The following is a 72,089-nucleotide window of genomic DNA, read 5'->3' on the forward strand; positions in this document are numbered from 1 at the left end:
AACAAAGTTAAAGGAAAAGAAAAGTAGGCAAAGTAGATTTGCCTGAAAGTCCCAGCCTTGCTGATTCCAGCCCAATACTAGGTAAGCTGCCAGAAACCTACAGCTTCCAATTGCCAACATAAAATGCCCCAGCACACAAAGCCAGTGACCAAGATCTAGGCTCCCAACACAAGAAGCTTGGGTCAGGACCCTGTGCTCCCCAGCAGGAGAGCTTAATCTCTTTAAAGGCCGGGGAATAAAGAAACACCATGAGTAAAAAGAAATGTACGATAGATTCATATTATGAGAAGAGTGAAGATCAAGACGGAAATTCTGAAGAGGACAGCATTGTCATCAAACCCACATCTGCAACATCAAAAGGGAATATGAACTGGTCTGAAGCCCAAAAAGCCTTCTTAGAAGGCTCAAGAAGGATTTTAAAAGTCAAATGAGAGAGGTAGAGGAGTCCTTAAAAAGTACGATTGACCAATTGGAAAAAAAGTACACTGAAGAAAACAAATCCCTTAAAAATAAAATTGACCAATTGGAGAAGAAAGTACAAAATCTAACAGAAGAAAACAATGTTAAAAATTAGAATTGAACAAATGGAAACTAATGACTCTATAGAGAGAAAGAATCACTCAAACAGAAACAAAAAGTGAAAAAAATAGATTAAAATGTAAAATACCTCATGGGTAAAATAACTGACCTGGAAAATCGATCCAGGAGAGCAATTTAAAAATTATAGGCCTACCTGAAAATCATGATGAAAAAAAGAGCCTGGACAATATCCTTCAGGAAATCATAAAGGAAAACTGCCCTGAAGTCCTAGAACCAGAAGGCAAAATAATTATAGAAAGAATCCACCCCTTCCCACCTGAAAGAGATCCCAAATTGAAAATGTCAAGGAATATAACAGCTAAATTCCAAAATTACCAGATTAAAAAGAAATTACTGCAAGCAGCCAGAAAGAAACAATTTAAATATCATGGAACCACAGTCAGGATTACACAGGACCTTGTAGCCTCTACATTAAAAGACTGTAGGACGTGGAACATGATATTCCGTGAGGCAAAGGAGCTTGGAATGCAACCAAGGATTAACTACTCATGAAAATAAGCATGATTTTTCAGGGAAGGAGATGGATATTCAATGAAATAGGGGACTTCCAAACCTTCCTGATAAAAAGACCAGAGCTCAACAAAAAATTTGATCTTCAAGTACAAGATTCAAGAGAAACATAAAAATGGGACAGAAAGATACAATATATTGTTAATAAGGGCAAAATGTTTACATCTCTACAAGGGAAGAAGACACTTGCAACTCTTGAGAACTGTATTGTTATCATACCATGTTAAAGGAGTATACATAAAGAGGGTGGATATGTTGACTTTGATGTAATGATAAAAAAAAATTTAATCAAGTGTGTTAAATGGATCCAAGTAAGTGGATTAGTCTGAGCTAAGAAAATGTACTGAAGAAGGAGGAAGCAGACAAGGGTAAATTACATTACAGGAAAAGACACAAAAACCTATTAGAGCAGAGGTAAAGAAGGGAGGGGGATGAGCATTGTTTGAACCTTACTCTCATCAGATTTAGCTCAAGAAGGGAATAACATAATCAGTTAGGTATAGAAATCTAACTTGCACTATAGGCAGTAGGAGGGAAAAGGGGAAAGAAAAGGGAGTGGGGATAGAAGGGAGGGAAGAAGCAGTAAGGGTAAAGGGGAAGAAAAGGGAAAGGACTAATAGAAGGGAGGAGGTACTGAAGGAGGCACTGGTCAAAAACAAAACACTAGTGGGGGGGAAGGAGAAAGGAGAAAGAAAAGCATAAACAGGGGGGAAAAAGGATGGAGAAAAAGACACAGACGGTAATCATAACTGTAAATGTGAATGGGATGAACTCTCCCATAAAACGGAAGCATATAGCAGATTGTATTAAAAACCATAATCCTACAATATGTTGTTTACAAGAAACACATTTGAAAAAGAGTGACACATACAGGGTAAAGGTAAAAGGCTGGAGCAAAATATATTATGCTTCACCTGAAGTAAAAAAAGCAGGGATAGCAATCCTGATCTCAGACAAAGCAAAAGTAAAAATAGATCTTATCAAAAGAGATAGGGAAGGAAACTACATCCTGCTAAAAGGCACCATAGACAATGAAGTAATATCATTACTAAACATATATGCACCGAATGGTATAGCATCCAAATTCTTAGAGGAGAAGTTCAGGGAGTTACAAGAAGAAATAGACAGCAAAACTATACTAGTGGGGGACTTCAACCTCCCCCTCTCTGAACTAGATAAATCTAACCACAAAATAAACAAGAAAGAAGTTAAGGAGGGGAATAGAACTTTAGAAAAGTTAGGTGTGATAGACCTCTGGAGAAAACTGAATGGGGACAGAAAGGAATATACTTTTTTCTCGGCAGTACATGGCACATACACAAAAATTGACCATGTTCTAGGGAATAAAAACCTTACAATACAATGCAGAAAGTCAGAAATATTAAATGCATCCTTTTCAGATCATGAGGCAATAAAAATTATATGTAATAAAGGGGCATGGAAAGATAGACTAAAAAATAATTGGAAACTAAATAATCTAATCCTAAAAAGTGATTGGGTCAAACAACAAATCATAGAAACAATCAATAATTTCATTCAAGAGAATGACAATAATGAGACAACATACCAAAACTTATGGGATGCAACAAAAGCAGTTCTTAGGGGAAGTTTTATATCTCTAAATGCTTACATAAATAAAATAGAAAAAGAGGAGATCAATAAATTGGGCATACAACTAAAAAAACTAGAAAAAGAACAAATTAAAAGTCCTCAATTAAACACCAAATTAGAAATATTGAAAACCAAAGGAAAAATTAAGAAAATTGAAATTAAGAAAACTATTGAACTAATAAATAAAACTAAGAGCTGGTTTTATGAAAAAAACAGTAAAATAGATAAACCTTTGGTTAATCTAATTAAAAAAAAGAAAGAAGAAAACCAGATTACTAGTATCAAGAATGAAAAAGGTGAAGCTACCACCAAGAAAGAGGAAATTAAAACAATTAGGAATTATTTTGCCCAACTATATGCCAACAAATTTGACAATCTTAGTGAAATGGATACATATTTACAAAAATATAAATTGCCTAGATTAACAGAAGAGGAAGTAAAATACTTAAATAACCCCATCTCAGAAAAAGAAATTGAAAAAACCATTGATGAACTCCCTAGGAAAAAATCTCCAGGGCCAGATGGATTTACATGTAAATTCTATCAAACATTTAAAAAACAATTAATTCCAATACTACATAGACTATTTGGTAAAATAGGTGAAGAAAGAATCTTACCAAATTCTTTTTGTGATACAAATATGGTGCTGATACCTAAACCAGGAAGAGTCAAGACAGAGAAAGAAAATTATAGACCAATTTCTCTAATGAATATAGATAAAAAATTTTAAACAAAATATTAGCAAATAGATTACAGCAACTTATCACAATAATAATACACCATAACCAGGTAGGATTTATACCAGGAATGCAGAGCTGGTTCAATATAAGGAAAACTATCAGCATAATTGATCATATCAACACCAAAACTAACAGAAACCACATGATCATCTCAATAGATGCAGAAAAAGCTTTTGACAAAATACAACACCAATTCTTATTAAAAACACTAGAGAGCATAGGTATAAATGGAGTCTTCCTTAAAATAATAAATAGCATCTATCTAAAACCTTCAGCAAGCATAATATATAATGGGGACAAGCTAGAAGCATTTCCAACAAGATCAGGGGTGAAACAAGGATGTCCATTATTACCACTGTTATTCAACATTGCACTGGAAATGTTAGCTTTAGCAATAATAGAAGAAAAAGACATTGAAGGTATTAGAATAGGCAAAGAAGAAACAAAGCTATCACTCTTTGCAGATGACATGATGTTATACTTAGAGAATCCCAGCAAATCAAGTAAAAAACTACTTGAAATAATAAACAGCTTTAGCAAAGTTGCAGGTTATAAAATAAACCCACATAAATCATTGGCATTTCTATATATTACCAACAAAGCCCAATAGCAAAAGATAGAAAGAGAAATTCCATTTAAAGTTACTGTAGACATTATAAAATGTTTAGGAGTTTACCTCCCGAAACAAACCCAGGAACTCTATGAACACAATTACAAAACACTTTTCACTAAAGTCAAATCTAAATAATTGAAAAAACATCAGCTGCTCATGGAGCTAATCCATGGAACTAATCAGCTGCTCAACGAGCTAATATAATAAAAATGACAATTCTACCTAAGCTAATTTACTTATTCAGTGCCATACCAATCAAACCACCAGAAATTATTTTATAGAGTTAGAAAAAATAATAACAAGATTCATTTGGAAGAACAAAAGGTCCAGAATATCAAGAGAACCAATGAAAGGCAGTGCAGGGGAAAGTGGCCTAGTCATTCTAGATCTTAAATTGTATTATAAAGCAGCAATCATCAAAACTGCTTGGTACTGGCTAAGAAATAGAGTGGTAGATCAGTGGAATAGGTCAAATATGCAAGACACAGTAGTCAATGACTATAGTAACCTATTATTTTATAAACCCAAAGACCCCAGCTTCTGGGATAAGAACCCACTCTTTGAAAAAAACTGCTGGGAAAACTGGAAAAGAGTATGGCAGAAACTAGGCATAGACCAAAATCTCACACCATATACCAAAATAAAGTAAAAATGGGTACATGATTTAGATATAAAGGCTGATACTATAAGCAAACTGGGAGAACAATTTACCTGAGAATAGTTTACCTGTCAGATCTATGGAGAACAGAAGAATTCATGATGAAACAGGAGATAGAGAACATTACAAAAAGCAAAATAGATAATTTTGATTACATTAAATTGAAAAATTTTTGCACAGACAAAGCCAATGCAACTAAGATTAGAAGGAAGGTAGAAAATTGGGAAAGAATTTTTACAACTAGTCTCTCTGATAAGGGCCTCATTTCTAAAATATATATAGAGAATTAAGTCAAATTTATAAGAATGCAAGCCATTCCCCAATTGATAAATGGTCAAAGGATATGAACAGACAGTTCTCAGATGAAGACATTAAAGTCATCTATAGTCATATGAAAAAATGCTCTAAATCACTATTGATTAGAGAAATGCAAATCGAAACAACTCTGAGGTATATCACACCTATCAGAATGGCCAACATGACAAAACAGGAAAATGATAAATGTTGGAGAAGATGTGGGAAAATTGGAACACTAATGCATTGTTGGTGGAGTTGTGAAATGATCCAACCATTTTGGAGAGCAATTTGGAACTATGCCCAAAGGGTTATAAAAATGTGCATACCTTTGACCCAGCAATAGTACTTCTAAGGCTATATCCCAAAGAGATCACACAAACGGAAAAAGAACCTACATGTACAAAAATATTCATAGCAGCTCTTTTTGTGGTGGCAAAGAATTGGAAATTGAGAGGATACCCATCAATTGGGGAATGGCTGAGCAAGTTGTGGTATATGAATGTGATGGAATAGTATTGTGCTATAAGAAATGATGAACAGACTGACTTCAGAAAAACATAGAAAGACTTGTATAGTCTGATGATGAGTGAAGTGAGCAGAACCAAGAGAATGTTGTACACAATAACATCCACGTTGTGTGATGACTAATATTGACAAACTTAATCCTTCCTGGCAATACAAGGATCTAAGACATCTCCAGAGGCCTTGTAATGAAAATGCTATCCACATCCAAAGAAAGAACTATGGAAGTTGAATTGCTATTTTTTTCCTCTTCTGTTGAGTTTTTTTTCCTCTTTCTTATGGTTCCTCCTTTTGGTTTTAATTTTTACTTACAACATCACTAATGTGAAAATACGTTTAATATGAATGTAAATGTATAGCCCATATCAGATTGTGTGCCATCTTGAGGAGGGTGGTGGGAAGGGGGAGAAAAATTTTAAACTCAAAAGTGATTATTGATAAATCAAAATAAATTAATAAAAAATAAAAAAAAACTACTGACTAATAGGTATACTTTTCCACTTGTATCACCTCCTTTATGAAAATCACTTACATATACACATTGAGGTCATCTTTGTTGAGACGATTAGTAGGAAGTAGGTTAGCTTTGGCAAACAGTTGATAGATTTACTACCATTCACTAAAAATGTGGAGATTATAAGATCCTGCCATGTTTATTATTTTTAATTACAGAAAACCCTCTAATTTTGTAGAGTAAAACATCATGTTAATGGTTCTCTTCTAACAATGTGTCCTACTCCCCCCATTCATCAAAATTGTACAAAATTCTTTGAAAAATATGAGATAATCTTTTTCCAATTACCTTCTGATCACAAATATTAAATAAGACACAAAACAGAATATTCAACCTTGTGCTAGAGGAGATCCAAAACAGTGTCCAAATTGAAGATGGACTCTCAGTAGAAGGCAACATTCCTCCTGATGTAGTAGACATTATACAGTTGCTTTAATTCCTGAAATGTGATAGTCTCCTGGAGGATATCCATAACCACTACCCTGACATTCATAGAGAAAAACAACAAACAACAAATGCATTAAGAATTGAATATCTATGGGTCAGATTATGACATGTAGTTAGTTGTATAAACCATAATAGATGAATAGACAGATGGAGGCAGGGAGGGAAGGAAAGAGGAGAGATGATTTAGGCCAGACTGATTCTTTGGCTAAGAATTGAACAGAAGCTAGAGAGAAATGCCTTCAAGAAATTGTGAAGTTCCTTTAATAATACAACCTTCTCTGAGAAACAAAAGCCCATCTTTTCAATACTAATAGTCTGTCAGTGCTACATAGCTGTAAATTATGAGAAACTACAATCTCTGTGGAATTTAAAATGTGTGTCACACAAAGGGCAATGTAGAAGCACATGGTGGGCTCAATCAGGTTCTAATATATAACAAGTCATTTTGAAGACTGATTGGAGTAAGAGATATCAAGAGAATGTGAGGAAAAATGATGAAGGATTTGTCATGTCACAAAAGTAAGTGTAACAGATAGACATTTGGATGCTCTTCTGGTATCCTTGTAATGTCTGAACCAAGTAAGAAAGGAAGCAACCCCAGCATGTTAGATGAATGCTTTCTGGTGAATTTAAGGGAGGACATAATACAAGGACAGGAGATACTTAGGATAAACAGGAATAGATGGGTTGTGTGCTTCACATTCAAGTGAATGAGATTACAGATCTATTTGAGTACTTGAGAGTAATCTTGGACAAGTCATTGACCCATGTAGACCTCAGTTTCCTCATATGTAAAATGAGGTAGTTGAACTAGATGATCATTAGGGTCATTTCCAGGACTAAATCTATGGTTTTGCTATTCTAAACTGAAAAAAACAATTCATAGATTCAACAAAGTAGCAGGATGTAAAGTAATTCCATAAAATACCTAACATTTTGGTAAAGCACTAACAAAAACCACAATGAAACAATAGACAGAAAAACTGTTTGCAAACTAACTGCAAAATGAACAAGTTAAAAAAAAAACAAGAAACAACAGAACTTATAGAAATGCCACTTAAATTACTCTGGAGGGATAAAGGAAGACAAATAATTGGAGAGATTTATTGCTCATGGTTAGCCTACACTAACAATAAAAATGAATATATTCCATAAATAATTTACAGATCTAGTGTTATGCCAATTAAGTTGCCCAGGGATTAGTTTATAAAATTTGACAAAACAATAACACAGTTCATTTGGCAGATACCTAAATTTCAAGAAGAGTAATAAAAAGTATCAGGTATGAAGTTGTGATGCCATCATAGGCATAAAATGATATTATAAAGCTGCAATTACCAAAACTATTTGGTGCTGGTTAAAATAACAAAACAAAACAGAGCAAAAAAGTAGATCACTGCAAATGTCTACATAAGCAAGACCCAGAGGCAATCAAAGATAGCATCATGATGTGAGATTCAATTCAATTTAATAAGCATTTTAAAATGCTTTTTATGTCAGATAAGTAATGATAAGATATATGCAAAATAATTACAAAGTGATTTTTTTTAGAGTGGTGGGTTATCACTAAGTAGAAACAGTAAAGATCTTTTGATGGAGGTCACAACTAAGCTGAGCCTTGAAAGTAAACAAGGGTACTAGAGGCAGAGACTAGGAGGAATAGTACTGTAGCCATGAAGGCGAGAGATGGACTTACTACATACAGGGAAGAGCAAGCAGGGCAGTTTATCTGAAACATGGAGTACTTAAGGGAGGGAAATAATTAATGATAAACCCAAGATACAAACTACTGGGGAAAGAGCTCTTCATTTTAATAGTACTTCTGGGAATACTGGAAAGCATTTCTGCAGAAATAAGGTTTATATCTGCATATATGACATATGCCATAGTAAGTTCAAAAAGGATACCTAGCTTAGATATTAAAGGTCACATTATTTTTAAAAATAGGGGAAATAGTTTTTACATATAAGGCCAGGGAAAAATTCTTAATCATATAAAAGATACAGTAGATAGGATCATAAAAGATAAAATAGGCAATTAAATTATATAAAATTAATTTTGTACAACAAAGAAAATGAATAAACAATTCCCCATAAAATACAAACTATTAATGATCATATAGATTGCTTGAGACAACTAATAATAAGAGAAAAGCAAATAAAACAAACCTGATGTTTCTCCTCACACCCAGAAAAGTTGGCAAAAATGACAAAAGATGAGAGATAGAGCCAAGATGGCAGAATGATAGAAAGCAAATATCATGTTCTTTCATCTACAAACTTCTCCAAATTGATCTTAAAAATGCACCAGGACAAATCCAGTTGGGGAAATTCAAAAAATGCTGCAGTGAGTCATTTGTCCAGCTGAGCTTGAAAACAGATAGAGAGGTCTGTAGACACTGGGGTCAGGGTCAGATCTGGTGCATAAAGCACCAAAGTGCCTAGGGAGAGGTTCTGTACCAGAACAAGAAGAGGTTCCAGACCCATATCTGGCACCACCAGTCCCATACCAGATCACTGTAATGGAAACAGGTAGGAATGGGCAGCTTTGTCATTCACTATATAGTTTTAAGTCATAGATCCAGGGCAGACTGCATGGCATGGGGTAGTGGAGCAGAGTAGAGGGTGGGTGGAGTTCCCAGGTAGGGAGGCCCTAGTGGTGTAGCAAGAAAAGACGTTCAGAATTCAGGAGCAAGAATGGCGTGGCTGAGACTGCAAGGTCAGAGTCAGGTATCGCTTTACAAATCAAGCCCAGCCTGCAGAAGAATAACCAAGATTGTGAGCTCCTTGAGAGAAAGGACTGTGTTTTGCCTTTTGTTTTGGATCCCCTCAGTGCTTAGTACAGTGTCTAGCACATAATAGGGACTTAAAAATGTTTACTGACTTATTAACCAAGGCAGGAATTCCCAACCAAAGGGAAGCCTTTGTACTTTGTACCAACAGTTTTCCAGTTAAGACAAAAGGCAGAGCCCAGCAGCAGTCTACTCTTGCACAAACACAAAACCAAGTCAGGAATTTGTGGAGCTTAGAACAAGGGGGCATCAATCAGACTTTTCCAACTGACTTTTAAAGCACTGAAACTTTTAAGTCCCTACTCTATTCCTGAGATCCTGGAATAACACAACATAAAACTCTAAGAAAGCAGCAACAGGATCATACCATTTGCTTCAGAAAGGGTGACAGATCTAAGCCCTAATATCAAATCTGAAGTCAGGAAGTAGGCTGGATAAATGACAAACATGAAAAGAACCTCATCATAATGAACTATTACTGTGGTAGAAACACTCAATAAACAAATGCAGAAGAAAATGATTCCAAAACATCTACAAGTATTGCCTAAAGTAAAAACAAAGCTGGGGTATAAACTCAACTAGAATTCCTGGAAAAGATGAAATAAGACTTTAGAAATGTTTTTATAAATGGAATTTAAATGCTTGAGAAAAAAGAAAACAAATGAGAACTATGGAAGAAATATTTGGAAAGAGAATTAAAAGCTTGGCACAAGAGGCACAAAACCTTGCTCAAACAACAAACTCCCTGGAAATTCAGATGGACCAAATAGAAGCCAATGACTCCACAAGACAACAAGAAATATTAAAACAAAGTCAAAAGGCTGAAAAAATAAAATGCAAGGTATTTTGTAATAAAAATAACTGACCTGGAAAATAGATTGAGGGGAAAAAATGAGAATCATTGAACTATTTGAATGTCATAATCAGAAAAAAAAAGAGCCCAGAAGTCCTATTTAAAGAAATCTTTAAATAAAACAACTGCCCAGATCTCTTAGAACCAGAGGTCAATGTAGAAATTCAAAATGCTAGTCATCTCATGATAAAAAAAAAATGAAAACCCCAAGAAGCATGATAACCAAAATCCAGAGCTTCCAGGTACAAAGATAATAATATTACTACTAATAATAATTGCAAGTGTCTATAAAGAAAGAATTTGAATACCCAGAAGCTACAGTCAGGATTATACATGTTGTAGTAGCCACCACTATAAAAGAGCAGTCATCTTGGAATATGATGCTCCAGAAGGCAAAAGATATGGGCTTATAAACAAGAACTTACCCTGAAAAACTGAGTTTAAAGCTACAGGGGACAAAATAAACCATTAATAGAGGATTTCTAAGCATTCCTAATAAAAAGACCAGAGAACTGTGTAGAAACTTTGAAATTCAATCATGGGAGTGAAGAGATACATAAAAAGATGAACATTAATGACAAAGATAAAAAACTTAACAAGGATAAACTACTTACATTCAAATCTGGAGCATTGACACATATGACTTTTCTAAACCCTATCAGCAGAGTTCATGGAGGGAATCCAATTAGACAAGGTCTAGGAATGGTCCTGTTATATCTTGATGATCTTAAGAAAAGAACTGAAAGAGAAAAAAAGAGGGGAAGGGAGGAGAAAAGGAGTTTATAGGAAATTATCTCACATAATCAAGGCGCGCAAGTAGATATATATACAAATGAGAAGGAGAGTTGGAGGAGAGTGTCTGACACTTGAACCTCACTCTCATCTGAACTGGTCAAAATAATAAAGAATATAGACACACAGAATTGAGTACATTTCATTCAACAAGGAAACAGGAGGGGAAAGGATGAAAAAATAAAGGGGGAGTATATTAAGGGCAGCTAGGTGGTGAAATGGATAGAACACTGGGATTGAAATCAGGAAGATTCATCTTCATGAGTTCAAAACTGGCCTCAGACACTTACTAGCTCTGTGACCCTAGGCAATTCACTTATCCCTGTTTGTCTCAGTTTCATCATCTGTAAAATGAGCTGGATAAGGAAGTAACAAACTATTCCAAGATCTCTGTCAGGAAAAATCCAAATGGGATCACAAAGAGTTGGACATGACTGACACAACTGAACAATAACAAAAATATTAATGGAGGGATTGGTCCTAATCAAAACCAACTCTAAGCATGTGCAAAAATATTCATGGTTCTTTTGAAGTATAAAGACATATAGGTGCCAAAAAATAGGAATCCAAGAAGGGTGCCCATAAATAGGGGAATGGCCAAATAAATTATGGTATATAAATATGATGGAATACTATTGTACTGAACTGGTGTAATGACTAACCAGAATTCCAGAAGAATAATGATGAAACATACCTCTTACCTCCTTATACAGAGGTGAGGGATTCAGAATACAGAATGAGACAAATATTTTTGGACATGAACAATGTGGAAAATTGTTTTGATTGATTACATATATATTTGTAATAGATTCTGTTTTTCTTGAATTCTCAAATGGGGGGGTGTGGTTTGGGATAGGAGTGTGAGAAAGTGAATGGTGGCTGATTAAAACAAAATATTTGTTAGAAAAGAAAAGATGACAAAAGACGAAAATGGTCAGTTCTGTAGGGTATGTGAAACAACCAAAATGTTGATACCCACTGACCCAAAGACCCGCTGCTGAGTATATACATTTCAATGAGGTCAAAGCCTGAAGAAAAAATACTATTTATACTAAAATATTCATAACAGCCCTTTTTTCATGATAGGAAATAACTGGAAAAAAGTAGGTTCTCATTGATTTGGGAACGGCTAAACAAATTGTGCAACTTGAAAGCAATGAAATATTATTGAGTTGTAAGAAATAATGAAAATTAAGAATTCAGAAATCTTCCTGGGAAGACTCAAATGACATGATACACAGTGAAGAAAATAGAACGGGGTGGGGGGGAACATATGTAATTACTATAACAATGAAAATGGAAAGAACAAAAAATGATTCTGAATAATGTGAAATTATAATGACCAAAATCATCCCTGGAAAAGACTGGAGAAAATGTGCCTCCTTCCCTTCATTGCAGATGTATGGACTATGGGAGTGGGATTTGCATATACTATCAGGCATGGTTGGTATGTTAGCTGCATTTGTCTGATTCCTTCCCTTTTCTTTTAAAAATGTTGTTATAGAGTATGGCTTACTAAGAAGAAAAAAGGTGTAGGGATGTATCAGAAATGAATGCAATGCAAAAACAGAAGATATCAATGTTTTAAATCAATGCAATTTATGTAAGAGAAATTATCAAGTAGGATATTTGTATTCTCTATATATCTTGTACATCTCAGATAAAAGCATGATGTAGAAGACATATAGAGAATTCAAACAAATATATAAAACCAAGAACTATTCCCCAGTGTATCAGTAGTCAACACATATAAACAGTACTACAAATAAGAATTGAAAATTGTCACAATCTTATAGAGTGAACATTACAAATTACTACTAATAATAATATCAATTAAAACAATTCTGAGATTTTTACCTCACTTTCTCAAAGTGGGATTAATGATAAAATATTGAAATAGTCAATATTGTAGACTCTGATAATAATAAAATTTTGGTGGAGGAGATGTTTGTTCCACTAGTTCTAAAAAATAATTTGGAATTATATGAGAAATCTCACTTAACTGTTCAGAGAAAGCCCTTCATGATTCATATTTCCTTTCCTCTCCATCTCTTTCTCTATTTTCCCCAGGTCTAACCCTGCTGCTCTGAACCCCTCATCACTCTCTCAGGAGATCTTCATTCAGCCAACAACTAGGCACAATACTAATGCCCCTACCCAATCAGAATCCTCACTTGCTAATTGATATTATCCCCACATCTAGATTCTGTTGCCTGTGAGTGATTTGCACTGGAAGCATCAGTTACCAATAGGGGCAACCTCTATTAACACCCCATTACACTAAGATGTATAAGATATGGTAGCCAGTATCAAAGACCTTGCAATATAGTCAACCAAGTGGTATGGAATATTATTATGCCTTTCAATTAAGTTTTTAAAATTAAGCAAATGTCTGCATAAGCAATACAATTGTACACATGTAGTGATAATAAGTTCAGTTATAATCTCTATTATTTGCTGGTTTGGTCTATCAGTAGTTGTTACCTTAACTCTTCAATTCAGGATAAAATTTATGGCTGATTCACTGTTTCCCAGTATTTCCCACTCCACTGAGCATCCCAGGAAATGGGTCACCTAACCAAGCTATTCACATGAGTACATGACTTTGAATATACTTTGTAGATTTTGTCATCTTTCATTTCTAACACAAATATTGAACACCAATATAACATTCAGTGATGCTTATAATAAAATATCATCGATAATACTACAAAAGGAGAGCCATTCAAAATTAATATAGTTTAATGAATGTAGTTTAAAAGTTAGATTAACAAAAAAAGAATATTTTACTTTCTTTCTAATATGGAACTTTCTATTTATGTGCAGAATTATTTTTATTGCTTTATTTTGTTTTTGTAGAATTATGTAGCTGTATCTATTTTCAGTGAGTCAATTAGAAAGTGTTAATTGAGTGCTTTCTAGAGGCCCAGAAATATATTAGCTAGGCCCTATGTCAGGGGATAGGACAATAACAATAACATTTATTAAGTGACTATTTTGTCAGGAGATATGCAATTCAGGAGAAGAATTTTTTTTTCTTCTCATCCTCAGGGCCTATGGAGGTAGGTTATTTGACTTCTGTGACTAAGAGACTTCTAGTTTTAGAATTATAGACCAGTTTCAATCTTGGGGGAGTGGGTTCTTCAAAAAGAGCCATTGGACTCTTTTCTTTCACTCTCTGCCTCTGTATGCCCCCCCCACCTACCCACCCTAGAGCCTTAGGAAAACTGATTAAAGTTTAGGTACGGCTCATATCTATCATTTTCCAAAAATGCAGGAAGGTATTCAATTTGCAATTTGTCAGGCATGAGACAGCTGTTCATTTTCTTCTATACAAAAGAAATTGCCTAAAACACAAAAAACCACCTTCTATAATGTAGGTGCTACCGACTGAGGGAACTGGGATTGCTTAACCTCTTGAAGTCACAAAATTGCCTCCTAGATCATTATTTGGTCACATGCTCAGACCAATAAAAATAAAGCAGAAAAGGAAGCTAGAGGTCCAATGCCCAGTCTGTGATGAATCTAATGTCTATGTGCCTATTGCCATATGTGAGCAGCCACCATAACCACTGATGCCCAGAGGGACCACAGAGAGTTTCACACTTCACATTCAAGAGTGAGAATGGTGAGAGCCTGAAAGAAAGAGTTGTTCCTCCAATTAAAGTCTACTGAGTATTCTGTTCTTCATGGTTGAAGTAAGTTCCACTAAGACTGTTGCTTAGTCATCTCAAATTGCCAAGTCCTTTGGCACTTAGCCAGAGCTCACCAGAATTACCTAAGGGTCCTGAAAACCAGGAGGTGGTGGGGCTCTTTGTGTAGTGAAAAGTTATTAGTGTACTTTAGACAGGACACAAATTTGGGGAAAATTACATTTTCTTTTGCTGAGTACTAGTCATTGAGGGAGATATTCTCTCATGGTGTTTTAGTTTACTAAACTATAAAATTCTAAAGCTACTACATGATAATTGTATTGAAGCTATAAAACAAAGTGCTATGTGAGGTTTGTAGGGACAAGAAATACAGGAGATGGTCCCTGGCTTTGAACAGCTTTCATACCAGCTAGCACCCTTTCTGAATTCTTTGTAATCCCTTTATAATGCTGGGTGGCATAGAAAAGGACTAAAATCTAACCTAAAGGTTAAAAGTAGTAATTCCATAAAGTTTTTTTTTTCATTTTATCCAAATAATCTTCCTCTGGATTTAAAAAAAAGTCAAGAAAATGTCTCCTTCCTTAAATGCCTAAGAACAGAATCAACCTTTAAATAAAACCTTTCTGTGTTGAAATCTCATATGCTTGCAAAAGAGCATGAGCTCTGTACCTCTCTAAAACTTATGAGAAAAAGAGATCTAACATGTCTCTTATTCAATGAGGCATGTATTCTAGGTCTATACGAAAACAAGTCAATGGAAGGACATAAACTAAGCTTCTTAAAGACTTACTGATGAGGAATTCCTTAATTATATTCCCTGGATGTAAATTACTTGAGGACTGTTTTCTCACTTTTGTATCTGTATTCTTAATGCCTAGCAGAGTACCAGACAAATAGTAAGTGCTTACTAAATGCTTATTGATTGGTTGATAAGGACTTTGGGATCTCTAAAGTCAGGAGTAGCATGGTGTAGTACAGAAAGCATTCTCTGGTCCTATAGTCAAGAAAGGCCTTAGTTTTGAAGCCTGAACCTGATACTTTCAACTTTGTGGCCTCTGGAAAACTTCTTTAAACTATTCTGTATCTCAGTTTCATTATTTTGAAGTACGGAGAACAATATCTGTACTATTTATGTTGTGAGAATAGCTTGTTACAAATTGTAAAGTACTTACTATCATGAGGTATTATTGTCTAAATATGTGAAGTGACATATTTTCTTGGTCAAATCAGTTTTTCCAAGGAGAAGGACTTACTTGAGAAAGCTTTTGCTACCTTGTAAACTAGATTTTTTTTTTACCACTATGGATTTTACAAAAGAAATTAGTTGGATAATAGGACATGACTAGAAAAATAGTATTGTACGTCTAAAGATGGAAGAAATTTTGGAATTTATCTGCTCTAATTCCATCACTTTAAAGATGAGGAAACTGATGTCCAGAGAGGTTAAGTAATTTACACAAGAATACATAGAAAAGTCAGGATGCCAACTCATGTCCCATTCCAGCATCCTTTTCATTGCTCTATACTGCTTCCCTCTTTGGACAGAGTAAGAACTTTCAATGATGAGTTAAAGTTTTCTGACTTTCTTATACAATTCTCTATACTTAAATTGCCCAGGTGTTGGACAATAACTCCAAATGTGTATTTCATATTCCTCATGCAAAAACTGAACAGGTGGATTTTTCAAACACAATAATACTTTTTTTTCTCACATAGGCACATACTAAAAATCCATGGCAGAAACTAATTTGGATGAAGTGCCAGATCTGACTGATATGATTAGTATAAAAAAATAAGGTAGAATATATATATATATATATATATACACATACACATAATATTTCATTTATATTATACAAAAGATTTATATTTTATTCACATAAAATGTGTTTATATCATATATGTATCTTTATATTAATATGAATAAATATATAAATATTCTGTACATATAAAATATATTTATATTATATTACAAAATTGCCTATATCCTTTAGAGAGAACACATATTTGGGGAAAGTTAAATTTTCTTTCTTTTTTTTTACCCTTTTTTAAAATAAAAAATGAACCTTGTTAATTTCTATTAAATATGAGTGTTGTTGTATAAACACAGACTAATCATTATATGAAAAAATTGTAATCCAAAAAGATTTCAGTATATTTGAACTGAATGGGGTGAATCTAAAATACAATTTAACCAGATAAATATAAAGTTCTACCCTGGATTTGGCAATATCAACTCTAAAAATATAGGATTGGATGAGATGGACTAGACAATAGCTTATATAAAAAAGAATTGAGCATTTTAATATAAATCTATGGGGGATACAAAAAAGCAGGAAAAGTATTCCTTTTAAAATATTTAGAATGAGATTCTAGTTTCACTGTACCCTGTCCTGTTCAAACCATATTCTGTTGCCACTTGGCTTCTGGTCTTTGCAGGTGAGAAGAGGAGCCAAACCTTCTTATGACTGTGTACCTTTTACCTTCCATCTTAAACTGGGTACAGTACATCCCCTGAGAGGAGGCACAGCGCCAGGCTGAGCATCTTCCATCTACTCCAAAGCAACAAATTCCATCTGTGCCAGCACAAGGCAACATCCATCTCCTTCTGCTTGCCCAATCTCCCAACTGGGATGTGGAACCTCCCATGTGAAGAAAAACAACCTTCACTTTGATCTCTGGCCTTCCATTTCCAGCTGTTTCTGTCCCTTGGCAGAAGTGGTAGAGGCAAGTTGGTGGGAAATGGGACTTCTTTCCCTTGCCTTATAGGTTGACTTCCAACTCCTGCTGTTCCCTTTCCTGCCTAATCTCCACCCTTCGGAGGGAACAGGAGTTGTGAAACTCAACTCCCCATCTCACCACTTGAGCTTGTGCCTTCTGTCTCATACTGTATTTGCCTCCAACCCAATATCCAGACTCTTGGAAAGTGGATGGTGAACTCCACTCAATGATGAATGTTCTCACACTTGATCATACCCTTAAAATTCCAATGATTTTGAATCTCTGCAGATCATCTAAATGATTTCCCACCCCTGCCTCTGAATTCCTCAATCCCATTCCCCTCAACACTTACACTCCAAAGTTCCAACCACGTACCACCCAGCCCTTCCATTGTACCCTATAGAATGCCTTTTCCATAGGTAAGAAACTTTCCTTCACTAAGTCTTTTCCATTCCCACTCCTTCCATCTACTAGCTCTTACTGAAACCTGGCTCACCCCTGGAAACACAAGCCATGGAAGACCATGCCTTCCATTACTTCTTTACCTTCTTTACCTTCATTCATTCCCCTAGGCTCACTGGTCAAGGTGGAGAAGTAGGAACAAACTTTGCTCCCCATAGCCATTTCTAGATTCTCCCCCTACCTCCATTACACAAAAACCACTCTTCTTTGGGGTTCATGTTGTTTATATCTACCATTCAGTCAAAATCTTGGTAGCTGTTGTCTACAGACCTCCAGGTCACTTCCCTTTCTTCTTCAACAAGTTCAATATATGGCTCACAACTTTTCTTTTCTCCCCAACTCTTGGTCTCATACTAGGGGAATGCAACATGCATATTGACCCTCCCTCAAATATCCTATCCACTCAGGTCCTTAACCTACTCAATTTCCATGACCTACTTCTCTACCCCACCTCAGGTGGTCATACCCTTGATGTTGCCATCATTCAAAAGTGTACCATCTCCACATTCAAGAATCATGAAATTCCCTTGTGTGACTACATATTATTGTCTTTTCACCTCTCCCTCTGCTTTTCTTACAAAACTTCACTCTTTGCTGGCACTGTGACCATCAATCCCTTGGCCACTCAATTCTGTCCCAGGCCATCTCCCTTGCACAAGCTACACTCTTGTCTTTTCCCCATTCTGGTCCCTGGGTGAACCAATTCAACTCTATATTGTCCTGCTCTCCAGAATCCCTTATCATTTTGTTGGTTACTTTCTTCTAAGCCTCAACCTTAAATCACTCCCAATATTCACTATCTTTGCTCCTACATGTGCTATTGAACAAAGGTGGAGAATATCATAAAACCATTCTGACTGGGTACACTACAAATTTTTTACACAACCTCAATTGCACCCTGAGTGCTGCTAAGTAATGGTTCTACACCCATCTTATCAACTCACTGTCATATTCTATAAAGTAGTTCTTCCAAACTTGTCGTCTCTCCTCAAATTGGCCATGGCTCCAGCTTTCCCCACTGCCTCAGATAATGATCTTGCCTCATATTTTAGAGACAAAATTGAGTCCATTCACTATGAGCTAACTCTTCTCTCTTCTTCCCTATCTTATATCACTCATATACCTTTTACTATATTCACTTCTGTCTCACATAATGAGGTGGCATTACTCTTCACCAAGACTAACTCCTTTACATGCTCAAGCAATTCCATCCCTTCCATCTCCTCTAACATATTGCCCCATTTGTCATTCCTCACTCTATCACATATTCTCAATCTCTCTCTGTTTAGTGGCTCATTTTTAGTACCTACAAACATACCCACATCTCCTTCATCCTGGAAAAAAAAACTCATTTGATTTTTTCATCCCTGCTAACTATTGTCTTCTGCCCTTTGTGTCTAAATTCCTTGAGAATATGGTCTGCATAGGTGACTCCACTTTATCTCCCCTCACATGTCTTCTTAACCCCTCACAATCAGGCTTCTGGACTTATCATTCCATATATTATCCTCTGCTTGGCATTCAAAGTCCTTCAAAATCTAGTCCTTTTCAGTCTTTAAAGTCTTCTTACATCTTACTCCCTTATTTCAAATCTCAGATTGTCTACTTTCTACCTGTGTAGTCCTGGGCAAGCCATTTAATCTCCACCTGACTCTCATTCATTTGTAAAATACAAATAGCAATAGCACCTACCTACCAGAGTTCTTCTGAGGATAAAACTTAATATAAGAGCTTTGCCAGCCTTAAAATGCTATGTAGGTGCTATCTATTATTAATACTATTACATAAATCTTTTGCTGCTATTATTTTTAATATTAGTATTTCCACTGGAAGTCTTCAAATGGAGGTGATGTTGTAGAAGACGGTCCTCCTCAAGTATGAACTATCATCCCCAAATTCCCTCCTGGCTCTGAGGTACTTTAAATCTATGATTTAACTAAGGTTCTTTCCATCTTTCCTGTCCTGAAATGTTAAGAAAATCAGGCATACACACTGAGGACAGTGACATCATATCCCTCTTTTCTTGAATTTTGTTCACAAATGACAATCTCAGACAAAAGCCTCTGAAACACATTTGAGAATATAATATTTTCTGTCTCCTTTGTACTCTATTTTCTTTGTCTCCTTACAAAAGGATTTTGAGTTCCAATGATTCCTCAGAAATTAAGTGAATTCGTTATTTCAGGCAAACTGATCAATGCTTTGTTTCAATTTCCTAAAAATAAACTGATTTTAAGTGTCAAAGAAAAAATATTTTTGATGACATATTGAATTGAGTTAGCACTCAATAAGTTCTAGAATATTTAATATACAATCATCTCTTTCTTTTCTTCTAAAACAAAATAAAATAAACTAAGTTATAGAAGGACTAAGACTAGTGAAGCCATATTAGTAAAAATGGAGTCTGATTCCCTACAAAATTAAGTCCTTCCAGCCAATAACAAAAATATTGACTCACAAACACAATACAAACATGAAATGGAATCCTGTATATTGAAACGTGGTTTTAAAAGATAAGAGATTTTACATCCTACTGTTGCTTTTTAGGTTGAGGGTCCTAAAAATGACATAATAGGTCAAATAAGAGCACTACTTATAATAAGTATATCTTACATCTCTCTCGTTTTCATATAAAGCATTTTGCTAATATAGATTTTTTAATCTTATATACATAGGGAACCCCTGACATAGAAACTACGTACATTTATATGTATTGACAACTCATCTTTAATGTATAGTCTTAGATAGTTGGTTGGGACCACTAATGACTTGGCAATGGTCTTAGAGTATGTATCAGAGACATGAATGTTTCATTATAATATGCAATTCTTTAGCAGTTACCAAGTAGTTATTCAGGATACTCTTCCAAAAATATTTTATTCCACTTAAAGCTAATTTTCACATAATCAGGATAGGAAATCTGTAACTGTTAAGGATATAATCCTAGATCTTCACCCATATAAGTTTTCTATGGAGATATCATTCTCTGGTTATGGGGAATAGATTCTGCCCCAGAGTAAACCAGTTTGTTGACATGTTTTTGAAGATGGCTTTGGAGACTTCCCAGAAGAAACCAAAAGAGAAGATTTTATTCTCTATCTAGTGACATGTGGGAGGAAATGCCACTGTCAAGTTCAAATCTCATCTGATTTCTAGATGTTGAGTCTTCTGTTTCCCTCCTCCAGGACTCAGTTGGCACTCAGAGCTGATGGCACATTCACTGCAGGCCAAACCCCAGTTCCTTTTCGATTAGAAAAGTAGAGATAGATGTATTTATTCAGCCCCACCACCATCCCCTACACACACAATATGTAGTCATATCCTCCAATGTTTATTAATGTTGTTTCCTTTTGATGGGATCCTTCTTACCCAGGATTTTCATGTATATGCTGTACTGGATCACAAACTTAAGCAATTGGGGTTAAGTGACTTGCCAAGGGTCACACAGCTAGTAAGGATCAAGTGTTTGATTTGAGGCCAGATTTGAACTCAGATCCTCTTGACTTCAGGGCCAGTGCTCTATTCACCACACCATCTAGCTGCCCCAAAAATAACAATTCTATCCAAGTTTATTTATTTATTCAGTGCCATAACCAATCAAACTATCAAAGAATTATTTTATATAGCTAAACAAAATAGTAACAAAATTCATCTGGAAGAACAAAATGTCAAGAATAACAAGGGCACCAATTAAAAAAAAAAAGCTATGAAGGAAAGCAGCCAGCAGTACCAAATTTCAAACTATATTGATAAGGGGTAATCATCAAAATGATCTAGTATGGGCTAAGACATACAGCAGTGGATTAGTAGAATAGATTAGGTACATAATACATAAGAGCAAATCATAGTAATATAGTGTTTGATAAAAAACCAAGTTAGGTAAGACCCCACCATTTGAAAAATTACTGGGAAAACTGGAAAGCAGTTTGACAGAAACTAAGTATAGATCAATGTCTCACACCATATGCCAAGATAAGGTCAAAATGGATAAGTGATTTAAATATAAAGGGTGATATCATAAGTAAATTAAGAGAACATGGAAAAATTTACCTGTCAGCCCTATGGATAAGGGAAGAGTATGACCAAACAAAAGAGAACACAATAGGAAATAAAATGATAAATTTTATTACATAAAATTAAAAAGGTTTTGCATAAACAAAACTAATGCAACCAAAATTAGAAGGAAAACAGGAAACTGGAGAATATTTTTTTCATCATGTTTCTCTGATAAAGGTTTCATTTCTCAAATACATATAAAACCTAGCCAAATTTATATAAAAAAAGATGAGCCATTCCCCAGTTGATAAATGGTCAAATGATATGAACAGGCAATTTTCTGAAGAAGTCAAAGTTATTAATATTCACATAAAATTATCTAACTCACTATTGATTAGCGGAATGCAAGTTGGAACAACTCTGGGATATCACCTCACACCTATCAGATTGACTAACATGACAGAAAAGGGAAATGACAAATGCTGGAAGAAAGATGGAAACATCTGGACATTAATACTGTTGGTGGAGTTATGAAATGGTCCAAACATTCTGAAGAACAATTTGGAACTATGCTCAAAGGGGTATAAAAGTGTGCATAATCTCTGACCCACAATACTATTACTAAGTCTGTATCCCAAAGAGATTGAAAAAAAAGGGAAACAGATCTGTTTGTACAAAAATAGTAATTTGTGCATATAATAAAGGATTGATCATTGAAGGGATGCCCATCAATTGGTGAATGACTGAGTAAGTTGTGGTACATGATTATGATAGAATACTATTATGCTATAAGAAATGATGAGCAGGATGGTTTCAGAAAAACCTGGGAAGTCTTATATAAACTGATGGGAAGTGAAATTAGAAAAAACAGAACATTTTATCCAGTAACAGTAGTGTTGTAATAGTGATCTTCTGTAAAAGACTTGTCTGTTTTGATCAATGCAGTGATCCAAAACAATTCCAAAGGACTATGATGAAAAATGCTACACGTTTTCAGAGAGAGAAAACTGATGAAGTTGAGGTACAGATAGAAGCTTACTTTTTCACATTTATTTATTTATTTTTAATTTAATTTAACAAATTAAATTTAATAAATTTAATAAAACAAGCATTTCCATTACAAAGTACAATAAAAAGATGATTGTAGATGAAACTGCAAATCTATTATGTACAACTTGCTATTCTTTTAAAATATATAATAAAGTTATCATGTAAATTTCTTTTTTCTTCCCTACCCTCCACATTAAACTACAGATGACTTTCATTAGACACAAATAGGCATATATATGTAAAATTATGCCATACATACTTCTATTTATCAGTTCCTTCTCTGGATGTAGATTATGCCTTTCTTCATATGTCCTTTATAGTTAATTTGAGTCTTTATAATGGTCAAAATAACTTATTCATTCAATGTTGTTCTAAAATAATATTGCTGTTGCTGTATACAATGTTCTCTTGATTCTGCTCGTTTCACTCTTCATTATTTCATGCAAGTCTTTCCATGTTTTTCTAAGATCATCAAGCTTATCATTTCTTATAGCACAGTAGTATTCCATCACAATCATATACCACAACTTGCTCAGACATTCCCCAATTGACAGGCATTCCCATGATTTCCAGTTCTTTGCCCCCACAAAGAGAGGTATTATAAACAATTTAAAACATTCAGGTTCTTTTCCTTTTTCTCTAATCATTTTTTGAAATAGACTTACTATTGCTGGGCTAAAGGGTATAGGCAGTTTTCTTAACTCTTTGGGCAAAATCCAAGATTGCTCTCCAAAATGGTTGGATTCACAATTCCACCAATGAATTTTTTCACATCCCCTTCAACATTTGTCACTCTCCCCTTCAATCATTTTAGCCAATCTGGTAGATGTAAATGATATCTCGAGGTTATTTTAATTTGTGTTTCTCTAATCAATAACAATTTAGAACATTTTTTCATATAACTATAATTTTTTATTTCTTCATTGAAAAACTGCCAGTCCATATCCTTAGACCATTTATCAATTGCAGAATGACTCTTATTCTTATAGATTTGACAAGTTCTTTATATATTTGAGATATGAGACAACTGAGAAACTCCATAAATTTTTTTCCCAATTTTCTGCCTTTCTTCTGATCTTGGAGACATTTGTTATATTTGTACAAAAACTTTTTAAATTTAATGTAATCAGAATTATCCATTTTATACCTAACTTTTGCTTACTATATATCATTTATTCATAAATTGTTTGCCTATTCTTAAGTCTGGTAAATAATGTGTTCCATGTTCTAATTTTCCTGTATTACCTATCTTTCTATCTAGGTCAAGTATCCATTTTGACCTTATCTGAAGAATACTTTTTTCACTTTCTTTATTTTTCTTGGGTTTTTTTTCATGTGTTTTCTTTTTCAACATTGCTAGTATGGAAATATGACTTTTATGTATTTATATGCATAATTGATATCATATTGCTTGCCTTCTTAAGGGGTTGGGGAGGGGTAAGCAGTAGACAGAGAATTTGGAGCTCAAAATTTCAAAAAAAAATTTTAAAAATTAAAAATATAATTGGGAAATAGTTAACAAAATGAATAAAAATATATTTTTTGAAAAAAGCACAGGATCTGGAGTTAAAGTTCTAATATTCTCCAGTTCTGTTATTCATTAACTGTATAACCTCAAAATAAGGCATTTAACCACTCTGAACCACATCTGTAAAACTATGAAGCTAAGAATGCATGATCCCTAACATTTGTTTCTGGCTCTATATTTCATAGTCCTAAAGCAATCTTTCAAAACTGAGAAAGCTGAATTAGAATCAATATTGGGTAAAGTGTAGGAATGGTTTTTGCATGTTCTTGTAACTTCAGTGCACAAGATCATAAGATTATAAATTTAGATCCAAAAGGCCATCTACTACTAGTACTACTACTACTACTACTACTGCTGCTGCTGCTTCTGCTACTGCTACTACTACCACTACTACTAAATTTATATACCACTTTAAGGCTTATAAACTCCTTAACTCAACCTAGTAATATAGGTGATGCTAGAATATTTATTCTCATTTTATAGATAAGAAACTGAACTTGGATTTCAGCTGACTGCCCACATATTAGTATAATGCCTTACAATTTACAAAAAACATCTTCACATACACATTCTATCACTTAATTGTCATGATTCTGTAAGGTAGGCAGGGTAGATATTATTTGATCCATTTGATATTTAAGGAACTCAGTCAGCATCAGAAAGTGTATCATCAAGTAACAGCTTTGTTTTTGGTCACAGCAAGTCATAAAAGGCATACAGGGGTTGCGATCTTCCTTGATAGAGTGTGCACTATCATGTGAAGTATTGAAACATGAAACTGAGGAATCTGAGGTTTACATGACTTGCCTAAGGGGTAGATAGAGCAAACAGTAGAAAGGAGGTCTTCTCATTTCTCAATTCATTTTCGTTAAACTAAAATTGAATAGAGGCCAGGTATATGCAAGTCATTGTCCTGGGAATACAGTGACAAAATAATGCCTGCCCTCAAAGAGCTTACATTCTACTGGAGAGAAATATAAAACATAAAGAGATAAACATAATAGAAGATATAAAAATGAAGGGGGTAGGGGTAAAATAAAGATGAAATGAAGTGGTCTAGAACTACTTAAGGAGGGAGAGAAAACTTACTTCTGATAGTGTAATGTTTTACACTTATTATTTTGCAACTGCATAGGAAAATTATTCTAGATGCATAAGGGCAGTTAACAATAGGGTTCAACTGATAGGTAATCTTATAGGGTGTTTATATTTGGTTTCTATTCTTGGTGACTATAGAGAAAAGGTGACTTGGAGAGATGGAGAAGGAGGCATCTGTTATTTTTTCATATGCCATTAAAACCCTTGTTAGGGCTTTAAGAGTTAATGTTCTGAGGCAGATTCTAAACTCATCCATGCTGGAAAATTTATTTCTCTGAACATTTTCATTAAAAAAAAAAAGAAAGAGGAGATTGATAAATTGAACATGCAACTAAAAAAAAATCCCAGAAAACAAGTTAAAAACTCCCAATTAAACAACACTAAGGCACATAATGAATATGCCTCCATTGGCCCTATACAATAGAGCACCTCAGTGAATTTCTTACTTATGTGATCATTGAACCTTGTTTTCCTCCAGGCAGCTTTGTAAGTAGGAATGTAATTGGCCTTTGGAGATGAGAGATATACTCATAATTAAGAGAACTTGAATTGCAAATAGTACTAACTACAATATGACTGACGCAAAGGGCCATACCTTCTACTAAACCTAGTCCCATTAAGTCTACTTTTTCATTTATTTCTTGCTACCTTTGAACTCTGGGTCTTTTGAGGGGAAGCAGTAAAGTTGGTAATCACGATTGTCTTCAAGAAGCACAAAGATCCCCACCTGTATTGCCACATCTGTTTAAATTAGAGATGGGCCAGCATATCATTCAGAATCCTGGATGACTCATACACTTTAGGGATATTGAAAGGAAAGGTCTGGATCACTAATTATTTTAAATCTTTGTACAGACCTACTCTTTTCTTCATCTTCAATGTTGTAAGAAGGGCTAATCTTTGTAGTAACCACACTAGACAAAATTTTGTGAAATGTCTTTTGGAAGGCAAGAGAAGTCCCACTGTGAAAACTCTTAGCCTCTTTGGCCAGTCTAAGATTCTTTGGCTTTGATTCAAGCCCAAAGGGATTTTTTAAGGGTATTTGAATTTTAATTAGATTAAGGTCTGGCTATCTGGGAAGAATTAGGCATTGACTAGCTAACAAATTAGCAAGGATTAGTTTATCTGATCCACTAGTTACTAACTATTCTCTGGGAAATAGGGGCCTGGAAGGAATGGGATACATTAAATGTAAGCTTTAATGGAGGATCTCAATGGTTAGGCAATCAGAGCCAATTAGCAGGCAGTATCAAAGGTGGCTTCTTAATCATAGGGAACAGCTGAGGGCACTACTTTCAGAAGCTTTATGCATGCTGACCAAGCTACAAGGGCAGATTGGAGGAGAATGCCACTATAACCCCATTCTTGGATCCCCCTTCCACACACCAAATTTGAAAGACTGTTCCTAGTGCAGATGAATAGAGCTCCTCTGGAATTTTGGACAAAGTGGCTTTCTTACTGGATCCCTGGATCAAGTGCTATTCATGTGTTAGGTACAGTTCCCATTCCCCACATAGCTTAGTGGGTCAAATCCCCAGAGTCCAACTACCGCCTCCATTTTTAAGGTTCTTAGAGTAACCTCAAGAGGCTAAGGGTGTCTTCATAATGTTATAGCTCATGAAACTTTCTTTGCTGTTTTCCCTTCAGTATTATTCTACCAATTACCATTTCTCCAATATAATATACTCAATTGACCAATCATTTTCTTCTTGATATCAAGTATTACCATCAATTAGCTTTTACAGCAGGATATTTACTGAGAAAGTATAGAAGGATAATAAGATAGAAGTACAAAAATATTCCTTTGAATCAAAGTAAACTATCTTTTCAATACACTCAGCCCAGAGAGAATGGGCTCCCAGATAAAACAAACGCTGAAAAGCATTACCCTCACCAAATTCACTCCTTTTCTTTAAAAACATTACTTTTAAAATATTTTGTATTCTTTTTAAATTTTGAGTTCTTAATTCTCTTTTCATAATTTTCTTGCATCTCTCATTTCCTCCCATTTTCCCCTTTATCACTCTTATTTCTTTGTTTGACTTGGGTCTAATCAGCATTTTCCTTTAAGGCTTTGGTCGCAGCTATTTTCACATTATTGTCTTCTTTTATGTTCATGTCTTGACCTCTCCTGGCATTGTAGTAGCTTTTTATAGTCAAGTTCTTTTTATTTGTTCTTATTTCTCATTTTTTTCAGCCTATATCTTGACTTTGTACTTTATGTTAATGTTGGTCTCTGCTCACTTCAGCATGGGTAGGCACTATCCCAAGCTTCAGACCTTTTCCTCCTTCTGTTTTCAAAGCTAATTCTGAGGGTCTACAAATTTTGGGGGCTTCAAAATGTTGTGATCTGGGGTCTGCATGTTCTCCTGGTCTTTGCTCTGGTCTTTACCCAGGAAGGGCCCCTGATTCTCTACAGCCACAAGCACTAGCACTGCTTTTGGTCTCAGAACTATGACCAGCTGCCATGTTCTCTTGAATCATATGCATTAGTGCTCCTTTCTGCTTTGGAACCTCAACCAGAGCTTCTACTCCCTTGTGACAAAGCATAAGTGCTCCTCTCTACCCTGGAACTGTGATCCAGAACTTCATATGGAAAATAGAGTTGCCAAGGGGCAGCTAGGTGGCGCAGTGAATAGAGCACTGGCCCTAAAGTCAGGAGGACCTGAGTTCAAATCTGGCCTCAGACCAAACACTTGACACTAGCTGTGTGACCCTGGGCAAGTCACTTAACCCCAATTGTCTAAAAAAAAAAAGAAAAAGAAAGAAAGAAAATAGAGTTGCCAATCAGTGCCTGCTTCACCCAGGGCCAAAAAGGGGTACCCTGTAATCTCTTTCTGACCAGTTGTCCAACCCTGTTACCATCTCTGGGCTATCAAAGCTGCAGTTGATTCCACAGTTGAGGCTGCCTCCAAGTCCAGCCACTGACACTGGCACTGCACACACTTTCCTCCAGGCAGGCCTCCACCCCAGTGTCACAGACCTCTATTACTAACCTCCTAAGTTGTCTCAGGCTGGAAAAAGTGTCTCACCCTGCCCTTTTGTTTACTCTGCTGCTCCCAAATTCAATTTCAGGAATTATTTTAAAGTTGTTTAGAGGTAATGTTAGGAGAGTTCACTTGGGTGGCTGCCTCTCCTTAGCCATCTTGGCTCTGACTCCCACCAAATTAACTTCTTCATGTTGCATAACCAATAGATGTGTTGCAAGACAGTGCCTTGGCTGCCAGGTTGATTCATTATTGGACTTGGTCAAGTAGATTGCCCCTCAGAGCTGGCTTTCCACAGAGCTCAATTACTGAAACTATCAGTAGACTCTGATATGATGATCATTTGGTGGACTTGTGGTGACTCTCCCAACCTCCCAAAATAAAAAGACTTACTCTCAGGGGCTAGAATATGGAGGTCCAACTAACTCCTGACCTTATAAATTCATAGTCTATCCTTTTCCATCTGAGATGCTCATTATCCTAAGATATTGAAACAATAAGCATATCAGGAATAGAAGAAGTTTAGGTACCATGCGGTCAGGGCCACACTACCCAGAGATCTACAATATTTTTTCCTCCTCATTCAAAAGGAGAGAGAGAGAGAGAGACAGAGACAGATAGTGACAGAGACAGAGAAATACATGGGAATACTCAATTCTGGCTTAAGAGACTTGTTCTTCATCATATAGTAAGCCAACAAGAAATTTTCAGAGAATAACTTTGCAACCCCTGAAGTGGGGAGATAAAGAATCATCCCTCCATATTGTACTTCTGGAGGCAGTTTCTTCAAGCATTCATACTAGGTCATTCGTACAATTCATTCTTTAAAGACTGAGCCCCTGTTGGCCTAACCACCTAAACAAGTGAATACTAAATATATATAAAATAAATGTAAGATCATTTTTAGGTGGTGGGAACTAGCAGCTAGAAGGGATTGGGAAAATCTTCATGTTAGAAAATGGCACCTGAGCTGAGACATGAAGGCAACATGGGATCCTAAGAGATGGAGATAAGGAGGGAAAGCATACTAAGCATGAGGGATGGTCAATGAAAAGGAGAGGAGACCAGAATTGGAGTATTGTTTGAGTGAAGTGTGTTGGCACTGTCCAGAGAGTCAGGGGCTTTTATTTGCAGGGTCCCAAGAGTGAATTGTCACCTCTGCATTTTTAAGGAAATAGGTTGCAAACAGTAGAATCCCACTGGTTTGTGTGTGCTGCTGTGAGATAGAAGCTTATTTCTCCATAATAGAAACAACTAGCACTGCTCAGTGATCATTAAGGAAAGCTGGATCTTGACTTGTGTCTGAGACAGAGCTAATCTGAGATTCAACCTTAATTAGAAGAAAGAATAATAAGAGATGGTTTTCTGGCAAAGGTAGGGAAGGGAATATGGGAACCTGTCACAGGGAAATGGAAAGACGCAGGATGGAGTGCTAATCCTTGCATCAATACTTAAGTATTTGAAATACTTTCCTGTGGTTCATATGTATGAACATGTACTTCACACAGGTTTTAGACACAATTTGTCTGTCATAAGTACCCAAGAACCATGATCTGAACACAGGAGGGTTTTTTTCAGTGTCTACTAAATTGAATTAACTTCTTTTACATTCTCTCTAAGTTAACTCCAAGTTTATATTCCCACTATAGAAACTTCATTCTTATAGATGCCAAGTAATCTTCTTCTTGTAAAATATCATGGCTTATTCTGAGTTCTTCTTCACCTTGACCTCTGTGTAGCATTTAGTGCCATTGGCTATTCCTTCCTTTTCTGAATTTTGACATCCTCTGTCTCCTTGACATTGCACTATCCTAGTTTTCTACTTCTCTCTGAAGTGGCAGAGAAGGGCATGACTCAACTTTCAGGTGATCTAAAATAGATAAAACATCAGGTGTGTGTTCTTCTAGGGAATGTAAACAACATGATTGTTTCAAGGTAAACCAAAGGCTTTATAGTGGTTTGAGGAATGATTACATAATAGGGAAGAGTATAAGGAAAAAAATGAAAGGAATAAAGAAAAATCATATGGTTTCCCTTATCAAAGCTTTTCATTAATCAGTGGAGGAGCCTCAGAATAGTTCCATTCTTCTCTAACAACAAGCTAAAGCTCAGAGTGCATGGAGGAAACTCATAAAAGCTCAGCCTTAGGTCCAGAGAAGGTCACCAAGGCCACTTGGGTAGAAGTCATTCATTGTAAATGCCATGCTTATCCTAGGACAAATAGATAATAAAGAAACTGCTGAGCAAACCTTTGGGCTACTTTATTTCCTGGCCTTCCTCTTAAATGGTCTTGGGTTGCTAATCTGGTTGAGTCTACATTTTCTGAAAGGATTTTGGTTGTGAATTTAAAATAGTGAAGAAATTGATGTGATTCTGGAACATCTCCAGGTCACAAATTCTTCATTGCAGAGTTAAGGGTGTGAAAGGATGTGTAAATATTTGGTGAGTGGTCTGAGTCATTCCAATGGAAATATTCCCTTTCTGGTACTCTGGCACTCACTAAAAAGACTTACTTTCGGGGGCTAGAATATGAAGGTCCAACTTACTATTCAAATAGAAATGACACCAATTGTGTCATTGCGCAAATAAATTCTAACATTCAACTACTCCCCTCAAAATCTCAATAAAGCAAAATTCCATGCATATCACATGATATTTTCTCATTGACAAATAACAGCAACTGACATTTATGTTATTAAATGAAAAAAAATTTGAAAAGCTATTTACTCATAACAATCTTATGAGATTGGAAATGCTTGAGGGAATGGGGACAAAGTGATAGAGTAGAAAGAGGTATGGATTTGAAGCCAAGAGTATTGGGTTCAAGTTTCACCTCTGCTACTTTTTAATTTGTGTAATATTGGTTAAGTCTGTAATCTCTCTGGGTCTGAGTTTTTTCATCTGTGAAATTCAGAAATTAGGATAGGTAATGTCAAAGGTCTCTTCTAAAAACGTCTAAATCTTTGTGATCCTAGGTTTTGATAGAAGGGATGATAGGAAACAATACAGGTGAAGAGAAGGCAGATTGGTCAGAGGTAATGAGATTTCAGACATTCCCCTATAAAGTCATAAATTTAGAAAATGTTGCTTTATGGCACTCCCAAAGGAAATTTCAATGGTCCATAAATGCAAGAATTCAGGAAACATATTGACCAAGTTTTCTGATTTAACAATTCTATAAAATGGAAATTTCACCTTACCAGATGCTAAAGAATTACCCATAGTTGGTAACATGTAAAATAGATAATCTTTATTTTTAAGTTAATTATTGAAGTTAAAATATGTATTGAAGAAAAGAAAGCCCAAATAAAATGTTTCCCTAGAGGTCGTGAGAAAATTAATGTTGCAAAATTATAAAAAAATAAGTTTGACCTTAAAAATGTTTTTAAAAAAGTATTTATCCTTGTCTTTTGCAGAGGTGGGGATGGTGGGGAGAATGGCATGTGGGCCTCCATGGATGTTGAATGCTAAATATAATGTCAGATTTTTTCAGTATATTGATTTTTTCTAAGTTTGTTTTCTTTCCTTTTTGTTTTATTTATTTAAAAAAATCCTTAATTACTAGAGTTATCTCCTTATGTGGAGGAAGGGTAGAATACAGAGGAAAATCTAAGTTATGAGAAAACAAAATATATCAATAAAATCTATTTCTAAACACATTTTCACATTAGTGATGTTGTAAGGAAGAGTTAGAACTAATAGGAGGAACCACGAGAAAGAGAAAACAAAACAAAACAAGAAAAAAATAGCAAATACTATGTTTCAATCTGCATTCAAATTCCTTCTTTGGACGTAGATAGCATTTTCCATCATGAGACCTTTGGAGATGTCTTAGATCCTTGCATTGCTGAGAAGGGCTAAGTGTATCAACGTTAGTCATCACACAATGTGGCTGTTATTGTGTACAATGTTCTCCTTGTTCTGCTCACTTCACTCAGCATTGGTCCATACAAGTCTTTCCAGGTTTTTCTGAAGTCTGCCTGCTCATTATTTCTTATAGCACAATAGCATTCCATTACATTCATATACAACTTGTTCAGCCATTCCCTAGTTGATGGGCATCCTCTCAATTTCCAATTCTTTACCATCACAAAAAGAGCTGTTATAAATATTTTTGTATATGTGAGTCATTTTCCCATTTGTATAATCTCTTTGGGATACAGCCCTAGAAGTACCATTGCTGGATTAAAGGTTATGCACATTTTTATAGCCCTTTGGGCATAGTTCCAAATTGCTCTCCAAAATGGTTGAATCATTTCACAACTCCACCAGCAATGCATTAGTTTTCCAATTTTCCCACATCTTCTCCAACATTTACCATTTTCCTATTCTGTCATGTTGACCAATCTGATAGGTGTGATGTGGTACCTCAGAGTTGTTTTGATTTGCATTTCTCTAACCAATAGTGATTTAGAGAATTTTTTCATATGATTGTAGATGGCTTTAATTTCTTCATCTGAGAATTGCCAATTCATATCCTTTGACCATTCATCAATTGGGGAATGACTTGTATTCTTATAAATTTGACTTAATTCTCTATATATTTTAGAAGTGAGGCCCTTATCAGAGACACTGCTTGTAAAAATTCCTTCCCAATTTTCTACTTTTCTTCTAATCTTGGTTGCATTGGCTTTGTTTGTGCAAAAACTTTTCAATTTAAGGTAATCAAAATTACCCATTTTGCATTTCATAATGTTCTCTATCTCCTGTTTGGTCATAATTCTTCTGTTCTCCATAAATCCGATAGGTGATCTATTCCTTGCTCTCCCAATTTGCTTATAGTATCAGTCTTTATATCTAAATCATCAACCCATTTTGACTTTATTTTGGTATATGGTGTGAGATTTTGGTCTATGCCTACTTTCTGCCATACTCTTTTCTAGTTTTCCCAGCAGTTTTTGTCAAATAGTGAGTTCTTATCCCAGAAGCTGGGGTCTTTGTAATTATCAAATAGTAGATTACTATAATCATTGACTATTGTGTCTTACATATGTAACCTATTCCACTGACCCACCACTCTGCTTCTTAGCCAGTACCAAGTAGTTTTGATGATTGCTGCTTTATAATACAATATAAGACCTGGAACAGCTAGGACACCTTCCCCTGCATTTCTCTTCATTAGTTCCCTTGATATTCTGGACCTTTTGTTCTTCCAAATGAATCTTGTTATTATTTTTTCTAGCTCTGTGAAATAATTTTTGGTAGTTTGATTGGTTTGGTACTGAATAAGAAAATGGCTTAAATAGAACTGTCATTTTTATTATATTAGCTTGGCCTACCCCTGAGCAACTGATGTTTTTCCAGTTATTTAGATCTGACTTTATTTGTGTGAAAAGTCTTTTGTAATTGTGTTCATATAGTTTCTGGGTTTATTTTAGTAGGTAGATTCCTAAATGTTTTATAATGTCTACATTAACTTTAAATGGAATTTCTCTTTCTATCTCTTGCTGTTGGGCTTTGTTGGTAATATATAGAAATACCAATGATTTATGTGGGTTTATTTTATAGCCTACAACTTTGCTAAAGTTGTTTATTATTTCAAGTAGTTCTTACTTGATTCTCTAGGATTCTCCAAGTATATCATCATATTATCTGCAAAGAGTGATAACTTTGTTTCTCCTTTGCCTATTCTAATACCTTCAATTTCTTTTTCTTCTCTTATTGCTAAAGCTGACATTTCCAGTATGATATTGAACAATAGCAGTGATAATGGACATCCTTGTTTCACCCCAATCTTATTGGAAATGCTTCTAGCTTGTCCCCATTACATATGATGCTTGCTGAAGGTTTTAGGTAGATGCTATTTATTATTTTAAGGAAGACTTCATTTATTCCTATGCTCACTAGTGCTTTTAACAGGAATGGGTGTTATATTTGTCAAAAGCTTTTTCTGGGGGCAGCTAGAAGGTGCAGTAGATAGAGCACCGGCCCTGAAGTCAGGAGGACCTGAGTTCAAATCCAGCCTCAGACTAAACACTTGACACTTAGTAGCTGTGTGACTGTAGGCAAGTCACTTAATCCCAATTGCCTAAAAAAAAAAAAAAAAAGCTTTTTCTGCATCTATTTAGATGATCATGTGGTTTCTGTTAGTTTTGGTGTTGATATGATCAATTATGCTGATAGTTTTCCTATCCCTGCATTCCTAGCCCTGTATTCCTGGTATAAATCCTACCTGGTTATAGTGTAGTATTCTTGTGATAAGTTTCTGTAATCTATTTGTTAATATTTTATTTAAAACTTTTGCATCTATATTCATTAGGGAAATTGGTCTATAATTTTCTTTCTCTGTTTCAACTGTTCCTGGTATGTATCAGCACCATATTTGTATCATAAAAAGAATTTGGTAAGACTCTTTCTTCACCTATTTTCCCAAATAGTCTACATAGTATTTTAATTAATTGTTCTTTAAATATTTGATAGAATTTGCTTGTAAATCCATCTGACCCTGGAGATTTTTTCCTAGGGAGTTCATCAATGGCTTGTTCAATTTCTTGTTCTGAGATGGGGTTATTTAAATATTTTACTTCCTCTTCTGTTAATCTGAACAATTTATATTTTTGTAAATATGTATTCATTTCACTAAGATTGTCAAATTTATTGGTATACAGTTGGGCAAATTGGTTCCTAATTATTGTTTTAATTTCCTCTTCCTTGGTGGTGCATTCACCTTTTTCATTTTTGATACTAGTAGTTTGGTTTTCTTTTTTTTTTATTAAATTAACCAAAGGTTTATCTAAATAAAATCTCTTTTTAAACATACCTAGTGTTCTTCTCCCAAACATTCTAATTTCCTAGTTCTTCAATCTACTCAGTTTCTATGACCTACTTTTTTATTCCATCCCAGCCACATATAGTGATGGTTACATCCTTGATCTTGCCATCACCAATAATTGATTTATAGTAATAAACACTGATACTCAATTATTTGATGATAACCACTTAAAATTCCTTCTCTCTCTATTCCTCATCCTCCCTCAAAACCTATTTTTCATCCTCGCTGTCTGTGTTCTTCAATCTCTCATCTCTCAATATTCTCTCAGGCCATAACCCCTCCACCTTCTTTCTACTTAAGCCTGTAGTTAACCTATTCAATTCCACACTATCCCCTACCCCCAAATCTCTTGGTCCTTTATCCTATCACCGCTCTTGTCATGTCAAAACCTAACTCTGGATTATTCTCACAATCTACCTTGCACCAGAAACAATATCAAACAGCATCCCCACTATAGACTCAAGATTTTTTTTCATTTTTACACTCCTAAAAGGCAAGGAAGTTGTTCCCAAGACTCGAATGGTCCAGGGTGCTAAGACCTAAACCAGGGGTAGGGAATCTGCAGCCTGGAGGCCACATGTGGTCTTCTAGGTCCTCAAGTATGGCCCTTCGACTGAATCCAAACTTCACAGAACAAATCCTTTTATTAAGGATTTTAAAAGGATATTATTTATTAAGTATATTATTAAGGATATTAAAAATCCTTTTATTAAGGAGATTTGTTCTGTGAAGTTTGGATTCAGTCAAAGGGCTGCATTTGAGGGCCTAGAGGCCTACATGTGACCTCCAGGCTGCAGGTTTCCCACCTCTGTACACTGTTGATTTGGCTTCTTGGTCACCTAAGGAGATCAAAGAGGCTAGTCATCAAAGAATCAGGGCCCCTCAGACTCAGCAGGTATTCCATTGCCGTATGAGTTATCAGCCATGGGTTATATCTACCTGAAATAGTGCTGTATCCTTGATGATTATCCTTTTCATAATAAGGCTAAGTAAGCTTTTTTTTTAGTTAACTGTTAGATAGTCTATGACTGTCTATAAGTAGCTAGCTGTTTCATCAATAACCAGCACCAACATTGATTATTAAACAGTTGGGTTTTGTTTTACTTTCCATTACCATATTCAGTGTGAGTATTTATCTCCTGGTTTGGCCAACTTCATTTTATATTAGTTCATAAAGTCTCCTCACATTTTGCTGAATTTCTTATGTATATGGTTTCTTATGGTTTAGCAATATTTTAATATTCCCATATATCACAAGGTTTTAGTCATTTCTTAATGAATAGATCTCTATTACTCTATCTCCTTTTTATTGTACTACAAAAAATACTACCACTGTATCTTGAGCACCATTTCTCCTCAGACTTTGATAGAAACAGCCCATGATACTAGAACCCTGGGGGTATCAACATTCTCCAGACAAGTGTATCTGCTTCCATCCCAGTGCTATCAGCCAAGGAAGTACATTCTCTGTGTTGAATGAAACTACAATTCTCACAACTACCAATAACAGTCACTGACCAACTGCCACACAAGGAAGAGTGATATAGATAAAAAATTTTAAAAAATTGCCAAATGAAGTCTTAGTCAAGAAACTGAAGGCCATAAGGACAGAGGTGGTGTTTGAATCACTGCTCTGCATTGCGTGAACCAAACACAGAAGAGGAAAACTGATCTGAGAAATCCACATCTGATTAAGATTGAATTTTGATGTTTGGAGCACAACTCAAATTATAAGAATGACTTGCTCCTCTGGAGAAGGGCACACCCATCACCGTCAATTGCTTACCAAACTGCCATTCAAAAAGTATACAAGCCAACCTTGTTGAATTAGCCAGATACCCTGAGGGAGAGTCAAAGCCACATAACCACCCTGACCATCTCTCTCCTCAGACTTTGATAAAGATAGTTTAGCACCCTGAGCCCAAGAAGCCATCATCCAGGGAGTTAAGTCTTGTGGAGATGTGATCTGGCCACTGCTTCTGCCAGTACAGGAAATCCTTCTCCCTCCCCTACCTTATATTCAGCAGTCACAGTTCCTAAAGATGCATTTTCAAATGGTTAAAAAAAAATCAGTTGATTTTATAAGTGAAAATAACATTTTAAAAAGACACATTTCCACTTACTTTGCTGTCAGTCCCTAAGTACTATCAGGGCTTTTCATCTGACTTGCAGCTGAAATCTCCAATATGTGTAATTTTCCTCCATTAAAATGTGAGCTACTTGATTACAGGGACTTCCCTTTCTATTTGTATCTTAAACATTTAGTACAGTGCTTTTATGCATGTTTAATAAACATCTTTTAATTTAACTTAAATTCAAATGAAATTTTTGGAATACACACACACACATACATATAAATATATATATATATATAAGTGCATGTGTATATACAATATAGACATACATATATATGTTTATACATATGCACATATATGTATTAATATATGTGTATATATACATATATGTATGTGTGTGTACGTATACACACATATAAATATGGAGAGAGATCCAAGCACATAGTAAGCACTTAATAAATATTGATTGTTGGTTTTTGTTCCTATCTTTGACTACATTGATGTATATGCACAATAGAGGAACCACTGAACAAAATATGTTTAATGATTTTTCTCATAATTACAAAATTACACAATTACAAAAACAATTACAGATTGTTTTTCCAGAGCAATTGGGTCCACCAACAATTTACTATTGTTCCAATTTTCCAATAGTCTCTCTCCCACACACTTATTTTTTGTGTCCTTTGTCATCTTTTACTCTTTTAAGGATATGTGGTAAAAACAATAACTCAGAGATACTTTAATTTCTCTTCTTAGTTCTTGCATTTTCTTGTCAGTTACAATTTAAATAATGTTTAATGTAGTGATTGATAATTTCCATTCTTCTTTTGAAAACTTCATGTCTTTAACAATGTATCTACTAAGTACTAGATACTACTAGAAGTACTAAGTAAAGTACTAAGCAAGTACTATTTCTGACACATAATGACTGTGCAAACCTGGGCCAAGTCACTTAACCTGTCAGTGAGTAAGGCAACTTTTTAAGCCATTGCAGAACAGTTGCTATGACTAATTGGTTGAAGGAGGTTCCATACCAGTAGTGCTGAATAGCCATGAAGTCATAAGGCCAAATGAGAAAAGCAAAATGATGGTGGACATTTTCTTCCTCATTAAATCATTTATCTTCATTTTCTGGTTGCATTGATTTTATTTGTGCAGAAGCCTTTTACTTTTATGCAACTGAAATTATTTGTGATCCTATTTGTCTCTTGTTTAGTTCAGAATTTTTCCTTTTCCACAACTGTGAAAGCTATTTCCTCTTTCTTTTTTGTTTATTGTGGTGTATTTGTCTATGCTTTTAACTTTTTCTTTTCCTTATTACCATACCTAAGTATTCTAGAATACCTATAGTAGGCAGGCAGTATTTTAGAAATGTGGGCATACTTGCTTTGTCCCTACACTGAGAAAGTGGTTAGCTTTTAATTGTTTCTAGTAATTCTGATTCTTGGTTTTAGATAGATTTTTTAATCATACTAAATAAGAATATTCTCACAGTATGCTTTTTAGCATTTTGGCATGAATTTCATATTTTGTCAAAGGTTTTTTTAACATGTATTTTTATAATTGTGCATTTTATTTATATGATTATTTAGGATAATTTTGAACTGCTATTATAGCATCCTTGCATCCATCTTGAATATGGATCCAATTATGTTATATTGAATAGTATTTGGAAGTATTTCTGTAGTCTCTTTGCTAAGATTTTCTTATATAAAATATTTGCATCCATATGTATTAATGAAATAGGCACAAAATTTTATTTGGATTTATTCACTTCTGAACATTCAGAAAATATTTTTCTCAATAAGGGTCAGAAGTAGGAGTTGAACTCAGGTCTTCCTGCCTCTAAGGTTGGCATTCTACCCAATATATCAACATACTGTTAAATGTAATTAACTATTAAATGTACTGTTAAATGTAATTATGTCTCTCTATATATATTTCTCTCTTGAAGTGTTTGCTAGTATAATAGCTTCTCACCTCTGATATCTTTTGGAGGTACGATTCAGATTACTCCCTTTTGTTGAAATTACATCTATTTTCATTGAAAAATACATTCAACCTTTCAGGATATGTTATTTTAATATGTATCCTGGTCTTTTTCTGAAATATAATATTGCATATACTTATTCTCTCCTAAAAAAGCGGTCATTCTAACTATTTGAATAGTTCCCCTCCACCCTGTGTATTTGAAGGCTCTTGTCACTGATTTTTTTTATATTTGCTTAATATTGAAATTTTAATTTTAACCTTTACATTTCTTGATTATTTAAGTTTTAATTTTCTCTCTATTGGTGATTTGTGGCTTCTATAGCTTATTTTTTGTCTTCTATTTTCAATTCTTCTGAAGAAATGTTATTTTATTGTCTGTTTCATAATTCAGTTTTTCAATTCACTAGTTTTTTTTTTCTTCTGGAAGATCTGTGATCCTGAAATTCTCTCTCTGAATCCTATCCTCAAAGTAAATCACTTTTGACATGTATGCTTAGAAGTCATGTGTCCTTCCAACACTAATGTACTTTAATTTTAATCTGCCAGGTTTTTCCCCAGAGATATATTTTTGAGTTCTGCATCTCTATTTAAGAACTTCTATTGCTATGGAGTCTTTGTCACATGTTGTAAATTCACTATTCTCTCATTTGAAAAAAAATTAAGAACTCAGATTTCTGACTAAATTTTAGTCGATTTTTCATTAAAAAAGAAATATAGATGGAAATTGACTAAAATTGTGTTGTGCCATTCTACAGTTTCTTAATATGAGTCCATTATTTTGAGGGGTCTTGTAACAATTGTTGTCTTATTTTCTTTTTTGTTCAGGATTTTTGGGTTACTTTCTGTCACTACAGTTAGTCATCAATCATTTATTAGATGTCAGGCACTGTGATGAGTACTGGAAATATAAAAAAAAATTAAAGCAAAAGACACTCTTTCTTCTCAAGGAGTTCATAATCTATTGTCATTTTATTAAATATTATGTTTTATTATGGACTTTTTCTGTACTGCTACTTTAATGAAACTATTATCTCACATAATTTCTTTAATGACTTTCAGTTTTCTAAGCAAAACATTATCTAGAAATAGGGATAATTGTCTCATCTTAGAAAATCTCTGTACCTTTGTTTTTTTAACTTATTTCTATATTAATAATTTCCATAATAAAAGTTCCAAATAGCATTTCTTCACTTTACTTAGAACTTTTCTAGTTTCTCAATTAATTTTTCTTTCTTTTTTTCTTTTTTTCTTTTCCTTATATTCCTCCATTTTTTTTTTTTTTTTTTTGCTCAGGGTTCTGGCTCACCTCTGGCTTTTCTTAGTAACCCTTATTCTTGTCACCAGATCTCTTCATTAATTTCTATTTTCCTCAGCTAAAGTCTTTGCATTTTCTTTTATCCAAACAGCCAGGCATGGGAAATATCTAAATCTCCTTGAGTAGTGTGGGCATCTAGATGCCATATGGCAACTCCAAGAGAAGACTACTTTAACTACTTAGTTTGTATCCTCCATTTGTCCATCATGAAATATTAATTCTATACTGTTTCGTTGTCTTGGATAACAGTGCAAGATGAATGTGATGTTCCCCATCAGTTCAAGGGATAGTGTGTGTGCATGTGTATGTGTGTGTATGTGTATATCATTGGTTCCTAGCTGAAAGGGGAGAATTTAAAACCATCATAACCACAGCTCATAACTAAGACCTATGTAACCTGAGGTACAGTGTAGGCTAGGACAGGAGCATGAAAAATAGTCCTTTTCAATGTCCTCTGCTATTGTTTCAGAAGGTCTTAATGACTATCTTCTTCTTTGACTATTCCCATTTTAATTTCTATATTCTGACACATTGGGAAGCAATGCAGCATAGTAGATATAAGATAAGTTTTCAAGTAAGAAAGATTTAAATTCAATTTTTTTCTTCCTCCAAGTTCAGAACTCTATATACAAAGTTCACCTAGCTACCTGGATAGATGAGCAGCTTTGGAGTCAGAGAGATGGGGATTCAAGTCCTGCCCCTGACACTCTCTAGTTGGAGTCACTAGTGAATCATTATGTAATTATGGTGAAGTCTTTAATCCTATCAGTAGTACCCTAGTCACCTCTCTAAGTTACAAGTAAAAACAAGCTATTGTTCCACATCCCAAGAGGAAGTTTTTGGAGTTACGAGTTTTCTATGCCAATGAAATTGCAGGTTTCGACAAAAGGCAGAAACAAATAAACAAAAAACATCTTCGTTGCTGCTACTTCAAGATTCTGTGAGTTATACTGACAATTTGTTTTCTTAATGTAGTCACCCTGGTCAACTGTCCAATTCACTCATTTTTCAGAATTGGCCATTTTTCATATACTAAAGCATAATACTAATGACAGAAATGGGAGACAGTATGATCTGATGGATAACAGTGGAGACAGAGTGAGAAGTCTAATCTCAGTCAGAGAAATTTGTTTCCTCTCTTTCTTTAGCTAGCATTTTAAGCTAGATATTAGTGGGAGATAAGAGAAGAGTTATAAGACATATTCATTCCTCAGTTGCTTTAGGTATAATAGATAATGGTTGAGAAGTAACCAGTATTAGGGAATAACTCTCTGGGCTTAAGGGCTAATTATTTATACAAAATAAATAATAAATATGGATGTGTTATATGAATATAAAATGTAAACTGCTTTTTTTCCATTTAACATTATTCAGGTAGAGAGATGATTTCATTTCAAAATTTCAAAGTGTTTTTAGTTTCATAGTGACATTGGAACACTTTTTTAATCTAAAACTTTGAGCTCTGGGGCATCATGTCATCTTTGTATATTCTCCATATGGAACCCTGTATATACAAATCTGAAAACATTTCATGCACTATATATAAGCCTAACCTTAGCTATAAAACACATAAACATATAACTTTTTCCCCTTACTACCCTCCCTACGCCCAGACAAAATGACTTTGTTTAGAAAGCCAAACTGGTAGGCAGAAGCCAGAGAAGACTACTTTAAGCCTCCTCTGGTTTGGCTGTTTTTCTCTTTTAATCTATGTAAGCTCCAAATCTAGCCTACTTTGGTAAGGGAGCCTTGACTGTTCAATGCCCAGATGGTGGCCCTCTGACAAAGGATTTATATATAGTGGAAACTTCCTTTGATTATTTCCATCTCATAGATCAACTGACTATACAATGTCCATTGTGTAATGGGTAAAACAATGACATTCAAATCACAGTTGAAACACGTTGGGCCTTGAGGATTTGTAATGCTCTCAAAACCCCTCAGTGTTTGGGTCCCTTAGAGAGGGTTTCATTACAGAGAAAGATATGCATTTACATTGAAAGAGCAAAGAACTGGGAGTCAGTAGACCTGGGTTCTCAACAGGTTCTGCTGCTTACCTCTGTGACCTTGGCAAGACATATAACCTCTCTGGGCCTCAGTTTACTCATCTAATAATAATAATAATGATATGCAATTGAAAAGCACTTTAAGGTTTACAAAGTACTTTATATAAGTTATCTTGTTTGATCCTCACAACAACCCCTAGGGTTGTTGAGGAAACTGGGACTCACGGATATTAAAGTGACTTATCTAAGATCACATAAATAATTAATACATGTCTTCAGAATTACTCAAATTTGTTTTCCTCACCCCAATTCCAGTACTATATCTACTAAGCCACCTAGCTGACTTCTTGTTGTTGTTTGTCCTTCGTTCTCAAAGAGGACATCAGGGAGGTGATGCCATGTCATGTAAGTGAATTGGATTTAAGTGAGAGATGGCTGTGCAAAGTCACCAGCCTCACTTTCTCCTACAGAGCCATCTGGGTCCAGTGGTGACATACAGATCAGGATGACTGGAGATGACCCAGGATGCAGTGGGAAACCTTGACCTTTTTAAGGTAACTCTTTCTTTCTTTCTTTTTTTTGGCTAGGCAATGGGGTTAAGTGACTTGCCCAGGGTCACACAGCTAGTGAGTATCATGTGTCTGAGGCCGGATTTGAACTCAGGTTCTCCTGACTCCAGAGCCTGTGCTCTATCCACTGCACCACCTAGGTGCCCCTTTAAGCTAACTCTTAAGCTAATTAAGCTGGCACATATCTAACAAATAAGGGCATTAGACCAGATAATCTTCAAGGTCTCTTCTCAAACATCCTGATTCTACAAAGGGCCCTGTTAAGCTAGAATTAAGAGATGGCCTACTATCTCTGGATTATCTTTGACTTGTTGTATTATGCCTGTTCAAAGAAAATAACAGTATGCTTTTGGTCTTGTTAAGGACTGTAAAGGGGTCCCCTGAACTTGTCTTTTTGAATTGCCATATTTTCCAGAAACACCGAACACAGAGCATGTAGAAAGCCCTGAATGTGTCAAAGACAAAGCTTCTGCCATCCCAGCAGACATAATTTGTTGTTTGAATCCTAAACTGGACTAGGGAGTCCAGTCTGTGTGTTCTTGGACCAATCAGTCTGGACTAGGCTGAGAAACTGCTTATGCAGCTAGGACCCTTTCAATAAGTAGACCATCCTATATCCACAGTCTAGCAACTCCAAAAGGAAAAGAATGTGGCTTTTGCCATTGCCTTGCTTCTCCCCTTCAAGAGGGGTTTTGTCCTTTTCTCACCTTCACTGTACCTTTCCCCCTCCCATGCCACACCCCTTTATGTAGAGATTTGTGTTTCCTCCTCTTTCGGTACTGTTATAAAAATGCAAACTTCTGTATGGGTTATGAACTCTTTGGATTCCACATGCATGTTCATTTCTCCTACAATAAAACTAGTTTTCATGTAAGTTTTGTGAAGTTTTGATTGCCTGGTGACAATCTTTAGCAATTTGCCTTAGATGAAGGTTGGAAGAGGAGAAGTTAAGAGTTTTCAAAAATCATGATAACAATACAAAGTCACATCAAATTTTGGGAAAAAAAACTCAGGATTTCTATGTATCACTAAAATTTTGACTTGTCCACATGGCATTTTCACTTCTTCCCTCTGTTATTTAAACCACTTTACTAAGACAACACAACCTTAAAATTGAAGGAAAAGAGTACGTTCAAATTCCCACTCACACATGGCAACATCCTAGGCAGAAAATGAAAATCTTCTGGCTTCCTTTTAGGCTCTAAATACATGGTCCTATGGAAGTCTCTTACATGTTTCACAAATGTGTTTTCAATATAAAGGAAACACATTGCAATTTAAAGGCTTGGCAATTTGTGGAAATATGTCCAGAGGTCTTAGTTGACCTTTTTGTTCAGTATTATTGATGAAACCCTATGCAGCATGAAATCATTGGGACAAGACAGATTTCCCTGGTAAACTTTAATTACATTCAGCATAAAACTTAAAAAAAGTAATAATAACAAATTGGCTACTTTTCTTAAATTAATTTTTTGAGCAGAAATGCTTGAACTAGTATTTCATCTTCTGAAGGTTAAAGAGACTTGCTTCAAAAAGGAGTAAATGTTAAGAAGCTAAGCAGGAAAGGAACAGCAGTAAATGGAATAATACAGATGAAAGAAATTAGGTTGAGGAGTCAAAACGGAAAAAAAATTCATTTGTTGATTCAACAAACATTTATTCTCTTGCGTAGTGTGTGATATACATGGTTGAAGATATTAAAAAAAATCACATAATCCTGGTTCTCATGGAATTTATAATGTAATAGGAGAAAAATATATGTAAATGCACAAACAAATATAATGCTGGGGTAAAGTGCATAAGGTTAAAAAATGCTATGAGAGCTTAGAGGAAGAATAGACCACTTTCAGAGGAGGTAATTCAATTCAACAAGGAATTATTCAATGTCTTGTACATGCAAGGGGCTTTGTCAAATACAAAGACAAAAATGGAAGGTAATATTTGCCCTGGAGGAGTTTACATTCTACCAAGGGACACAACATGTAAACTGGATTAGGGTTGATGAAAGGTTAATACATTTAGAGATTAAAGATGGAATCTAAACAAAAAGAGGATGAATGGGTTATAGAGATTTAGAGGTAATAATTACTCTTTCCATAACATAAAGCAGAAAATATAGTTTACATTTATGTAGCATTTTAAGGTTTGCAAAGTGCTTTACTCACAACTCCATGATAACAAATGTTATCCTTCCTTCTTCCCTTTCTTCCTCCCTCCCTTCCTCCATCCTTCTTTCCCCCTTTTCCCTCATTCTCTTCTTCTTTCTCTCCCTCTCTCCCTTTCTTTTTTCCTCCTTCCCTCCCTCCATTCCTTCCTCACTCTGTTCCATCCCCTCTGTTTCTTCCTCCATTTTCTTCTCCTTCCCTTTCTCCTTCCTTTCTTTCCTTCCTTCCTGAATAGAATAGGATAAAATTGGATCACAGATTTAGAGTCTGGAAGAAACCTTAGAGAGTATTTAATGCAATGCCCTTATTTTACAATTGAGGAAACATATTAAGAGAAGTTAAATGGTTACACAGATGGCAGTATCATCCCTGGCAGAACTAGAATTTAAACCCAGGACTTTGGATTCTCAAATTGGTTTCCTTTTCATCTTGCTAATTTCAGCATTCAAGATCTCAAGTATGGTTCCAAGTGATGATGAGATCAAAGGTGTGCCTATGATGGGTGGATGTAATGTAAAAAATTCCCAAGTCTGTGTATTAGAACAGATCACCAATATGAATTTACAGCTAGGTCCCAATTAGTGAGAATAATGACTTTTTTTGAAGTGGCTACATGTATTCAAATTTACACCACTCAGAGTCATAATTATGTAAAATATGATAGCTGGTTCCAACCCAATGGAAACAAGCAATACAAAATCAAATAATGTACTTCATGGATCTGTTATTTGAATTAATCAGGACCTGGATATAGGCCATATTTTGGAAGGAGATAGGACAATAAATAACTAATATTCTATATTTATGGGTCAGGAACAATAAGTGAGGTTATTTTAAGAATGCCTATGATGCTATTATTTTATGACAAATCCTGAAATATCTGCTACTGAGAAATATCCAAGGAGAATAACTACTCTTCGATATTTCCAAACATGTATATATTTCTTCTCCACCCCCCTTAAAAAGGGGTCACATATGAATGTGAGTGTGCACAGCTATATTCACAGGTCCCTTCCCCTCCTATAAATTTGGTGAATCATTAAACACTGCACCAAAGAGTTGTCTCTCTAGATAAGAGAGGGCTTTACCTGGAATTTCCTTGGGTCACATATGAATATGTGTATGCAACTATATTTCTCAACATACCTGAAAACTATACAAACAGAAGAAAGAAGCCTAGCAAAGAGAAATGTAAATTGGACTTGCAGCCAAAAGACTTGGGTTAAAATCCCAGCTCTACAACATTCAGGACACATGAAACTTAAACCTTTTAACCCTCAATTTCCTCTTCTGTGATAAAGGTCATTCTAAGGAAAGCACTTAGCAAATCTGAATGTTCCAAATAAGTGTGAGCTGCCATTTTGTCAATCTACCTAATTCTCTACCCAGATAGAAGCAAAGGCCAGGCTTTCAAAGCCAAGCTGATAAAAGTCCTCCACAGGTTGGCATAAGGACAAGACTATTTATTATAATCCAGTGTATCCCTGTATGAGGCCTTTCACATAACTGACATACAATGGTGGCCACAGACAGGCTAAAACCATGGATACATTTTGAAGCAGTGAAGGAAAGACACTTTATGGGGCCTACAGAGGTTGCTGGGCTTTGATGCACGTGTCTTCTGTCATTCAGCTAACAAGTGTTTATCAAGTATTTATCTCAATGTCTAGGAGTGGAGTGGACTACCCCCTCCAGAAAGTGACTCACTCTCATATTACCCTGTATCTAGGTATATATGTTAAGGACATCTGCTTTCATTGGTATGGGGACTAATGTGAAAGTCACACAGTTTGCAACTTATTTGTCACTTGAATTTTATAGAATTGTCTGAAGCTCAGAGAGGATATGTGATTTGATCGTGGTGACAGAGCTAGTAGATATCAAAGGTATGATATGAACCCGGTTCTTCTTGGTTCTAAGCCCACTCTTATCTTACTTTCTTCTGAACAGGAGCCCAGAGTTCAGCACAGGCCTTGGCAATACCAGCAGCAGAGCACGGGGGCAACTACAGGAACAACAATAGCAGCTTTGGAAGCTCTCACCCTAGAGAAAAGAAAGGGGTCAGAAAACTGGTAACAAAGAGATCCTTTGCTTGCACTAGGTGCAGCTGGCACTGATTGTGAACTCCATCTCCATTCAGCAGTTCTGGATCACAGTTCTAGGGTAGAGAGGAGTGCGTGTGGCCAGCGATAAGGGAGCAGGGGTCCTCATCACAGTTCCAAGGCAGAGAGGAGCACTAGCACTTGTGGCTAAAGGGGAGCAGGGGCCTTTCCTGGATAACACCTGCGTGCAGATCAGAACAGCGACCACACCTCTCCTCAGATCACATAAACGTGAAAGCACTGAAAACTTGCTGGCCCTGGAACTTGCTCTGAAAGCAGAAAAAAAGCCTGAAGTTTGGGACAATGCCTCCCCAACAGTAAGTGACCAGAGACCAACTCTAAGCTGAAGTTCGAAGTCAAGAAATAGGCTGGTAAAATGAGTAAACAACAAAATAAGAACTTAATCATGAAAAGCTATTAAGGTGGCAGGGAAGACGAAGACACAAACTCAGAAGAAGACAACAACATGCAAAAAGCTACAAACAAAGCCTCAAAGAAAAATACTAATTGGACCCAAACCCAACAAGAATTCCTAGAAGAGCTAAAGATAGAGATAAGAGTGAGACAGGAAAACTTGGGAAAAGGAGTGAGAGTGATGCAAGAAAATTATGAAAAGAGAATTGTTGTTTGTCCTTTTGGAAGAGGACCAATTACATCACAGAATGATATCTTGACTCTCCCATGAAACAAATTTAAGTGAGACAGAGTTGAACAAAGTTATCAGCCTCACTTTCTCTTCCAGAGTCATTGAAGTCCAGTGGCATGAAAATAGTCATGGGTGACTGGTGATGGACCAGGATGCAATGGATGACCTTGGTTTTTTCTATGTCTCAACAAGCTTTCAGCTCTCCACAGCACTTGATTCAGCTACCTTTATGGCTGTTGGAACAAATTGTTCTTATTCACCAATTCCACCAGAAGAAGTTTTTAAATGCTTGGGGGGGAGACATCACCCTTGCTCACCACTGGGTTTGAGATTTGTTGGTTACCCTCAACTGGGTTTAGCTCATCTGCTGGGAGGATTTTACTGGTATGTGGCTCCTGTATATTGTGCTGCTTCTGGGAGCCACAAGTGAGAGTTAGGTGAAGGTGGACACCAAAGGATGTTGTTGGCAAACCCTCAGACCAGAACTGCTAGTCCTCCCTGAATACCCCATATGTCCTCAAAATGTTAAAATTAAAAGAGAATTAACAGTTTGGTAGAAGAGATACAAAACATACTGAAGAAAATAATACCTTAAAAAAACAGAATAGGCCTAATGGTTAAAAAAAAAAGGCACAAAAGTTCACTGAAGAAATAGGCCTAATGGAAAAATAGGACAAAAGTTTACTGAAAAAAATAATTCCTTAAAAATTAGAATTGAGCAAGGGGAAGGTAATGACTCCATGAGACATCAAGAAACAATAAAGCAAAGTCAAAAGAATGGGGAAAAAATAGAAGAAAATGTAAAATAACTCATTGGAAAAACTATTGACCTGGAAAATGTATTGAGGAAAACTAATTTGAGAAGTATTAGACTACCTGAAAGCCCTGATCAAAGAAAGAGCTGACACATTATATTTCAAGAAGCTCAAGAAATCAAAATCAAGAAAACAAAACTGCCATAATATGTTAGATCCAAAGAGTAAAATTAAAATTTAAAGAACACCAATAACCTTCTGAAAGAGATTCCCCAAAAGAAAACTCCCAGGAATATTAAAGCTAAATTCCAGAGCTCTTTCAAGCAGCCAGAAAGAAACAATTCAAGTATCATAGAGCCATAGTCAGAGTCACACAAGATTTATTAGCTTATATGTTAAAGGAATGGATTGCTTGGCATATGATATTCTGAAACGCAAAGGACCTAGGATTACAACCAAGAATAGCCTACCCAGCAAAACTGAGTATAATTCTTCCGGGGGAAAAAATAATATTTAATGAAATAGGGGACTTTCAAGCATTCATGATAAAAAGACAAGAACTGAAAATTTGAAATCCAAACAAAAGACTAAAGAGAAGCATAAAAAGGTAGACATAAAAGGGAAAGAATAAGGTGCTTAATATATTTAGACTATTTACATTCCTATATGGGAAGATGATACTCGCAACTCATTAGAACTTTGTCATCATTAGGGCAATTAGGAGTCTACATAGATGGTATGAGTGTGAGTCAATTTTGTTGGGATGATCTCCCCCTCCAAAAAAAAAAGTAATAATGAAAGAGGGAGAAAGAGAAATGCACTGTGAGAAGGGGGAAAGGAGAAGTAAATGGCGAAATTTTTCTCATATAAAAGAGGCATGTAAGGAAGATCTTTTATAATTAAAGGGAAAATGGTGGTGGAGTATGAGACAATGTTTGAACTTCACTGTCTTCAGAATTGGTTCAAAGAGGAAAGGATATATAAACACACTTATTTGGTTATAGAAATCTATTTCCCTCAATAGGGAAATAGGATGGGAAGGGGATAAGAAATATGGGGTGTGGTGACAAAAGGGAGACATGGTCAGAAGCAAAACCACATTTTGAGGAGGGACATAGAGACAGAGAAGGGTAAATATAAGAAAATAGGATGGAGGGAAATACACAATTAGTAGCCATAACCGTGAATATGAATATGTTGAGCTCACCCACAAAATAGAAGGGGATAGCAGAATGGATTAGAAATTGTAATCAATAATATGTTGTTTATAAGAGACACACTTGAAACATAAATATGCATACAGAGTTACCATAAAAGCCTGGAGAAGAATCTATTATATTTCAGTTGAAGGAAAAAAGATAGGGATAGTAATCATAATCTCAGACAAAGCAAAAGTAAAAATATACTTAATTTAAAAAGATAATCAGGGAAACTACATTTGCTAAACGGTATCATAGACCCAAGAAAATCTCAATGGTTTCATGATGAAAAATGTTATCTGCCTCCAGAGAAAAAACTGGTAAGAGTTGGAAAGCAGATCAAAGTATACTATTTTTCACTTTCTTTATTCTTTTGTGGTTAAAGTTTTCTTCCACAAAATGACTAATATAGAAATGTTTTACATGATTTCACATATATTGCCTATATAGGATTGCATACCATATCAGGGAAGGGGGAGGGGAGAAGGGAGAGAATTTGGAACTCAAAATTTTAATGAATGTTGAAAATTGTTTTTGTATTTAATTGGGAAAAGTAGAGATGCAAGTTGTTTCTTTCCTGCCCTTATTATTTTTTTTCAATTTATTGATACTAGTAATATAATTAATATCGTGTGTCAGGCTAAGGTGAGTTCAAATTCTGCATCTAACCATGAGTACCTAATTTCTCTGATCCTTGGGTTTTTTATCAATAAAATTGGAATAATAACAACTATCTCACAGTCTCTCTCTCTCTCTCTCTCTCTCTCTCTCTCTCTCTCTCTCTCTCTCTCTCTCTTTTCTTCTTCTTCTTCTTTCTCTCTTGCAATCTGGGTTAAGTGACTTGCTCAGAGTCACACAGCTAGTAAGTGTCTGAGGCCTAATTTGAACTTAGGTTCTCCTGATTCCAGGATCAGTTCTTCATCCACCGCGCCACCTAGCTGACCCTCTTACAGTATTTTTAGTGACATTCAGAAGTGGTAATATATAAAATGCTTTAAAAATTTCAAGTGCTATATATATTTCAATGATTATTATTATTATTAACATCAATATCTGTTCCTTATACTTGAAAAGTTTTGAATTACTATTCTAGTCCTAGCTCTTCATTTTACAGATGGGGAGTGAGAGGCCCAGAGAGATATCCTTAGTCACTAAAGCTCACGTACTGCTTTCAAACAAAAGGATGTATTTTATTTGAATGATAATTTCTAAGATTTATTGGATAGTATTTTCACATGGTATTATGAGGACCTCTGGGTATTCTATTTTTCAAAGGCAATGTAATCATTAGTTTTATAGATAAGAGTAAGGTAGTCTCTACACAAGTGAAAAAGCTTCTGCATAATTGCTTTTGAGTTATATTCATAATTCTCTTTCCGAATCCCCAACATGGATAACTTTGTTCAACAGCTGATAATGAAGTGTTTTGGATTAATTTTTTTGGGATCTATCTTAAATCAATTCTTAGTACTTTTATACTCATTTTACAGAGCTAGTTTTGAGTTCAAGAGACCTATAGCCCAGCTTCAACACTTACCAGCTGATCAACCATGATATCAGACTTGGAAGTTAGGTTTCTCCTGAAGGTCCCAATAGTAATGAGGTCATTGAAGGTTTTTTCCCACCCATTCTCAGACAATAAAGTATGACATTGGAAAACACTAGAAATGAGCTCAAATGTCATTTGGTCTAGTGGTTCTTAACCTGTCCTTTCATGCCTGACCTCAGCTACTCTATATAGAAAATAGGAGCAATAAGATGCGAAGCAGAGCTACCTCAGGATTATTGTGGGGAAAAATGCCTTATAAACACTGATCCAAAAAGAGAAGCCATGGAGGGCTTCTAATCAGCAGGAATGGATAGTAACATCATAGATATATTGATGTTATCAAGTAATTTTTGTTCAGTCATTTCAGTCGTGCCTGACTCTTTGTGACCCCTTTAGGTGTTTTCTTGGCATCTGCCATTTCCTTCTAGAGCTGATTTTACAGATGAATAAACTGAGGCAAACAGGGTTAAGTGACTTGTCTAGGGTCACACAGCTAGTGAGTGTCTGAGGCCGGATTTGAATTCAGGAAGATGAGTCTTTCTGACTCCAGGCATGGAGCTGTATCCCCTGTGCCATCTTAGGTGCCCTTATGAAGTAATTAATTCCCCTTAATATAATCCCAGCTATAAATGATACAAGGGATAGTTTTATCCTTGAAAACTCTTAAGATTAGGGGTATATAGCCTTCATCTTTTCAATCCTTATTTGTCAGACCAGAAAGAAAAAATTAGTAGTTAGTCAAAAGTTAATAAACATTTATTAAGTGACTAAATGTTCCAGGCACAGTGCTAAGCTCTAGGGATATGATAAAAGACAAAAGACAGCCCTTGCCCTCCAGAAGCTCACAGTCTATTATAGAAGACAAGGAAATATGTACAAACAAACTAGATAGAGGTAAATAGAAAATAATCAACAGAGGGAAGGTATTACAATTTAGAGAGATTGGGAAAGGCTTCTTTTAGAAAGTGAGATTTTAGCTGGGACTTGAAGGAAACCAGGAGGCAGAGGTGAGGAGGAAGAGCATCCCAGTCATTAAAGTCAGCCAGAGAAAATACCTGAAACAGAGAGATAGAGTATCTTGTTCATGTAACAGGAAGGAAGGCAGTGCCGCTGGATTGAAGATTATATGGAATGGGGTGACGGAGGGTATATTGTCTAAGATGTAAGAAGACCGGAAAGGTAGGGAGTGGTCTAGCTTACGAAGGATTTTTAAAGACAAGGGTTTTTATTTCTTTCAATTTATTGTTTATTTATTTTAACATCTTTTTCTTTTTAAATTTTGAGTTCCAAATCCCATCCCTCTCTCTAATCCTTTCCTACAACTCCCGAGAAGTCAAGCAATATAATATCAATTATACATGTGAAATCATGCAAAACATATTTCATATTAAGCACTTTTTTAAAAGCAAATAAAAAGAAGTGAGAAAATTACACTTTAATTTGCACTCAGAGTTTTTCAGTTTTCTCCCTGGAGGTGGAGAGCATTTTTTCATAATGAGTTCTTTAGAATGATCTTGGATTATTGTACTCATCCGAGTAGTCAAGTCTTTCACAGTTGATCATCTTCACAATGTTACTATACACAATGATGTTTCAGTTCTTTTCACTTCACTTTACAACAGTTCATATAGGTCTTTCCAAATTTTTTTCCTGAAACTGTCCCCCCATCCATCATTTCTTATAGCACAATAATACTTTATCATAATTGTATGCCATAATTTGTTCAGCCATTCCCTTATTGATGAGCATCCTCTCAATTTTCAATTCTTTATCACCACAGAAAGAGTTGCTATAAATATTTGTGTATATATAGGCCCTTTTCCTTTTTTTTCATCCCATTGGGGTACAAACCTAGTAGTGGTATTGCTAGATGTGCACAGTTTTATAGCCCTAGTTCCAAATTGTTCTCTGAAATGGCTGGGCCAATTTACTACTCCACCAGCTATTCATTAGTGTGCCTAGTTTTCCCTCATCCCTTCTAGCATTTATCATTTCTGATAGAAGTGAGATGGTACCTCAGAATTGTATTAATTTGCATTTCTCTAATCAATAGTGATTTATAATATTTTTACATTGATTTAATTTCTTCTTCTGAAAACTGCCTGTTTGTATCCTTTGATCCTTTATCAATTGAAGAATGGCTCTTATTTTTTATATATTTGACTTAGTTCTATACTCTGTATATATTTGAGAAATGAGGCCTTTATCAAAGAAACTTATAAAAATGTTGATATTTCTTCATTGTCTATGGTATATTTTAGCATGACGTAGGTTCCCTGGTTATCTCTTTTAATTAGGTCTATTTTCACTTTTGCTTTGTCTGAGAACATGACTGCTACCCCTTCATTTTTTAATTCATGTGAAGCATATTAGATTCTGCTCCAGTCCTTGATTTTAACTCTGTGTGTGTCTTTCTGTTTCAAATGTGTCTCTTGTAAACAACATATTATTGGATTCTGGTTTCTGAGCTGTTCCTCCATCCCCTTCCATTTTATGGGTGATGAGCTCATCCTACTCACATTGACAGTTCTGATGACTGTATTTTTCCCTCCATCCCATTTTCTTCACTTTCTTTTCTCATTATCCTGTCCTTCCTCAAAAATCCATTTTGTTTCTATCCACTACCTCCCTTAATCTACTCTTCTTCATCCATCCGCCTCATCCTCCCCCTTTCTCTTATACTCTTCCCCTTCTATTTCTTATTATTGGGTAAGTTACGTTTCTATGCACAACTGAGTGTGTGTGTGTGTATGTGTGTGTGTGTGTGTATGTACTTCCCTCTTTGAACCAACTCTAGTGACAGTGAGGTTCAAACATTGTTTGCCACCATCACCACCATCATTTCCCCCTCCATTGTAAGAGTTCTTCCTTGTATACCTCTTTTATGTGAGGACATTTCCTCCATTCTACCTGTCCCTTCTCTCTTCTCTAAGTACATCCCTCTTTCTTACTCATTAATTTTTTTTGGTGGGGGGGAGAGATCATTCCAGCATAATTGACTCATACTCATGGCCTGACAGAGGATTTTATATTTGATACTGGAGGTGACAGGGAGCCAGTGGAGTTTATTGATTGGGGGGGAGGGTGACATCATCATCATCATCCTCACTAACATTTATGTAGCACTATGTGCCAGATCCTGTGCTAATAAGTGCTTTACAAATACTTTCTTGTTTTATCTCACAACAACCCTGGGAAGTAGGTGCTATTATTATCTCCATTTTACAGATGAGGAACTGAGGCAAGCAGAGGCTAAGTGACTTGCACAGAGTTATACATCTAGTAAGTGTATGATGTCAATTTTGAACTCAGTCACCTAGCTGCACCTTCCAACATGGCTGGAATTAAGAATTCCCTGTGTTGAATTGAATCTGAATTGAATCAAAAAGACATGGGCTAAACATTCCCTTCACACTGCTACCCCTAAAATGTAGCCAATATGTCATCAGCAAATTTAATTACAACCCCTCAAAGTGTTGAAGTATCAATGCTAGAAGGTAGTGTTATTGGGAAATTAGTAGTTAAAGATTAGGTCTTCATTCTCCAGTAAAGTCTTTGAGAAATGGGCTTAGAATTACATTTCAGTAATGCTAATTCTCTTCTCTAAAAAAAGACCATGTTTATAAATGAGAGTCATTGGAAATGGTTTTATGAACAATTTTGATTTGTTTACTGACAGCTTTTAGATATACATGTATTATGTAATTTAAAAAGTGAGAGGACTTGTAAATTTATTTAAATATAATCTGTTTTGTTTTTATTATGAGTTTGAATTTATTCAGTACTTTCCTAATCATACATTTCTCAAAGGATAATGCTCCTAAGAAAATCGCTGATGTGCATATATTCTGTTCAGTAAAATTTAATAAAGTAAATCAAAATCAAAATGGATGACACTCTGCCTCATATGCTGTTAAAGTTATTGCTTGTCTTCCACAAACAAAATTTGCATTCTTTTGAGGGGTAATCTTTGCCTGTTTTTTTTTTTCACTGATAGACTTTCTCATGGTTATCTCATAAGGTGAATGAGCAAATTAAAAAGCACTTATTAAGCATATATTATGTACCAAACACAAAGAATTGTGGAACATAAATTTAGAGGTAAGAAGGGACCTTAGAAAGCACCCAGTCTAAATCCCTCATTTGATAGATAAGGAAACTGAGGTCCCAGACGGTCAAGGGACTTGTACAAAGCCATATAGGTTTTAATTGAAAAAAATTAAAATTTGAAGCTCAGATGCCTGAGAATTCAGTGTTCCTTCCATTGTACCACATTGAGTTTAAGGATTACTTTGGACAAATATTTTGTAGGAATCTGTTAGGGAAATTCCTGGGAATTTCTTTGTTACTAATTTTCTCTGACAGTGAGATTGAAAGGAAAATTTCATCATAATTCTTTATCAGTTCCTGGTTTCAGCCAGTTTCAAATGACAGCTAACAACAATTAAATCAGCCTCTCTTGATCTTTGGCCCTTTCTATGGAAACCAAAAGGCATAGCTGTACCTGGAATTATTTTCAAATTAAGCTTGTGTTTTGGGAGCTTGATGAATATTTTACTTAACCATATCCCTAATTTATTCATTCAATGCGGCTAAATTACACTACTGGTCGTTCCCTGAACATAACATGTATGTTCTCCCTTTGTGTATTTTCACAGTTTATCCTCCATGTCTTGAATGTATTCCCTCCTCTGTATTTCCTGTATCTGTGTTTTCCTTTGATGCTCAGCTTAGGCTCTACCTTCCCTGCTTTCCCTGACACCTTTAGGGGCAATTATCCATCTTTTTTCAAATATTCCAAGAGAACTTTGGATTTCTCATCCATTTTCTCATGACTTCCTACCACATATTATAAAGTTTTTTTTTTGTATGTTATTGTCTTCCCCAGCATGTACTTAGCTACTTACCAACAGGAAATGTCTTATTTTTTGTCTTTATATACAACCTAGGACCTAGCATGGAAATGTTTAATGACACTTATTGAGTTGAATTGAACTAATTCATTCACATTATATCCAAAATTCCATTATTTTATCTATGATTCATGAACGGAACTCAAATAGCTATTCTTAGCATATTAATTGTTGCCTATCATTAAAGTGATGGTTGACATGCATCTTTTATACATGTTGAGACTTGGAGAAAACATAGAAAAGAGAATCACAATGAAGTCAGTAAGACAAGTAGAAAACAATATTGAGGATTTTCAAAAAGCAATATAAAATAATCAAAGCAATCTTGTAGGGGTAGGGGTTGTGAGCAGTATCAATAGTCAGAAGTCCTCAAAAATGATGATTTCTAAAATATGGATCCACATTTTATCCTTTTCTCTCTTCCACTTTCATGAGGATTATAGGAATTATTTTATATTAGCCTAGTAATTCTCACAGGGAAAACAATAACAACAATAACGTAGATAAAGAGTGTCTAGGGAGTGAACACATCCATGCATCAGAACAGGAAGCCCACTGAATTAGCCCATCACTGTAGCTTCTTGGATAAGCAATACAGATACACAAGAAGCTAGGTTCACAACTGAATTGGAGCAAGAGAGAAGACTGGATTTAATTTGGTAAGTTATACAAAAGAGTGTTTTATTGATCCTGAGTCATTTGCAGACCAAAAAAAAACTTTTTAAATACCTGTATGTTTAAACAATTATTGATGTATTTAAGAAATAATAATATATTTATGGATTATTCTAGGTCTGTGAGAGCTCTAACAGAGCGAAGTAACTAAGCAAAGTAAAAATAGTAACCCCATTGGAAAATGTATTCAACATTGTACATCTGTAGCACCACACCTAGCAGTGATGCCAGTGCAGTGCCTTCAACCATTATCTGGGGAAGCAACCCTTGTGGAGATGCAGCCTGAGCAATGCTCCAGCAAATGCTACATCACAGCAACTGAAGATATGGAAAGGAAATATCCTGAAACCAAGGTCCTTGTTGCTATCCAATAGTTTAAAATCAGAAATTAATAGGGTTTTGTCAATGGAAATGATGTTAAAGAAGAAGCACTAACATCTTCTTTGTTGTTGTACCCTAAGGACCATGGAGTTTTTCCATCTGACCTTCATATGAAGCCCTCCCTGTGCATTGTCTCCCTCATTAGAACATGGGCTGCTTAAGAGCAGGGACTGTCCTGGTTCTCTATTTGTATCCCCAGTACATGGTTTCAAGTATGTCTCTTATAAATAATGTATTGTTGGATTCTGGTTTCTTATCTGCTATCTACTTCAGTTTTATGGTTGAGCTCATCTCAATCACATTCACAGTTATACTTTCTGCGTATTTCCCTCCATCCTATTTTCTTCTCTTTCTCTTTCTATTTTGTTCCTCCTGAGGTCTGTTTTGTTTCTGATCACTGCCTGCTTTAAACTGCTCTACCTTTTATTTTCCCCCTTCCTTCTTCTATTCCATTCCTCTCCTATTTCCCTATTTAGCAAGATAGATTTCTGTACTCCATTGAGTATGTATGTGTGTATGTGTATACATATACATATACATACATTCCTATACACACACACACACACACACATTTATTTAGGACTTTTATTGCTTTACCTTTGTCTTAGATCATGATTGATACCTCTGCAGTTTTTTACTTTAGCTGATGCATAATAAATTTTGCTCCAGTCCTTTATTTTAACTCTGTGTGTGTCTTTCTGTTTCAAGTGTTTCTCTTGTAAACACCATATTATCATATTCTGGTTTCTGATCCATTTTTCCAAACCCTTCTGTTTAATGGATGAACTCCACCCATTCACCTTCACAGTTATTGTTACTAAATGTATATTTCCCATCATTCTATTTTATTCCATTTATCTTTCTCTCAATTGTTTTATCCCGTACTTCCTTGAAAGTCTGTTTGCTTCTGACCACTGCTGCCCTTAACCTGCCCTCCTTTTTATCATTCCCCATATCTCCCATTGCCTTCCACTTTTATTTGGCTATTAAGTAAGATAGATTTCTACACCCAGCTGAGTGTGTATATATGATCTTTTTTCTTTGAACCAGTTCTTTCTTCTTTGAACCAATTCTAAGGAGAGTGAGGTTCAAGCATTGCTCCCACCATACCCCTCATTTTTCTTTTCAACATAAAAGCTCTTCTTACATGCTTCTTTTATGTAAGAAAATTTTCACCTTTCTATCTCTCCCTTTCCCCTTCTCCCATTGCATTCTTCTTTTTCATCCCTTAATTTTATTTTTTAAATAAACATCCCATCATATTCAATCCACACCTGTACTTTCTATTTCTCTATCCCTTCTAATAGCCCTGATAATGATAAAGTTCTTAAGAGTTACAAGAATCATTTTCCTATACAGAAATGTAAATAGTTTAACTTCATTGAGTCCTTATGATTTCTCTTTTGTATGTACCTTTTTTGTGTTTCTCTTGAATTTTGGTTTGAAAGTCACATTTTCTATTCATATCTGGTGTTTTGATTAGGAATTTTTGATTAGGAATACTTGAATTCTTCTCTTTCATTAAATGTCCATTTTTCCCCTGAAGAACTATACTCAATTTTGATGGGTAGGTTATTCTTAGTTATAATTCCAGGTCCTCTGCCTCCAGAATATCATATTCCAATCCCTCCACTCCTTTAATGTGAAAGCTACTAAATCTTGTACAATCCTGACTGTGACTCCATGATATTTGAATTTTTTTTCTTTCTGGCTACTTGAAGTATTTTCTCCCTCACTTGGGAGCTCTGTAATTTTGCCATAATATTCCTGGGAGTTTTCATTTGGGAATTCTCTTTCAGGAGGTTATTGCTGGAATCTTTCAATTTCTATTTTACCTTCTGGGTATAAGATATCAGGTCAGTTTTCCTTTATCATTTCGTAAACTATGATGCCTAGGCTCTTTTTTGATCATGGCTTTTAGGTAGTCTAATAATTCTTAAATTATTTCTCCTCAATCTATTTTCCAGGTCAGTTGTTTTTCCAGTAAGATATTTCCCACTTGTTCTATTTTTATTTTCTTCATTTTGTTTCATTATTTCTTGATTTCTTATGGAATTATTAGCTTCCACTTGCCCAATTCTAATTTTTAAGGAATTATTTTCTTTAGGGAGCTTGTATACCTCTTTTCCATTTGGCCAATTCTGTTTTTCAAGGAGTTCTTTCCATCAAGGAATTTTTTGTGCCTCTTTTTATTGTTAGGCCAATTCTATTTAATTAATGTTATTTAAGTTTTTTTTTACCTCTTTTACCAAGATGTTAATTCTTTTTTCATAATTATTTTGCATCACTCTCATCTTTTCCCTCAATTTGTCCTTTACCACTCTTATCTCTGTCTTTAACTCTTCCAGGAATTATTGTTTGGTTTGGGTCCAATTAGCATTTTTTTTGATGCTTTGCTTGTAACTATTTTTATGCTGTTTTCTTCTGAGTTTGTGTCTTGGTTTTCCCTGCCACCATAGTAGCTTTTTGTGGTCAGGTTCTTATTTTGCTGTTTGCTCATTTTCCCACCCTATTTCTTAACTTTGAACTTCATGTTAAAGTTTGTCTCTGCTCACCTGGAAATGGGGAGGCACTGTCCCAAGCTTCAGGTTTTTTCATGTTGCTCTTTTCAGAGCTAGTTCTGAGTATCTTCAAATTTTTGGTCCTTCCAAAGTGTCATGATCCAGAGGAAGATATTATCACTACTCTCCTGATCTGCACTCTGGTCTTTGCCCAGGAAGGGACCCTCCTCCCCTGCAGCCACTTCCACTCCTCTCCACCCTGGTACTGTGACCAGCTCCCCTATTCCCTTGTAACCAACCACAGGCACTCCTCTCTTCCCTGGAACTGTGACCCAGAACTGCTTATGGGCAATAGAGTTGCCAAACAGCATAAGGTGTACTCAATGCCAGCAAAAGGTTGCCTGTAATCCCTTTCTGACCAGTTGTCCTACCCCTTTTCTGTCTCTGGAACGAGATCTCCTAATACTGCTGTTATTGCTGCTGTTGTGGCTGCTGCCTCCAAAAATCGCTGGTGGTGATGCTCTGTGGATGGTCTGGGACTGCCCCGATGTAGGTCTCACAGACCTCTTAAGTTATCTTACACTGGGAATAATGTCTTACTCTGAACTTTTGTTGGTTCTGCTACTCCAAAATTTGATTTGAGGAGCTTAAGTTTTTTGGAAGGGGGAATTTTGGTAGAGTTCAGCTGGGTTGCTGCCTATACTTCCCCATCTTGGCCCTGCTTCCTTTGGATATATATTTGATGAGACTAATGTCTTATAGTTTGGCATTGTGACAGGTGTTGAGCCTATTTCCCTATAGATTGAGGTGGTATGGGAAAGAGTATACCCTATCTACATGGAGAGGAGGGGAAATATGTGTATGTTTATGTTTGTTCTTGTTATATTTTTGAAGTAAATATCTCCTTATGAAATCTCCTCAGTGTTAAGTCATTAAATGGAGTTGACACCCTAATCACTGGCCCATCAAAAATAGGAGAAATCACAACTGGTGGGAGCTTGGGCTGAATGGAGAAAACAAATGATACACCATTATCTCAGGGTACCCTAGCATCATGAGGGGGAAAATATAGCAGGCCAGGCCATAGAGAGTGGGAATAATGCACACCTCCTACATAAGCATGTTAGATTATATAGGCAAGAAAGGGAAAGAGAGAAACCAAGACTCCCTTATCTGTTGGCTGCTATATCTCATAGTCACTGAGGATGCAGGGGGAAAAAGCAGAAAGTCAGGGCATATTGACTGGCAGTGGGAGAAATATATTCTCCCTGACTAGACAGAGGAGGAATAAAGAACAAAAGATGTTAATCAGGCTGAAATCTTTCACTTATTCAGGATTCACAGGTCACCATTTCCACTCCTCCTAACTTTTACCTGGTCAGCAATGAAGTTCTAGTCTCACTATCATACCCTGTACTAGGCCATCATTTCCCTTCACACCAACATGACCCTCTGCCATATCTATGTGGCATCTCTTCTCTGACCCTTACCCCTTCTCCTTAGCTGCCAGTTCAAAGGTAATAGAACAGATCCCAGGTCCAGCATTCCTATGGGGTTCCTGAGTCCTTATATTAGTATTGGTCTTGTGTATACAAAGTTTTTGAACTGTGTTGTATTGTCCATATTCCTTTGCCCACTCTAAAGTATGACAAAGTAGACTCAAAAAAGACATAGCTGGATATTTCCTAGAAATATTGTGTTCAAGACAATTTCTGTACTGGCTGGGGTCCAGGAAAGAATCAGATGGATAGATACTTGGTAGATGTTTAATATTAATTTTTCATTGCTATATTGTGCTATCTAATTATCAATTCTATGCCAAGAGTAAAACTAACCAATTATGTTCAATTAACCATGTTTGTTTCCATGAAGATAACTCCATTATACCAAGGTCACACAATTAGGGCACAGGGCATGTGGTAAATCCAAGAACAAAGTGAGATTTTTCCAGGTGGTAGAGACTAAGAGCTGCTTTGATTTTAAAATCCATGATAATTTAGACACCCTAGATCAGGCGTGGGGAACCTGCAGCCTCGAGGCCACATATGGCCCACTAGGTCCTCCAGTGTAGCCCTTTGACTGAATCTAAACTGCACAGAACAAGTCCCCTTAATGAAAAGATTTGTTCTGTAAAACTTAGACTCAGTCAAAAGGCCTCACCCAAGGACCTACAAGGTCCTATGTCCTGGTAAACTGATAACACAAACAATCAGGCCAACTGAGTGTTACATTATTGCTGCTCTAACACCATAACATTTCCATAACCCAACAGGATATGTGTTCCCAACAGGAAAATGGGAAGATTGGCTTTGTATTTAAAGGGGGGAAAGGGGAGGGGAAGGGAATAAACTAAGGTTAAAGCTTGCTTTAACCTTATGTGGGATGTGGAATTATTTCATCCCTGAAGGGAAATAAGGGTTAGATGGTGTGTTGGCATTATCCCCCAGAGAGAGATGGAACTCAGGAATAGAAGGGTCAAAGAGCCTTCCCAGGCTCAAACTCCATAGTACTGGAGAAACAAAGAGAACTTTCAACTTTGTATATAAATACAATGACTGGTCTGACTTTCTCACCATCTGAGCCGTAAAAGGCCTAACCTATAAGGAGTGAGAATCAAAGATTTTAGCAGAATTCCTACTGTTCAATGGGAATGCTTTTCTGATAGTACCATGCCATAGTGAATATTGAGATGAAGGGCAGATACATTTTATCTGAGTTGGTTGTCTTTTTAACTTCAGAAATTATATAATTTTTATTCATTCTAAATAAAGATGTTTTATCACATATCACAGCCCACAAGAATTTTCCTTGTAATTTAATCCTGAAGCTGAATCACTGGACCAGCCTCAGTTAGGCCTAACTCAGAATAACATATTTAACAGAATATAGAGAGTCTTCTTTCTAAAAATCTACCTTTTACCCCAACCAAATGAGAATTCTTATACATTGTTATATGTTGTGGGTAAGAGGGGTGGGACAGGCAAAGTAGGATGGTAGGTTGAATGTAGTGGCCTCCTGTTACAGCCCCTCTGGTTTAGGTTTAAAGAACATGCAACCTTTCCTTGTTTACTCAGAGGTCAGAAATCATCCACTTACAGTGTAACTCATTCCTCATGTAAGTCTACAGTTGATTGATCAGAGTGTGTCCTTGGCTGTAAGCACTCTCAAAGTTGACTGCGCCCAAACAGCACTTTTTTACCCAAAGACAATAGCAGAGTGAGAAATTCCAAGATGTAGCTATTCTGGGTTTTCCTTTTTGGGTATATAACAAAGAAATTATCTCTGGAGGTAACTCACGCACTTGTTATACCTTATATTTTCTCAATGCAAAACTGAATGTAAGTAATAGCACAGTTTCTTGATGGTCCTCTATCCCAAATGCCCTCCTAACCCTTCAGCAGAGCTGGTTGTGGTTGACAAATATGACAGGCAGAGTTAGCTAACCCCTTGGCCAGCAATATTCTCATCTTTAATCCATCACAGGCATCAAAAAATAATGAGATCTCTTGACACTATGCCAAGAATGAGCTCATGTGACACAGAGATGATAAATTAACTCAACCACTTAGACAGAAGCAGGCAGCTAGAGGATGAGAATGTGCAGGTGATTTCACAGCTTGCAGCAGTGAGATGTGCATGAAAAAGGCTGAAATTTGACCACCTTATCTAAATGGTCTCTAGCCACCAAATCAAGCCATTTCCATTTCTAATCCTGGTCCAGTCATTCTGTATTTTATTTCTCCATGGGTTGCATAGAAATGTAACCCCACCATCATCCTGCTGGGAAAACTGATAAGACAGACAATCAGGCCAACTGAGTGTTGCATTATTGCTGCTCTAACACCATGATAACACTTCCATAACCCAACAGGATATGTGTTATAACAGGAAAATGGTAAGATTGGTTTTATATTTAAAAGGTGGAAAGGGAGGGGAATAAGCAAAGTTAAAGCTTGCTCTAAGGGGATGTGGAATTATTTCATCCCTGAAAGGAAAAAAGGGTTAGACATGAGTAAGGGAGAAAACCATCTCTTCTTTGGCCTTTCCAGACAGTAGTTTTTTCTTTGCTCTGGTTAATGATTTTTGTGATATTCTTTTTAGCTCTTGTTCCAATAAGAACAAAAGATTACACTATGATTTTATGATTTGAAGAGGGGAGAGGAAGGCAATGTGTTTTAGCTTTAAAAAATCAATATTACGTTTTATTTTTTAGAAAAAAATAGAAAATAAAAGTTATATGTTAGTTAAGGATGCCTAATATGTGCCAGGCACTATGATATGCTCTGGAGGTACAAAGCAAGGCAAAAGATAGTCCTTGCTCTCAAGGCACTTATAGTCTAATAGGAGAGAACATGAAAACAACTTAGCACAAACAAGATATATACAGGATACATTGGATATAATAGCAAAGAAGAGCCAGAGATATGAAGGGGGATTGGGAAAGGATTCTTGTAGAAGGTGAGAATTTAGCAGAAATTTGAAGGAAACCAGGTTGGGATGGGGAGATGAGAAGGAAAAGTATTTCAGGCATGGGAAACAGCAGTAATTTTTTTTGCCTGTTTATTCTGGGCTATTTTGTTATTAATCATGAGGATGAACTGTCTCCTTTTCATCAACATGACTAAAAACAGAAAAATGCTCCTTCATATCCAAATCAAGGGAAACCAGGTTTTCATGAGATTGCTTATTTCTTAAACCAATGTATAGGCAATTTCCTCCTAAAAGATATGGAAAGTCCTCAAGATCCGTTATGAAGCAATTTGGTAACCCATTCATAAGTACAGAGGGAAGAGGGGAGATCCTGAAGTGGTACAAACTTTGCTATAGTATGCATTACTGATTTTAGTAGGTTAAGCCTCTAATTGAGATAGCTAGATAATACAGTGGATAGGGCACAGGACTTAGAGTTAGGAAAACTCGTCTTTGTGAGTTCAAATCTGGTGTCAGACACTTACTAGCTGTATGACCCTAAGCAAGTCATTTAACCCTGTTTGCCTCATCTGTAAAATGAGCTGGATAAGGAAGTGGCAAACCACTCCAGTATCTTTGCCCAGAAAACCCCAAATGGGGTCATGAAAATTGGACACAGCTGAAATGACTAAACAATAACAACAAAAACCTTTACTTCTGTTGAGTCCTTGGTGAAGGCTCTATGCATTTCTAAAATTCAGTGCATCCCTCAAATGCAAATTCTGAGTCAAATGACAGAGTAGGAGAAGGAAGTAAGCATGAAATTAAAAAGAGAGGAACAGAAAGGTAGTTCATTTTGGAGGATAAGAAGATGTCTGAATATTTCTATTCACTTAAGATTTTTACCAATAATATTTGCTTTTATATGTATCTAGAACCAACTCCACAATTTGCCTTTGAGTTCTCTCAGACAAAGTACCCTTGATTCAAAGCACTCTGTGGATTTGCATCTTCTCTAAAATAGAAGACAATCTTCCTTAGGAAAGATTTATTTAATGGAAATCATGATGCACATGAGTTAGAGGGGAAATTATTATCTCAATAATCACCAAATAGATTCAACATAGATTGTGAATTATCAGACATATCGAATATTAAAGAATATTTCTATCTCAGTACAAGCATTTAAACCTATCAAACACGTCCTATAAAATAAAATAGACTCCTTAGATTCCCAAAAATGTAAAACACATAATTATTCCTGGAAAAATGACAATGAATCAGTGATACATACTTGACCTAGGCTAAAAAGAGCTTGCCTTGAAACAAGGTCACATGGACTTTCTATTGTTTAATAGACAGAGTTTTTTCCATGCACTAGAAAAGCAGTCTTCTCTCCATCATAAAAGACAGGGAGCTACCATGCTCTCTACTGCTGTATCTTGCAGAAGATAAAAGAGGGAGGACAGAGAGGGAGCTCTGATTCCCTAGTCAACCTAAGAGAGAAGAAAAGGTGTAGAACCAAGAAACTCTTGTTTTCATGGCTAGCTGAAATTAAGAGATAAAGGTAAAGAAAACTCTAGAAGATCCTGGTCTTACAATTAACTATAGTTTAAGTCAGGTCACATGGCAAGAATCCCCTTTGCCAGAATCCAAGCAAGTTCCTCACTTAGGTGAAGTGATACCTTCTATCCTGCATTCTAAGCTCTGACAATGAAGGAGACAGTATTTAATTAAGGAAATTGAGGGGATCTTATCCTATTAAGGAACATAAAGTTGCCTCCTCAACCCAGTCTACATGACTCTTTGAGGAACTGAGGATATGGAAGCTTTGAATGGCCCCAAGCCACACAACATGAGGTTCCTTCCCAGGAGATCCATTTGGAGGCATAGATTGTCTAATACTCTGCTGGTAAACTGTTGTCATCAGTTCTGCTAATTTTTCCATCACCAGCTCTTCTTAAATTGCTTTATTAAGGAGGGATAGAAAGGCTCATGGTATTTAGAGCAAAGTCCAGTTATCCATACTCTAATGTTTTCTCCCTACTCCAAAATATCTGTTCCTCTGAACACACAAAATAAGGAATATATTTATCTCTTTCACATCACAGGTTTAGGGGCCTGGTGCCCCTGTGATGTGGAAAATCCACATAATTTTTGACCCTCCCTTCATACCAGAGAAAAACTCTAAACTATTATGGTATTAAAAAATAATATATGTTGATATTGTACAATACGATACATATATTTTATATATTTGGAATTTCTAAACTTTTTCTGTGTCATCTACCAGCCTTCTTGTGTTATCCATGGCTTCCACTAAACTTCCCTCAAATTCACATTTTATTTCTTATGCTGACCCATGATATATCAAAACCATGATGAAGAAAGTCATGATGTGGAAGGGATAAATGTAGTTTAATTTTCTCAATAATTTTCCCTCAAGCCAGAATGTATACTCATGCCCATTTTACTCCTTTTAACAGCCTTAATCTGGGGCCTCTCTGGAGAGCACCTCATAAAATTTCACAAATATTAGAGATCTCCAAGATCTAATTTTTATCAGATTGAATTAGGGACAATGTTCACTAATATCTAGTAATAGATGATAATCTAAATTCCATAAAGATATTTAATTTTTTTGATTATTTGAATTTTGAAAAAGTTGGTAATTGTTTTTTTCCTTCTATTTATGGTTAACATTCTGATAAAGCACATGAAACTCAATGATTTATTTTTTACAAGCCAACATATCTTTTCCAGTAAATTTGCCTAGTGCCAACAATAAATGATTTAGCTTATCCTTAAATGGGATCAGAGGTTCAACTGGATTCGTTTTATTGAACTCTAGACTTGCTATGTTCAAGGCATAATGGCTAGAGCAGGACCCTAAAATCATCCTATCCTCTCTGAGATAGTCCATTGCTGAGTTTGTCTCCAACACAATCTTTCCACCTACCCTTCTCCACCAACCCACTGCCTTCATCCATTATAAACAGTGCTAGCTCCCTCTACCTTACCACCACTAGTTTTCCATTGGTATGTAGCATTATACTCCCTCTTTTCCATCAGACCTTGGCAACTAAAAGTGATTATAATTTGACCACAAATCAGAACCCACATCAACAAATGAGAAATTTCATTCCCCACCCAACCCCACCACCTGCCACAAAATCATTTCATGGCTGTGGCAGATGTCTCTGGAATCAGATGGTTTGCTTTCTTTGGAGTGGTAATCAGCAAGAACTCTGATTTCACCCCACACACACTTTTATGGGATTGTGAATACAGAATTAACAGGCATGGATGGTTGGGAGCTGACTTGTAGATCTCATTGAATTATCTTCCCCTCCAAACTCACCCTTGTTTTTTTTCCATGGGGGGGGAGAGGCACCCTATACAAATTTCAGTCACCTCAGTTCACAACCTTGGTGTCACTCTCAACTCCTCATTTCCACTAACTTCACATATCCAATCAATTGCCAAATCTTGTTACTTCTATCTCCATAACATTACTTGTATCTTTTCCCTACTCTATACTTACATAGCCTCTATCCTAGTTTAGGCCCTTGCCTCAAGTCTCATCCTACTCCAAACTATCCTCTACTTAACTACCAATGGTTTTCTTTTTTTCTTTTTTTAATAATTTTGAACTTAAATATATGAAGACAAAAAAAGAGAACATCTCCATGTTCACAGCACAATCTATAAAGAAGATTAACTATAAAACTTTGAATTTATACTTTTTCTTTAAAAAAACTATGTAATAAGTACTAGTCATTGTTTTTAAAGCTACTCTTCTTTCTAGTCTTCCTTCTATATTTTCTTTTATTCTCTGCTGTGCACTTGTTATATTTTTTCTTTCTCACCCTCCCCCAATGATTTTCCTATATGTTATTGTTTTTCAGTTGTTTCAGATGTACCCAACTCTTTGTAATCCCATTTGGGGTTTTCTTGGGAAAGATACTGGAGGGGTTTGCCATTTCTTTCTCCAGATCATTTTACAAATGAGGAAACTGAGGCAAACAGGGCTAAATGATTTTCCCAGGGTCACACAGCTAGTAAGTGTCTGAAGTCAGATTTGAATTCAGGTCTTCTTGACTCTATCTACTGAACTACCTAGCTGCCCTCATTTTCCTATATATGAATGCTTAAATAATGAGGTCATCAAAACAAAAAAGCCAGAAAAAGAAGCTGTCATATTCGCATTATTTCCAAACCAATTGGAAAGGCATAGCAGCCAAGAGTAATATTGATTTTGGATGGATGGATGGATTAAACAAAATGAATGAAAAGCACTGAGGACTTAACTATGTGCCAAACACTGTTCTAAGCACTGGGAATACAAATAAAATGGCATGCCTTCCAGAAGCTTAAATTCTAGTGGGGGAGACAACAGATATATAGCTGTCATAAAAAGTGTTTAGGTTTAGAAAGTTGTAGGGACAATGAGTGGAGCCATAGGGGACTCCATTGATATGCCCTTTCCAGAAGCAATGGTTGTATTGGTTATTGTTCACAAACCCTTCCCTTCCAATAAACCAAATTTTACCTTATCCGTGAAGAAGCTAAGTGTTAATTAGAAATAGATAAAAATCTAAAGTCAATCAGAGAGCCTGCCCAACTTCTGCCCAGATGTTATGATTTTTCCTAACTAGGGACTTGGCATGCTTGTAATTGAGTTTTGTCTAAATATTTTAAATTTTTTTTCTAAATGTTTTGTCTAAAATGAACTCCCAAAAGATGGAAAAGACGGAACCACCAGGAACTTATGGGTCATTATATTCCACTCCAATTAAAAATGAGCTAATAATTGTAACACTGTTATGTAGTTACAAGACTTTTAGTATGATAAAAATTCAAGTTGGATCAAAACTGAAATAGAAAGCTCGTGCACCATTACTATAATGAATAATATAACTTTTATATCAAAGACTGTGACTACTTCTTTGTAAAACTGGAAGTCATCAAAGTAGAACAAGATCCATAATTATTGGCTTCAATGCTTCATGGTAACACATGAATTACTAGAAAAGTAATTCACCAGATTCCTCTTAATTACAAACCTGACCCTATCTTTCTTGCTAGAAGGTGATACATATGAACTACCAAAAGATGAGAACATCAGTCACTCCGCAAAAATAAGTCATTTGCATGTATATGTACTTTATACAAAGCATTATAACTTGTAGTACTAAATAAATACATATATGTGCATGTGCATATATTTATATGCATGTATGTATGCATGTATGTATGTATATGTGTGTGTTGCCTTCCCTGTGTTTACTCCTGAACTTGAACTCAAAGGGTTGGATCCCAACAGAGCAGCTGCTACTTACACAGATTCTAGGGCAAGGGATCTTAACCAAAAGTCCACAGATCCCCAAAAGAACCATGGATAGATTTTTCAAGATCCAATGACCTTGGATGGGGAGCAAATTTACATCTTTATTTTCTCTAACCTCTAATTGAAATTTAGCTTCAGTAGCAACATTTCTTTATTGCAGTTTTCACACAAAATTCACCATGAGCACAGAATCTCTGTTGATCACTTCTGCTCAGCTGGTCTTCCAGGGTCTGCTAATCTTGGCAGTACTACTCTCAATTTCTGTGATTAGAGCTCTTTTGAGTTCACGATTGGCTCTCTTCTCTGCTACCAGGACTTAAGCTGCAAGAAGCCACTTCTGACCTTGAGTGATTGCCTGTCTATATCTATCTGTCTGGAGGTCATATCTCTGTCCTGTCAACTGTGCCTCAAAGACAACTCTTGAACTGCTGGATGGAATGTCTCCATTTGGAGAAGTATTTCTATTACAAGATGCCATAGGTGATATTCCAGAAAGAGGGTGAAGAGAAAAAAATCCTCTCCTACACACCGTTAGGAAATGAAGTGTTGCATTACTCCATGACAATTGGCTCCCTCTTCAAATTATCCCAATTGCTGAATTGCCCAGTTGACTCCAGGGCTAAGGAATATAAAGCTGCTAGGCTAGACACTAACTTCTTTAGCTGTCCAGCCAAGGTACCTTGAATTGCATCAAGGGAACACTAGATGTTAATACCTTGTTACCATATTATCACTTCATCATCAATAATTATATCCTGTGACTACATTAACAATTTTAGGTGAGGGTGTGGGAACCAAATTTCCTCCTCCTCCTACACACACACACACACACACACACACACACATACACACACAATTTATTAACAAAAACAAATTATTATTGATTCATTAATTATTGAGCAAGCTGCCCAAAGTAGTCATCATTTCACCAAGAAACAATAAAGGCTGACCATAAGTAGACATTGTTGGCTTTTTCAAATGAAATCAAAAGTGGTTTATTCCCACATGGAGCTCATGAAACAACTAAAGGTCCAAGAGTAGAAACAAAAAGTTTTCCACTAATGGCATCCACATGAACTCACCTAATTATATATCGACAAACAAGCATAAAACAAATTGTTGAGTCATATGGATTTCTTTATAAAAATGGAAAGATTTATGATGGTAATTCAGGACCTGGTCATTGTCACCAAAAATCATGGATTATTATTTTGGAGCTCATACTTACTGATCAACGAATATTATGCAATGAAACAGAACAGTAAAACACATTACCTCAGGCTAGAAAAAATTAGCATCTATCAAATACTTGGCAAGACATGGTCAGAAACTCCCTAGATGACAAATAGAAGCCTCAAAATAACCAAAGCATTAATACAACCTACATTACTACCTATAATTGCACAAGCTGGCCTGAGGTCTGCTTCAGGAAGGGGAAAAAAAAAAGTACTCTAAGCAGCTAATTTTGTCCTCAAATCACCAGACCAGCTTTTGGCCCAGCCCAGCAGTCTTCATAAATGGGGAAAATCATTGTGGAGACAAAAGGTGTGGAGGAAGGTGGTCTTCCTCATTATCACCAGTAACAACTTCTGACCAACTGCCAACCATAAGCAAATGAGCCCTGGGAATGGCAGCACATCCCAGACCACCATTCTCACTTTCAGCTCAGCTCTTGAAGCCATCACTTAGAGAAGCAACACCAGTGGAGAAAGGGCCAGACTCCCCCAACCATTGTGAACCAACTTCCACTCAAAGGACAGGTAACCAGTCTAGCACTGTGGAGGACATGCTGGTGCAGTGCTTTTCATGACGCTTGATATCTTGATGAGTGATTCTGCAGCCTTCACTGTTAAACTATGGTCCTTATCCACTACTATGTGCCAGAAGACTTTCACTGGACCCACTGAGTGGAAAACCAAGAAAATTTTACAGAAGTACAAGATGAAGTCTTTTTTTTTGTATAGCCCTGGAATTATTTTTATTTGTTGTTATTTTGTTAAATTATTGTTATTATTGTTAAATCATTAACATTTATTGTTGCCTAAGTACTGACAAGCATGAAATCAATATTTGCCTAATTGGATGAAAAGCCAGCTGCAAATGCTTAAAAACATTGTTTGAGGACTGAAGTATCTCTTTACATTCATGACTATTTCAATGGCAAATATGTCATATGCAGTTTTAAACCTTAGGACTTTATCAGTGGAAATTTGCCATCTGTGATATTCTCGGTATTAGCAAGACTCTGGAGTGAACAAATTTGATATT

This window comes from Vombatus ursinus, unplaced genomic scaffold (assembly GCF_900497805.2).
Source record: "Vombatus ursinus unplaced genomic scaffold, bare-nosed wombat genome assembly UNPS02008614.1, whole genome shotgun sequence".
In the NCBI taxonomy this organism is placed as follows: Eukaryota; Metazoa; Chordata; class Mammalia; order Diprotodontia; family Vombatidae; genus Vombatus; species Vombatus ursinus.